Source organism: Amborella trichopoda, chromosome 13, assembly GCF_054954075.1.
Source record: "Amborella trichopoda isolate Santa Cruz 75 chromosome 13, AtrichopodaSantaCruz75HAP2 v2.0, whole genome shotgun sequence".
Classification (NCBI taxonomy): Eukaryota; Viridiplantae; Streptophyta; class Magnoliopsida; order Amborellales; family Amborellaceae; genus Amborella; species Amborella trichopoda.
This window is the reverse complement of record NC_142348.1, coordinates 35,255,611-35,327,699: the sequence shown is the minus strand read 5'-3', so window position 1 is coordinate 35,327,699 and position 72,089 is coordinate 35,255,611. Positions and strand designations below refer to the sequence as shown.

General features: G+C 36.7%; 1 protein-coding gene and 1 long non-coding RNA gene across 2 annotated transcripts; both read right to left on the bottom strand.

Moving 5' to 3' along the window:
* Positions 1–12,703: 12,703 nt before the first annotated feature.
* Positions 12,704–17,468, bottom strand: LOC110008300 (uncharacterized). Its single transcript, XR_002283088.2, has 2 exons — positions 17,304–17,468; positions 12,704–13,171 (listed from the first exon to the last, which is right to left on the bottom strand). It is a non-coding gene; the product is annotated as an uncharacterized LOC110008300 (long non-coding RNA).
* Positions 17,469–25,311: 7,843 nt separating this feature from the next.
* LOC18446281 (putative serine/threonine-protein kinase At1g54610) lies at positions 25,312–70,163 on the bottom strand. Its single transcript, XM_011629546.3, has 7 exons — positions 69,436–70,163; positions 68,252–68,536; positions 67,816–68,133; positions 61,259–61,480; positions 39,112–39,209; positions 33,381–33,489; positions 25,312–25,753 (listed from the first exon to the last, which is right to left on the bottom strand). Exons 1-7 carry the CDS (start codon positions 69,844–69,846, stop codon positions 25,373–25,375), a joined length of 1,824 nt encoding a protein of 607 aa, XP_011627848.2. The 5' UTR covers positions 69,847–70,163; the 3' UTR covers positions 25,312–25,372.
* Positions 70,164–72,089: the final 1,926 nt, after the last annotated feature.

Sequence of the window (72,089 nt, the reverse complement as noted above, 5' to 3'; positions counted from 1 at the left end):
TGGCTTACGACCAATGATAGCAGGAGGTGTCAAATCATCTCAGTGAGACAGATTTTAGGATACATATGATTTTCAAACCTATATATGCCTCTCCACATTATACTGGAGGAATCTGATGTGGAACGACGACTTTCCAATCTGATATCGGTCAAGTATGCTCACCTTGATTAATGATTGACGATAGAAGGCATCAAACTATCTCAATTTGAATAGACTTTAAGATACATATACTCCTAAGGCCTATATATTCATCTCCATATGATACTGGAGGAATTTGATACGGTACGATATACTTCCTAATCCATCGTCAATCATATATGTGCATCGTGACTAATGATTGATCATACGAGACCATCAAGCCATCTCAATTTAAGACAAACTCTAGGACTCATATACTCACATGGCTCATATATGCCTCTCCACATGATATCAGAGGAATTTGATGCGGCCTGATACATCTTTTTGAATCTATTGTCAGCTAAAGATAAAGTGTTCGACAGACAAAGTATAAGGAAACCTCACCATATAATATCATAATGAGGTATATTCTGACAAATATGGTTTTTGAGGCCTTATATGCCTATAGTTCAAGAATCATTCAAGTTGGACATCATTCCGAGTTGGCCTAACCTAGCATCCATATTCATTAGCTGTAATATCTGTCTTGACTGACACTCCAAACTTTATGTTTGAGATTGATCCGAAACTTTCAAGGATTCATATTTGAAGTATTATTTTCCTCATCCTAAAGTTTCACATCATTCAGGGTTGGTTTAATCCATCATCCGTATCCACTTGTAGTCCAAGAGTCATATGGGTTGTCTGTCAGATAATAGCCACAATGACCCCCGGCCAGCAAAATTGAGATTTTCCTTTTCTAGGTGGGATTTCTCATAAGACATGAATCATTGGATTCCTGACTATATGCCTTGTCACCCTTAAAAGTGCGGCATCATAGTATTCTCTTAAAGAGTGGCAACATATGTCATAAACATTGTCCAGAAAGCTTGACCGACGATATACTAGGTGTCTTGAACCAAAATTTTGTGGAGATATGTATCATAGTCCTCTCAACAAGATTATCATATTCCCAGGGTCTATAACCCCCCTTTGGTGGAAACGGTGCAACCTTTTTATTCGCTGCTGTAATTTTCAGTAGTGAAGGTGACTGATGGGTGCCACAACATGTCACCCGTCTTTCTACTAATATACCCTCTGTCATGCGTATGAGGTGAAACCTTGGACATGGAGTAAGGGATCCTGCCAATATTTTTGTGGTCTTGGGCATATTGTTGATACCCCCATAATTAGGACCGGCAATGGGTTATGTGGTATGGACAAGTCTGATCGGCCCAACTCTAATAAAATTGAGTTTGAGCTACAAAATATGGTTTGAGGATTGGGCTAGGGCTAAAACCCCAATATGTCCTGACTAGCCATCTTTTTTGTTTGGTAACTACAATACGGTTTAAAGGTGTAGATAGCATACATTTCTGGTTCATATTCATGTTGGGTGTATTTTTAGTCATCATACAAGACTAGATACACTTTGGTAAATGCACCAATGAATTGAAGGCTTGATCAGAAGATAAGTGTTTAACCAACCCCAAATTTATGCCTTGACAATCAGTGGATAAAATGTGCAAGCTCAATATGCGTGATTCTTGAAGATATTTGTAAAGATATGCTTCTGATATGATATGAAGAACATGATATGTCTAGAACTCGTCATATGAAGGACTTGATATGCCTTTAGAGTTATGTTTGTCAGTCAATCCATATATTCCTTGGCTTACGACCAATGATAGCAGGAGGTGTCAAATCATCTCAGTGAGACAGATTTTAGGATACATATGATTTTCAAACCTATATATGCCTTTCCACATTATACTGGAGGAATCTGATGTGGAACAACATACTTTCCAATCTGATATTGGTCAAGTATGCTCATCTTGATTAATGATTGACGATAGAAGGCATCAAGCTATCTCAATTTGAAAATGACTTTAAGATACATATAGTCCTAAGGCCTATATATTCATCTCCATATGATACTGGAGGAATTTGATACGGTATGATATACTTCATGATCCATCATCGATCATATATGTGCATCGTGATTAATGATTGACCATAAGAGACTATCAAGCCATCTCAATTTAAGACAGGCTCTCGGACTCATATACTCCCATGGCTCATATATGCCTCTCCACATGATATCAGAGGAATTTGATGCGGTCTGATACATCTTTTTGAATCTATTATCAGCTAAGGATAAAGTGTTTGACAGGCAAAGCTTAAGGAAACCTCACCATATAATATCATAATGAAGTATATCCTTGCAAATATGTTTCTTGAGGCCTTATATGCCTATAGTATAAGAATCATTCAAGTTGGACATCATTCGAAATTGGCATAACCTAGCATCCATATTCATTGGCAGTAAGATCTGTCTTGACCGACACTCCAAACTTTATGTTTGAGATTGATCCAAAACTTTCAGGGATTCATATTTGAAGTATTATTTTCCTCACCCTAAAGTTTCACATCATTCAGGGTTGGTTTAATCCATTATCCGTATCCACTGATAGTCCAAGAGTCATATGCGATGTCTATCAAATAATAGCCACAATGACCCCCGGCCACCAAAATTGAGATTTTCCTTTTCTAGGTGGGATTTCATAGGACATGGATCATTGGATTCCTGACTATATGCACTGTCATCCTTAAAAGTGTGGCATCATATTATTCTCTTAAAACAGTAGCAACATATGTCATAAACATTGTCCAGTAAGCTTGACCGATGATAGACTAGGTGTCTTGAACCAATATTTTATGGAGATGTGTGCAATAGTCCCCTCAACAAGATTATCATATTCCCAGGGTCTATAACCCCCCTGTGGTAGAAGCGGTTCAACATTTTGATTCACTGCTATAATTTGCAGTAGTGAAGGGTCAATTTGAGCAGATCATATCCCTCACATCTGTAACCTATTTGAAGCGAACCTTAAACCATTGTGTTCGTCTCTTAATCCTCTATCATCTCTCCAAATTTCATGGTAGATTGTCCTGTTATTAGGAAGCATTAGAAGAAATACGAAGTCATTACAATGTAGTGTACAACAGCTTGACCACAACTATTAAGGATGAATAGAATCCCTTAATTCTCTCACCCGATATCTTGCTGAATCTTGGGAGTTACGCGTTCAAATTCAAATATAAGATGCGATAGGCATTGATCAGGCATGATGAAAGGTCAACGAAAGGATGACCATCACGAGTTCTCGTGGTTATCAACTCGTGAATGTCTATATAACCATCACTCCTCAATGATGAAGGGGTTGGTTGGTTGGTTCAGTCACAACGAGACCGAGACATATATATAGAGAGAGTCATGAACTATTTTTGTGTGACCTTTGTGCTGAGATAATGAAGAATGTTGTATCCAATATCAGTTAAAAGCAGGTATGATTTCGCCATTCCTTAATCTACAGTGCGAGAATCCAATAGAGAGAGATGAGCTATTGAATTCAGACTCACTTGAAACCCAATTTTGAAGAAGAAGCAAACCACAGTTAGTACCCCTTACAAATAGTCTGGAATATGAGCCATATTGCCCACGGGTATTGGCATTTTTTATATCCATCTATATATTTTCCTTTCTTAGAATCATATGTATTGGCTTCAAGGCTCGATTCAAGGGTATTCAGCCTAGCATTTAGGCTAATGTAAACTGTTACCTGATGTTTAAGTCTTTGGAATTCCTCAGTACTCAGTATTATATGTAAAAACCTTGTCTTTCTATAATGTGAAGCATATGTGTTTACCCTTTGGTTATCCATTTTTTGGTGTCTTAATGTTTTAAACATTTTGATTCAAACAAACTAATTTACCGAGCGACCAATTCATAATAAAAATCTTATTGCTTGATTCAAATTGTTTCACTGAAACACTGGACTGAATATTTGGCCATAGAGAAATTTTTAATAGGATTGGACTAAAAATATATTGATCTGACACCAAATTCGCACTACATTTTTGCAGTGCGTGTATGAGATACTCTACATACAAACTGACTAGGAGCCTAGGAAAGGCCGGGGGTTTTTTTTTGTTTTTTTGTTACATTTGTATTTGCCCCAAGCTCCCTAAGATAGCCCTAAGGGGATAAGGTACAGGCCCTACTAGTTGCCATCTTATTTATTAATTCGACAAGGAGTGTAGGAGAGATACTTTCCCATGTGTCAATATGGAAACTGGTTAGTCTCTCTCTCTTCCCTATTGAACATCACTCATGGAGGAGAGAGAGCGAACAAACACGAGTGAAGAAAGAGCGGGAAACAAACAAGGAAAGAGGAGTGGAGTGGGTAAATGGAAAGAGAGGCGTGGCCATACTGTATCTTCGCATTTATGGCATATCCCTCTTGCTCTTGCACAAAAACTGCTCGTAATAATCATTGAGTGCTTCTCCCAAAAATAAGATCCATACATTTTTTTTTGACATTGACCTATTTAAGTAGGACAACTAAGAAATGATGAGTACTTTTTATTGCTTGTTAGTGTTTGGCATCGGCAAAATGGTGCTTCTCACACTCTCCATTCTTTAATGGTAAACGTTTATATTTAGGAAAAAAAAGAAAAGGCACACTTCAAAAAGTTATCAAAATTTTAAAGCCGTCAAAATAATGACTTAAAGATCGCCATTATTGTTCATCTCGACCTCAAGATGTACGGAGTTGAAAAAAAAAAGATTTTAAAGTCTCCAAATGGTACATCTTGTAATACATTCTAGACTGCCCATTCTCAAGGCTTTCATCTGTGTATATATCTAGTCGCTATGTACCATATTTTTAGTTTACAATTTCTTTATTAGATGTGAAGTAGATTTTCAAGTCATCATTAAAACTTCTGCCAACAATATTACATCTTTCGATCAGTTATGTAGGTGCACCTTAATTGGATTATTTAAGATTGACACTTTATATAAACCACATCATTCTAATATTGGGGGATGTTTAAAAAAACGGATAGGTTCTGGTGAATAACCCATTTGTTAGGCTAATCTCGTTCGGTTTGATTTGGATCAATGATTCTACCCACCAATCCAAGTATTATAAATATAAGTTTTACATTTTAACTAATTAAAAATAAAAAGAAAGTATTAAAAGAGTAAATTGTTTCAAAATAGGTTATTTAACTAATTTTGATCGCCCAATTCCTCAATAGGCTCATCCGGTTCTTTACCAAAACCAGCCAAGTTTCTTTAAATCAGACCAATTCCTAGTTGTGGTAAGGAACCAACTCAATTCCTACTAATTCTCAATCCAAAATGGCGATCTTTAAGTCATTGATATAGGGAGATCATTGAAACTACTATTTTAAAGATAGCAGCAAATCTAGATCAAGAATGGCCTATATCATAGCAAGGTTTTAAATTCGAATTGGGAATCGCAAATTCCAATTGGAATTGGTGGGTGGGCGAACCAAGAAAAACTCACTTGAATTGCCCCAACCAGTTTTCCACCCATTCAATTTATTCAACCGATTCAGGTTCGTATAGCCTGTGGGAGATCTAAAATGATCCATGTTCTATGTTTACGATTTAAAACTTTAAGTAATTATGGAAACATAGAAAATATGACTCTATACAACCTTTTTTTTTCCTTTTTTATTTTCCAATGGGTTTCCAGTTCAGTCGATTTGGACACGTCTAGTTCAATCTGTTTTGCTAAATTCCCATTCAAACAATTAGAGATGGCAATTACTAACTCTCCATCTCTCATTGGACTAAGGAAAATTACGGAGACACTTAAATTAAGTAGGGAGAGAAGCCCATACCACTCTCTTATTGTCACGGGATAACTAAACCCTTGTTTAAAACATGGCGATCGATATTAAAATTGTCTAAATTTACATTTAATTCTGTGGGTAGGCAATCGAGGTCTATTGACCTTTGAATCGCCCGATTCCTACTATCTTTCCTTTCGCATTTTATCTTTTCACATATTTCTGCATATTTGCATATCCAAATAACTTAAGTAGGTGGCCGAATCACCCCACGCAATCCATTTTTTAATGGAGAAAGTTCATATAAGGTTGCAACAAAAATATGGCAGAAAAGAGTGTCCCGTCCCGAAGTTAGAAAACCTTCTAATTGACTATCTCGAAATGGATAGAAAGAAAACAAAGAATTGTAAGTCTTAAAAATTGTTGAGTATCCCATCCGAGGGAGGTGCACCAATGGAAATTGCTTAACTACAAAGGGCAATTTGGAAAGTAGAGAAGAAATGACTAGTTAACCAAGTCATCATCTCATAAAAACTTACGTGATTGATATGGGTAGAGATATCATCCTATCTGCTAGATGAAAAGAGATAGAGATGAGTCACTTTTAGAAAGTTGTCGAATATTATTTCTATAATTATCATTATCTCATTTACATATGATATGGGTAGATATATCATCTTATCTCTTAGATGAAAAGAGATAGAGATGAGCCACCTCTTAAGAAGTTATGGAATCTATAATTGTCATTATCTCATTTACCTATACAAACGCAAAAACGTGGGAGGATGTTGATTTATCTAAAATGAGATAAGGATAAATAAAGAGGCAAAAAATTTCACCCAATCTCTCTTAGAGAGAACTCACCATAATGGGTTGTGTTTGCTTTTAGGGTTTTAACCAAAGCCCTTTCTTTTGTAGAGTAGAAGAAGAGAAAAAGATATCATTATCTGATAGAGAAGAAGAGATTGAAAGTTATCCTTCTTTTTAGATAAAAAGAAGATGAAAGAGAGCCAATAGTAATCTTTTTAAACATTTTTTTTGTTGAGAGCGAAAAGAGAGAAGAGAAGAAAAAGGAGAGAAAGAGATAGTATTTTCTTTTAGAGAAAATCTCTAAAAAGAAAAGAAGTTTTTGAGTGAAAAAAAAACCTCTGAGAAAATCTACAAAAAGAAGTCTCTACAAGAAATAAGTGAGCTTAAAAAAATTTGTTTATTAGAAAACCATTGTAACTGTTGAATTAATAGTGTTTCGTTCTCTTATTAACGTAGCCTAAAAATGTGAACCACATAAATAATAGTGTCAATAAGATTTATTTATTTTTACGGCATTCGTGCGGAGAGTTCTAATTGGGTGAGTCCAACAAAAATGTGGCATCTTGTACAAACATCGACCTTTTATTCAAAATGCTAATTAAAAACAATAGAGATAGGGAATCTTTCCCTAATTAAAGATAAGTATAAGTTTTAGAGAGAGGAGGGCCCGCAATTTAATATTTTTCCTGTCTCTTGTCGGATCATAAAGAGGAAACTCGCGTTAAATTAGGGCGTTGTGGACAAGGCACGGCGTCGTGGCTAGGAAAGCGCACCCCCCTCCATCCAATTTGTTGGTACGGAGTGGGGAACCCTTGCTTGTGTAAAATGACCTCGTCTCTCTCAATCTCTTAATTCTCACTACAAAAAATGGCAATGTCCCTCTCATCTCTCAACTTTCACTAGAAAAATTGGGTAGAGAGAGAAAGAGGGCTAAAGCCTTTTATATTACAAAAATTGGGTAGAGAGAGAAAGAGGGCTAAAGCCTTTCATACTATAAAAATTGAGAAGAGAGAGAAAAAGGGCCAAAGCCTTTCATATTAGGTGGAGTTTGTATAAGGCTGAGATTCTAACCACTCCAAGTAAGACGCACCTTCAAATAGTGCCGAAATATATTGTTTTAGTATCAACATTTTTGTGATAGCTTGAAATTTTATTTTTGTCTCTAATTATAGAATTTAAAAATTAAAAAAAATATAGATCAAACGGATCTATGAACACTAGAAAATCTTGAAAATTGACGATATAGATAACGTTACAAGACGTATAATTTTCAAGACTTGAAATCAATTTTTCCTCATATATATATATATATATATATATATATATATATATATATATATATATATATATATATATAGAGGCTAAGATGATCGAATTGAAGGTATTTTAGCATTAAAAGAGCTTTTTAGTGAATTTTTAAAGTGCATCTTGATTTCAATGTGTAGTGCCGACTTTTTCCTTCATATTATGTATTCATATTTAGGGGAATTGGGAGTTGTTGGTGAAGGTGAACGTTTTTAATAAAAATGAGTCCTCATGCAATTGGGGGCCCCTCCAAATCCACCAATACCAACGCAAACCCTCTTAATTGAGCCACACAATGCATGCCATGCCTTGGTGGCGTTTAAATAAGGTGATTGAACAAGGCAAACGATCTTCGATTTTATTGAAGAAAACAAACAAAGGATCTTCCTTTTAATTGAACCGATTCCCACGCCGTAAACTTTCTTAGAAAGGTAAAATAGCTTCTAATGGAAGTAAGGATTACCTCTATGGAGGCATAAAAGAAATGGAGAATATGTGTGCTAATGCATTTTGGTTCTTGGTTCGATTCTTATGGGCCATAATGCATCCACCGCCGCTAAGGGCACATTTGATTCGCAAGAAAGAACTCTATTATATTTTTTTATTTTTTATTTTAATAGAATTTGGTAAGAATGAAACCCTAGACACCCATTTTGACACCCCCCACCTGTCCCTTGGCAACGTGAAAGTTCTTTCTCAGTTGATTGCCGCTTTCTCATGTTTGTTTTATAGAAAATCTATACAGATTGTAACGGCTAGGAAGCACGTTCCCAGCCTTTTTCGAGTGCCACTATGTATTTTTGTGAAAAAGGCACTTTATACTTATTTATGTATGAAAATGCTTTCTCAAGTGATGAAAGGCTCCTTCGAGAACAAACTCTCGAGTCCCCCAAGATGGCACTTTTCAACAAAACAAACATCCGGTAGTAACGTACATGGCCATCGAATAGGGGTGGCAACGAGTCGGGTCCTCATGGACCGGGACTTGAATAGTATTCAAGTCTAGGTTCTGGACCCAGACCCGATCTTTCGGGTCTAAACTTTGGATCTATACCCAGACTCGAGGTTGGGTCTACCTGTCGGTTCCCGGGTCTGGTCAGATCCATTGCCACCCTATAACTATGAGTTCTTTTTTTTTTTTGCCATCATATACAATATACCTATATTATTGGCAACATTTACAGTATTGTACAACATCTATGAATACCCACATATACCTACATTCCTTACTGTTTTATGTAATAATTGAAAACTTCTAAGATACAAATGCATTGGCAATATTTATGAATTCCCGCATATACGCCATGTTATTTTGAGTGGGGTCTAGCTGGACCCAAACTTAGACCCGAATAGTATTTGAGTCTAGGTTTTACACCCGGACCCAACCTTTTGGGTTCAAATTTTGGACCCATACAGACCCAAGGTCGGGTCTACCCATCGGGTCCCAAGTCTGGTCGGGTCTATTGCCACCCCTACCACCGAATCAATGGTGTAGAAACCAACAAGTGTAAGTGTAGTTGTGATGGTAACGCCCATGTAACCCAACGTTCAGATGCAGTAATAACTCTTAGCTATGAGCATCAATTAGGAGATCTAACCAGAATTTCTAGTCTGACGCAAAGATCCATAAAAAGTTAGATGGTAATTTAAGTTCGCGAGTTACTTGTGAGGCCAATAAATCTCATCACATGGTTCATGAATTCCCCAACGTTAGAGGAGAGGAAATGGAGCAATGCCAGACGCAAAGGAATAAGAAAGTGGGGAATGAGTAGAGAAGATTCTATGGTTTGGATATGTAAAGATGTTGGCATGGATCTTCCTAACCAAGGTTTATTAGCATCAATGTAGAGAGGTCCAATTTGGAGATATCGATAGATCTAAGGGTGGCAATGGACCAGGCCAGGGCTGGCCTTCGCCGAGCCCTTGTCCCCATAGGCCCAGTCCCTAGCCTTGGGTCGGGCCAAAAAAATAAGAAAAATCAAAGAAAAAAAAGTAATTTACATACGGGATCTAAATTTCTTTTTCTAAAATACCAATTCTATGTTGATAGGCAGAACTTACAAATAAGGTATGTCAATCCACCTTTTTTATTTTTCTCAAAATTGCCAATACTCGGTTTGTGTTTTAATTGTTTTTGTTTTAGTTTATTCATTAGTAAGGCAGTGCCCTACTAACAAAAAACTAAAAAAAAATTAAAATTAAAATTTATCCTCGGAAAGAGGCGCAATTTTGAACAAAAAAGAAAAAAAAAAAAAAAAAAGGGGGATAACCGACCTTTTTTGTAATTTCCACTAGAAGCATTTTGTATTTTTTAAAAAAATCCGTACGTAAATCACTAAGAAAAAAAAGAGGGCCGAACAAGGCCAGCACTATCCTAGCCCGGCCTTGAGTCCACGGTTTGTGGGCCAGGCCCTATTATTGTAGTGCGGTGCCGACCGGCCCATTGCCAACCCTAACCGGTCGACCAAAGTTACATATTAACTTGAATTGGTCCGTTGATTATGAAGCTAATAAATCTCAACTCTTGGTTGATAACTGGCCTAGATAGGAACAGGAAGCAGTGGTTGGTATAGGGGAATAAGTGTGAGAAGGCAGAAGTGGGGAACAAGAGCGAGAGGGTGAGGGAAGAGAAGATGCTAAAATGGACAGACCACACCATATATGATTTGTTCGCATAAATTCTCACCAAGATGGTTAAGGAATTGCTCATCTGCTCCATAATAATGACCTCCACCACACACAATCCATTCCATTCGTTATAAGGTTTTTTCTTTTTTTTTTTGGGTCGAAGGCTCGTCTCAAACTGACCCAATAAGACCCAAGAAGGATTCAAACCTGGACCTCGAACTAACCCACAGGGTCCAGATCCAGACATCTGGATCAGGTCAACCAAGGGGATCGGCAGGTCAATCCGATTGACACTCTTAAATTTATAAGAGTGTGTCAATTATAGAAAAAGGTACAACCATGAGTACTTTTTAAACCATAGAGAGAGAGAAACTATTTTAAAGATTTTAGAAAGAGCAAACTAACTCAAATTTTAAATTTTTAGATGGAAACTATCTCATATTTCAAATTTTTAAAGAGAGATAGTATATCAAATTTCAAGTTTTAGAGAGAGAAGTTATTTTAAAATTTTAGAGATAGAAACTATCTCAAATTTCAAGTTTTTAGAGAGAGAAAATCTCTAAAATTTGAAAGCCTTGAGAGAGTGAAGGGTTGGAAATAATATGGGTTTGTACACGAGTCGAAAAATAACTACTTTTTTGCTTGGGGATGGAGGGTAAAAACAAATATTATTGAGATCTGTGGTATGGTTTAAAAAGTACTCATAATGGATACGAGTAGAAAGTATGATCTAGAGGTGCATCTATAATTTTCTCTAGAGTAACCTCCTGGAGCAAAGCAGAAGTTTCATATTTATGGGAATTTGCCGAGCATATGAAAAGAACCCGGTTTTGTATCTCTACTGTTTGGCTCACTTATATGCAGAAACTCAATTTTGCTCAATTTTCTCTTTTTTTAGGTTTTTAAAGGTTTTTTATTCTTTTTAGATTTATTTATATCTTTGAATTGATTTACAAGTTATAAGGGTAATTTTCTTATTTATTTAAAATCTAATATAAATTTTATGTATTTATTTATTTGTTGTAAATCTATTGATGTTTACTTAAAAACCCTGAATTTTTCTTTTGATGATTAATTTTATTTTGTTAATACCTACTTTCTTAGTAATGCCCCCAAGTATTAGAATTCTCATCTACCCATACTAAATCTAAGTTTCTTCAAATTGAGAGAGAGAGATTAGCACATTGTCGTACCACCACCATTGAAGTTGAGATCAATGAACTGTTAGTCCCAATAATGAAAATAAAAAAATGAACAACTTACTCGGATCTATCCTTAAATCACACGAGGGACTTAAGGTTCCATACCAAAACCTATAGACTAAGTCATCCAGTGACAGACTACCTTGAGAGTCCTCTGGTGAATCTCCTTCACCAATTTTCCATCATTTTTTCTATTTATTACTTGAGGGGTTAACCTCTTTTTATAGATAACCATAGTTTCTAACTCTCACATTCATGCTCTATAGGAGTCGAGATCCTCGTATTAACTCATGCCTTAATTTCCATAAGTACAACTAATTAGGATTAACAAGTTGTCATCAAACTATTAATCTTATGCAATGAGCTAAACCTAACATTATTGCACTAATGACTCTCATAATAGGATGTTATCCAAGTATTGCTACAACTTGATAAAAGATATTTTGAAATTAAATAATTTTGTACATCTATAATATAAAAAAAAATACGTACAAAGAATCCAAACACATCACTAGGTTTTCCCTCCAATGCAACATCCTTTAAAAGCCCAAAATGGATCAAAGTATATAGTAATGCCTCATGTCAACCACATGAGATTTCACATTTACTATACAATATGTCTTTCGTACTATTTTGAAAAATAAATTCCTGGAATAAAAGGGCCTGATAGGTCATATTTCCAACATCTCCCACTTGGCCTGAAAGCCCTTTAACTTCTTATACATGGCATTGCCTCATACTTTCTACATGAGATTTCCATATACCTAGCCTGAAGGCTCTCTTACATCTTTTATATAGCATTGCCTCATGTTTTCCACATGGGATTTCCATATACCCACCAATATGATTTTATGAACTATTATTGGATTTTCATTTGGACTTATCTTAGTCTCATATTTGTTACATATTTCTAGAAAATTTCCTAGCTCAAAGCCTTAGTCAATGGATCTGCAATCATCTCATTTGAAAGTATGTAATCAACTGTTATATCTTCATATTCCACTACATCTCGGATATAGTGGTACGTCCTGCGAATGTGTTTGGATTTAGAATTTATTTTTTAATCCTTGAAAACGGCAATGGCTGCTTGATTATCACATAACATGTTTATAGATTTTCAATACATTCAAACTTTAAATCCATGAGGAAATTTATCAACCAAATAGCCTCTTGTGATCCTGAACTGCTTCTGCTTTCATGGTTGATAAAGTAGCACAATCTTGTTTTTTACTGCACCATGATACAGCACCTCCACCAAGTGTGAAACTAAAACCTGAAGTAGATTACTATCATCATAGTCACCACTCCAATCTGCATCAGAGTAACCCTGAGGCCTAAGGGAAGAACTTTGATAGTGCAACTTGTTTTTTTTTGTTCCTTGAATATATCTTAATATCCTTTTTACTGCTTGCCAATGTATCATTCTGAGGTTTCTTTGATACCTGCTAACAAGTCCAACAGTAAAACATAGATATGATCTAGTGCATGACACAACATAATTAATACATTTAATGGCTTGAGCATATGAAACATTTCTCATATCATCATTATCATTAGTAGGATATAAATCAATGGATAATTTAACTGCTTTATCAACAGGGGTGGAGACCGGCTTACATAAATCTATTTTAAACTTCTTAAGAACAGATTCTAAATAATGCTCTTGAGATAAGTTGAGCATCTTTTTTTATCTATCTTTTGTAATTTCCATTCCCAAAACGTATGATGCAACCCCCATATCTTTCATTTCAAAATTATATTTCATCCATGATTTTGTTTCATTAATCATATCTAGGTCATTTCCAGCAAAGAAAATATCATCTACATATAAAGACAATATCACTATCTTACTCCTACTAATCTTAATAAAAATACAATGATCACTTTCATTAGAAACAAAACCAAGTTTCATAATTACATCATGAAATTTTTAATACCATTGTCTCGAAGTTGCTTCAATCCATATAGTGATTTAATTAGTTTGCACACTTTATTTTCTTTGTCTTCAACAATATATACTTCAAGTTGTGACATGTATATCTCTTCATTTAAATTTTCATTGAGAAATGCAGTTTTAACATCCATTTGAAATAATTTTAAATAAAGGTTGGCCACAATAGACATCAAAATTCTAACATAAATAAATCTAACTACTGGAAAAAAAGTATCAACAAAATCTATACCTTCCTTTTGGTTATATCCTTTAGCAACAAGCCGTGCTTTATATTTATCTATACTACCATCAGCCTTGAGTTTTCTTTTTAATATCCATCTGCAACCAATGGGTTTTATCCCACTAGGCAATCCACCAACTCCCATACACGGTTTTTAGTTATAGCATCAATTTCTTCATTCATAGCATTATTCCAAAAATCGAACTCATCAGAATTAATAACTTCTTTATAATTTGAAGGTTCAAGAATATCTTGACACGTAAAATTATAGTATTGGTCAAAAGTGTCCATGCAAACAAAACTCTAATATGGCTCTAAATGATATGGTGCTCTTTTGTTCCTAGAACTTCTCCTAGGTCCACTATCATCTACATTAGTAAGTTCAAATGTATGACTCCCACTATTTATGTAGTTATCAAAGTTTTCTACATTAGATTCATAATGTTCTATGTTTTCATTTACTCCTTTGTTATTGTCTAATTCATGTATTTCTATAAGAGAGAGTTTGCCTATTTTCATATGTTCTTCTAAGAAATGTGCAACTCTAGATTCAACCAAAGATTTGGTCTCATGGTCATAAAACCTATAACCCTTAAAAGTATTAGAGTACCCTATGAATGAGCATTTTCTAGTTTTAACCTACAACTTAGATCTCTCATGGCTCGGGATAAGTACACGCGCATCACAACCCCAAATTTTAAAATGTTCTAATCGAGGTTTGCGTCCGGTCCATAACTCATAAGGTGTTTTCTCTACGTATTTTGAGGGAACTCGGTTTAAAATATACATAGTAGTATGCAATGCTTCACCCAAAAAATTGAAGACAAGTTAGCATGACTCATCATTGATCGCACCATTTCCATAAAAGTTTGATTACGCCTTTCGACAACACCATTTTATTGGGGTGTGTGGGGCATGATCTTATAATGTATTATCCCATTTTCTTTACAAAAATTATCAAACAAATTAAAACAATATTCTCCTCCTCGGTCTACTCTAAGGATTTTAATTCTTTTATCTAATTGGTTTTCAAGTTCTAATTTAAATTCTTTGAACATTTTAAGTGCATCAGATTTTCTACTAATTAGATATATAAACCAAATCTCGAATAATCATCAATGAATGAAATAAAATACTCCATACCCCTATATGTTTTTACATTAAGTGGCCCAACAATATCAGAGTGAATAATAGACAATAAATCATAAGATCTAGTTGCCTTACCAAAGGGTTTTCTACTTATTATACCAGATAAACATGGTTCACAATTTTTAAAATCTAAATTTATCATTTTAGGAATCAAGCCATCATTAACAAGTCTAGAAATTATATTTCTACTAATATAACCCAAAAGCATATGCCACAAAAAAGAAGTTTCATCTTCACACATATTCAAGTAAGCAGAAAGAAGATGAAATTTCATTTATTTTATCAAGCAAATATATATCCCCTCGAGCTTTTCCCCATACAATAATTTTCCTATTAATCTCAATTGAAACTTTCACATCTTTGAAACGAACTTCATATCCCTTGGCATCAAGCCTCTTGACTGACAATAAGTTACAATGCATGGAATGAGCATAAAGTGTATCAGAAAGGAGCAAGAAGTTCCCATTTGGGATGGCTAATTTATAAGTGCCAATACCTAATACATTAGTTAGAATCATTGTCTATAGAGATGACATGTTCCTCAACTTTAAGCTCTTTAATTTCCACAAAGCCCTCTCTAGACCTGGATATGTGTTTAGTGGCCCTAGAGTCCACCCACCAATCATCAATAGACACATTAGCTATTAAACAATCAACTACTACACATAAGTAGTCACGACCTTAGTTGGGTGTCTTCGGTGCCCCTTTGTTTGGGCATTGGGATTTAAAGTGTCCCATCTTCTCACAAATGAAACATGCCCCTTTAGGTCCATTGTGCATAGGCTTTTTGTTTTTATTTTTAACATTATGCATTTTATTATTGTTCCAAGGTTGATAATGTTTTCTTTTGTTAGAGAATTCTCCATTTCAAGGGTTTTGAGATTGAGCAATGCGAAGTGCATCGGTCCTCCTTGAAGATCTATGATCCCCTTCAAATTTCAATTCAACAGCATGATTTTGAAGCGTAAGATCATTGAAGCTTAAAGATAAAGTAGTTACAACATATTCCCAAGAATTAGACAAACTATGCAATATAATTTAAACTTGTTGTTGATCATTCAAAGCATAACCAGCACTCATAAGTTGTTTGCCCAGCAAAATTATTTTCTTAACATGTTCAACCACATAGTCATTTTCTTTCATCTTAAAATAATAGTACTCTTGAGTCAATACTCTTAAAGTACTCATAAAAGTCACCCCAAATTGTATCGTCAATTCATCATAACTATCTTTGGGCATTTTTAAATTCATCAAAGCTCAATAACAATTCATCATCCATATTTCGCAAAATTATGTTCCTACACCTCTTAGTTTCTTTTTCCCAATTAGCATATGCTGATCTTCCTGCCCTATTGCTAACATCAGTGGGTTCAGTAGGAACTTCAGTTGAAATAATATGATCTAAACTTTAATGCTCTAAGATCAAAGTTAAGCTTCTTTTCCACGTATTATAATTCGGCCCATTGAGTCTTTTTATCTCCAATTCTAGCTTAGGATTCATGAATGATAAAAAAAAATACAGACCAAGAAAAATAAATCCAGTTTATAGTTGTGACCTTACTTGGTGATAGTATGGACTATCAAGAATATAGCTCAAAAAAATATGCAACAACCAGTGAATTGAAGAAGCCTCAATGTGAACCTAGCTCAATCAATAATTCTTCCAAATCTTCTCGTCATAAAATACTTAAATAGCAAACAAACAACAACATATAGGGTTCCAGTAGATAATTTTCTCTCTCTATATTTGGAAAAAAAATAAGTGATAATAACAAAATGGATTAAACAGCAATGAAATAGAAAAGAATTACATATTTCGATAACAACAAAAAAGATGACAATCTATTATCTCAAAAGGGGGGAATTATATTGATAATGCAATATTATAAGCACTACATATATATTACTTCACGGGAACCAAAAATAACAACTGAATGAGGCACTATAGCTATTAGAGTGTGCAGCTCATAATCCAAGAAGTAATTTTGGAAAGAAACAGTCATGTTGAAGAAAAAAATTTGGCAAGATACAGCCATGCTCATTGAAGAAAGAAAAAAAACAAGTAATTTTGGCAAGTGGCAGCATGTCCATTTTAGAAGACCATTTTTAGCAAAAAACAACCAGAATCGTTGAAAAAAAAAAAAAGGTTACATTTTCTGCTCATGATCAATGGCAATAAATGTTTCAGTCGAAAGAATAAAAAAAGAGCCATTGAAGAGCCAAAAAAAAATTAGAAGGAAATAGAACTTACCATTCTCGTTCCTCATCCCACTCGCAATGCTTCTGATCTTGATTCCCAAGATAGCCTTTACCAAAAATATTAGGAGAAAATCTCTCCTTTGGAATGAAATAGACAATAGAGAGAGAGAGAGAGAGAGAGGAGAAGGAGCAGGGGTTTTGCCCCTTTTCTTTCATGGGATGGGTCTATAAAAACAAGTTTTTATGGCCTGGACGAAAATGCCCTGATTTTTATGGAATAGACGAAAATGCCTTAGTTTTTATGGAATGGACGAAAATGCCCTCATAAAAGACCTCTTTTTTTCTTTTTCATTTTCTTTTTATAACAAGCAAAAATTGGAATATGTTAATTTATTATGGGCATTTCAAAGAAATCACTATAGAAGTTAAAAAAAAAAAGAGCAAAACAAATAGCCTTGATTTTTTCCTTTTTTTATTTGACACAAAAACATTTATCTGTGTACCAATCTTTATGATATAGACAAAACAAAATATTAATAAAAAAAATGAAAAGATGATCAAACAAGTTGTTTTTGGAAGTCGATTTAACAACCTGGCTCTGATACCATTATTTGTCCCAATAATGAAAATAAATAAATGAACAACTTACTCGGATCTGTCCTTAAATCACACGAGGGACTTAAGGTTCCATACCAAAACCTATAGACTAAGCCATCCGATGACAGGCTACTTTGAGAGTCCTCTTGGTAAATCTCCTTTACCAATTTTCCATCATTTTCTTTATCTATTACTTGAGGGGTTACTCTTTTTTGTATAGATAATCATATTTTGTAACTCTTACATTCATAGTCTATAGAAGTTGAGATCCAAATATAACTCCTGTCTTAATTTCTTTAAGTACAGCCAATTAGGATTGACAAGTTGTCACCAAATTGTTAATCCTATGCAATGAGCTAAACCTGTCATTAGTGCACTAATGACTCTCATAATAGGATGTCATCCAAACATTCCTACAACTTGATAAAAGATATTTAAAAATTAAATAATTTTGTACATCTATAATATAAAAGAGCCTGATAAGCTATATTTCGAACATGAATACAGTGCATGAGAGAGAAAGAGGGAGAGAGACTAATAAGCATATTGCCATAATGAACCCAATACATGCCACCATCGTCATCATAATTTTTAAACAAAATACATTATTTGAGCACTTTGAAGTCAAACCCCACCCACTATGCATTCCAAACACATTAAATCCCACTGAAAGTTGAGTTATAGTTGGGGAATCATAACATCCAAAAATTGATCAATCAAACCGTAAAAATAAAAATAAATTTTTCAAACCATAAAAATAACAGGTACTAGAGATTTTCAAGCATCAAAGGGAAGCTTAATTTTTCTCTATAATCGACTGACAATCATGGTGCTATTGATAAATGAAAATTCTAAACCAAACACTTCAAGAGGACATTCATATGTTCACCTTTTGAATACGTTAAAAAATTAAGACTCAGCAATGGAGGGCCATCAGATCACAGTTATTCAGTTTGGGAAACGTATGATTTCCTGCAAGTAATTCATTTATCTTACTAAGTGGAACCATAGCTTCAAGGGATATTACAATTATAAATATCATTATTCATTAGCAGTTCTTTTATAATTACTAAGTTATTATTAGCAATTCTTTTGGGGTAAATATTAGCAAAGGTAAAATATAATAAGCACACCCCACTTGCAAAAAAAAAAACAACAAAGGAGAAGTTCAGGCATTTTCCAAGCATTAAATTCCCAGTGAGTAATCATTCCACCAAAGATCAAACTGAACGCAGCTCAAAGAACCATAATGCTGTCTAATGGTATCATATAGAAAGAAGTAAAAATAGATATTTTGTGGAAACTAAATCTCATAAATTAGAATTTTTTAAACCAAAATTAACCAGTAATCTCAAATCATTAAAATTTAGTACTACCAATTCAATAATTAAATCAACTACTGTAAATCACATGTTTGGTTATCCAAAAGCCACAATGAAAGAGAGAGTTGTGTAAGCCCTAAAAATCCCAAAGCGCAAACAAAATGAAGGAAACATTGCAAAAATGGGGTATTACGGGCAGGTCCAATTTATTCAAATTTACGTGGAGGTCACCACTGGGTTTTTTTTTTTTTTAAACAACCGATCCTTTTTTTTTATTTTTATCTTTTTTGAAAGGTGGAAAAAGGTTGTGATGATAATGATGATGAGGATGTGTATATGTGGGGGACAATTTCGGGTGTGTCCGATGTTTTGCAGTTCGATTTGACAAACATCACACCCACTATAGCGATTATCACTCTGCTTTTTCGCTCAGTCTGAAGCTAGTATTGGATGGCTTATGATTGTGTTTTCCACAGTCCAATGTTCGAAATATTACACTACTCGTTAGTCTTGTGTTTTGCTTCGAAGAATTTACATCAAACTACTTGACTTAAGAGTAGTCCGATATTGGAAATATTGGATGGATTTGATATTGTCCCCCGACCTCCTACATCAAATGGCTGTCCATACACTTCAAAAAAAAAAAAAAAAAAATTGGTGTGTTAGAACATCAAATTGGAGAAAAATTGGAAAAAAAAAACAAAAACAAAAACAAAAACAGCGTGCTGGGTGGCCTCTGCTTAAAATTTGCATAAATATGGACCTGCACAAAATACCCCTTTTTACTATTGATACAGACGTAATTTTCGTAAAATGAAAAAAGAATTCATGGATCCCGGTACCTAAAACTCAAAAAAAGAGGATTGAGCATTGATAAATTCTAATCCCCAAAAATTGACCGATATAGATATAAACAGCAATTCCACATCCATTCACGAATCACCAAACCAATAATCAAGAAAACGGTGCCAAAATAAAAACAAAAACATAAAAAAATTTAAGGAATCAGGAACCAAAAAATATGAATTTGATTGAAATGAGGGTCCTAAAAATGGCAAAGAAATCTGGTGAGTAGCCAGGGGAGGCTTACCAAAAAACATAAATATGATGGCAAGTAGGGTCCTAACAATGGCAAAGAAACGTGGCGAGTAGCACAAAGACACACACATAGAGGCTTACCAAAAACATGAATCTAACAAAAACGAGGCTGCTGTCCGGTGATTAAATTTGGCGATTAGCCAAGTCTACACACACAGAGGGAGAGAGATCCACTATGAAATCCAGGAAGGCAAATTCAGAAGTTACCCTCTCTAATTTGGGAGAAACCTAAAACTTTACTATAAAAAATTATAAGATCAAGGTCTAGCTTGGCATGTAATTTGGAGATTTACAACTTCTTTCCTGTAAGTTGCTAGCAGCGCGGGCTATATCTAGCTCAAAATCACCGAAATTTCATATAAAATAAATTTAATGCTATAATTGAAACATAAAAGTAAGAACATAAAAAAAATAGTATAAACATGCCAAATCGGAGCAACAGGCCCGACACTTGGAGTTGGAGCCTAGATCAGACTAAGTGAAGCTGTATTGAATCCTCAGCAATTTGAAGATTTGCTTGAAGAATTGATCTTGAATTGAAGAACTAAATAATGTTGAAGAGAACTGAATGTTTGATGGGATTTGGAACCTTGTATACATCCCGTCAGAATTTGGTCTTACTTTTAAGTCTCTAAACCCTAGACCCCAGCCTAATGAATCATAGGACACACTAACCACCTACAAATTAATCTAAACTAAATACTCTAAAATATGAGCTAATAACCATTTTAGTATGAAATGGTATAAATATTCAAAAATGACTCGACCGGCATGTTAAATTGACTCGAAATGGCCTAGTATTGTGAGGTTCTTGAGCCCAAGATGCATATTGCATCGCTGGCCACCCCATGGTCCAGATTGGTTCATGATTTTTGGTACTTTTCTCTATAAATAGATCACCAACCTGTCACCATAAGACTCTAGGAGATTCAAGAACTAATCTCTATAAGAAGAAGAAAATCCCTTCGAAGCTCAAACCAAAACCCTAGATGAAGGCAAAACTTAACTTCCAAGGAATTCAAGATAATTTTAGATCGTTAAAACTCGAAGATACAACAATCTGAGCCCCAACTCTGGGTACCATGCTTAGACCCCACGTATCTCATTTAATCAACTCGGGATGGGATAGTTTGTTCAATCAAATTTCTCCTGTAAACGATCCTAAAGATAAATCTTGGGTTTCTCGTCATGTGTTCACCGACGATTATGAGATTGAGCATAATATACTCAAAAGTCCCATCTATCTAAGATCGTGTCCAAACTTAAATTTTGGTGGATTCTGTTAAAATATGATTTATGAGTAGATCAGGCCTCCCTTCCAACAAATCATCGGTCGGTCAGCCGACTAAGGTTTATGCAAAATATGAAATAAACATGAGATAGAGAAAACAACATATTTAAAAGGGATTTTCAGAGCATAAAAATGAATAATAATGAAAGAAAGAAATTAATAAATTAAAATAAAACAAAAAAGAAAAGAAAAAAACCGGAAGTCGGGCCCACAGGCTCGGGAACTAGAGTTAGGCTCGGATCAAATGAATGATTCGCACTTACGTTGGCCGCAACAAGGTCATAAATCTACGGTTACAAGGGCCTAAGCTTAGCGTTTAGGGTTTTTGGTCGTCAAAAATGACTGGAGATGGTCTATTTATAAGAAAAATACCCCAAAAATAAGATCATGATCCGAGATGAATCTAGACCATCCATATGTCAACGGCGCAAGGTGCATCACTGGACCCAATGGGTCTAGCAATGTGCCCCGCATCATTACTGTGCTTTGGGACCAATTATTGCAGAATTCTCCTTTGCTTATTTATGACAATATTTTGTTAGATCCTTTGCTTATTTATTCCTTTTTGACAACTTCTCAAGTACTCTTTCTTTTCTTCATGAAACCTGCTTAATTTGAGTGATGGTATCCTAAAATGGGATTTATGACACATTCAGGAAATATTCTTAAGGCTGACTACGGTCTGGGCATGGATTATGGTTCAATGTATTCTATGGTGTACTGTGAAAGTATCCTCCAAGGTTTAGAATTCAAAAATAAAATTAAATTCAGATGGGTGTTTGCAATTGCCCCTCTTTAGCACTCTCCATCTTTCAAGGAAGAGAAAAACAACAAAAAAATAGACATTGCGAGCTCATAAAATCTTAAAGGCCTAAAACCAAATGGTCAGAGGATGGTGGTCCCACCGTCCGTGGGCACACCAACTGCCATCCTCTCTCAGTTACCTCGGGAATTTTCATCCTAGGGTTTTGACAAACTGAGCATTCTCAAAATGCTTTTACAAGTAGATATATCAGGATTACTACTTGGCTTCCACCTTGCCACTGATTTTAGGTTTTACAATCTGAATGAAATGAAATGTATTCAAATGTAGGTTTATCTCAAATTTCCATTGCCTTTGCACCCAAGGCTTTCTAAGGGCTCAAAGGATTGAAGGTTTCAGGGACTTTATTTTTTATTTCGTAATGATTTCTTGGAAGATCTATGAAAACTTCCAAATTTTCTGGAAAGGTTTAAGAAGGTTGAATGATGCTTAGGGGTTTTGAAGGGAATTTCATAAGTTTTATCTTCCTTAATGTACTCCTGATTTGATTCTCTGGATAAGGCATTTCATTTTCAAATTTATTATAGAGAGTTTTGAAAATAGGTAGAGGTTTTAGAAACAAATATTAGTACTAGGTTATGATTTAAAACAAAAAATTTAAAATTTTCAAAATGACAGACACAGTTTTGAAAGTATCCAAATCGGGATTAGTCCTATATTTGGGGTTTGAAAATTGAGAAATGCAAATTGAGAAGTAGAGAAATTTTGAAGAATGTGAGATCCTTAAAAAATGACTTAGTCGTCAGTTTAAGCTCATATAATTATGGAGCTCTCTAACCAGTTTAACATCATGCACTAATAAAATTAAAAGGTCCTTGCCGTCATAAGGTTTATTTTGATAATTTTGAAAAATAAAATTTCAAAAGAAAATTCGAAGGCCTTTTGGGAAATTTTAAAATAAAACTTTCAACAAAAAAAAATAAAGATTTTGGTCATTAGTTTAGGCTCATGCGAGCATTTAACATTTCTTGAAAATTTTGGTTAATTTTGAAAGTTGAAAATTTTGAAAATTTTGTTGGAAAAAAACCCTTTTGAAAGATTTTTGAAATGTATTTTTAAAAGACATGTCTTACAGTTTAACTCCTACAAGTTAAATTTGAGAAAACAATTTGTGCCCAATACTTTGCTTTAAGGCTATGAGTTTTATTAACTAATCCTTGTGAGCTAAGTTAATCCTGGACTTTTGGGCCTAGAAATCATCAAGTGTTCCCTCATCCTTGGATGCTAGCATGCCACCATCCAAGGAAAAGTCCCTCGAGGCCGTCAAACCATGTCTTGGAGAATGCAGGACTGCCCTACTGTTTGGGATTTCTTTTAGGTTTCTAATTTCATTGTTCCTCAACCACACCCTTTCGAAGTTTGGATGGCCAAGGTCCTTCGGAAACTTGAGAGAGATCTTGAGCCTGACCCCATGACGTGTTTAAGCTTTGGGCATCACCTTTTGGCCCATAAGCATCCTTTCGGATTTGTCATAGGGTCATTTATGGCTTTCACCACGTCTTTTACTTTGGTCCTTGAGCATCCTTTTGGATTTTCGCTTAGGACGTCGAGTCATAGGGTCATTTAGGGGATTTCACCACGTCTTTTATTTCGACATTTATACCTGGGCACCCATTTTGTACTACTTTTTTTTTTTAATTGCATTTTTCTCGAGCTACATGGCATTGATCATTTAATTACTTACATCCTTGATTTTACATTGCCCATTTGTAGCTTAGTAACCGTGTAAACCTTCCCAATTAGATTTGAGTCTTTTGACATACTAGTTAACATTTATTACAACAATTAGCAAAACCAAAGTCACCGTAGTAGAGTAACTGAGTCAACTGGCTAGCAGGCTGAGAATGGGTTCCTGATCTTCAAGCAAGACAACAAGTGGAGTTTTCTCTGCTGTGATCAAGTATGCTTTTATCCCACGATATACTTTTGGATGCTGATGCTTTGAATTTGTATATCAAGTGTAACGACACCTTGAATACTCAAAATACATAGATGTGCATTGATTGCATAGGCTTCTAACGAGATGTTTTTGTTCAGTTCTTTAACATTTCACAATCAATTAGGTTTTGCTTTTTTGTTGGTTAGAGATGTTGGCAATCGATCCTTGCTTGCTAATGTACATGTTTCATTCTCTTGAACCCTTTAAATAATTTATGAATTATTCACACCTGGTCACTTCGCCATTTTGCACTTCAAGGGACATAACTTCATTGACCAACAATCTCATCAAAGTTGTGCTGCCAACTATACCTACAAAGTTAAATTCTCAATGGAAAGTTGCTTAAAAGTTTCCAAGTATCAAGAATGTAATTACCACTCTGTTTTTATCATTAAGAATTACCACTCTGCACTGCAATAACTTGCTTGTAATGCATGAAACAGCTTAACAAATCATATACCAAGAGAGGACATGGTCACAGAAAATAACCAATTGAAACTCAAAAGGGACCAAACAAACAAAAAGAAAATGAAATTCAAATGGCCTCACCAACAACAAATGGGTTTTTCCATCAAAGCAACCCCCAAAGACTCTTTCCCGGAGATGTGCCCCAAAGACTCTCTCTCTCTCTCTCTCTCTCTCTCTCTCACACACACACACACATATGCAAGCAAATCAAGGCAAAAAAAAGAAAAAATGCTTGACGGTCTTTTCTGATAAGTCCCAGTTTTCAATGGAGCATGCACACACAACATTTGAGGGCCTCTCCCAAGAAAGAGCCAAACACCAAAGCAGCATGCCTACTGGTGGAGCAAATCCAAAACTAGTGAACGCCAATCTCCAAGCACTAAGCATTACAGACTCTTGCTTTTTTCATTTCCTTTGCTTTCCTTTCCTATACTGGAAAGTGAAATACAAAAGAACTATATTCCATATTTTATTAGGAAAACAAGCAAATAAAAACCTCCTGTGAACTCAACAATCTCAATCTGACAAACACTAAATTTATAGTGCATCTGCAAAAGTCTCAAATTCTTTAGTAGTCTATTTCTCATTTCTCATTCAAGGAATAAAGTTTATTGCCTTCCAATGGACGGAAGTTGGTTGTAGAGGCAGACTTAAACATGTTGCTGCCAGTTGCAGTCGTGTTCAAGTTGGATGTGGACACAGACCTAACCATGTTGCCACCAATGCCAGTGGCAGCATTATTCATGACCAAAGCAGTGGAAGAGGAAGGAGGCATGTTTTTTATGTTTCTAAAGGCCCGTGGATGGGCCTCTGTACTCACGGGTCTTTTATGATGAGATAGAGCAATTGGAGATAGGGATGGTGGGGTGTTATCACGCGTACTGGGCACCACAATAGAGGAAGTGCTTCCTGTGCTACTCCCTGTCTCATGGTTAAGACTTGGCTCTGCACTCTTCTCCTTGTCCTGGCAAAGAATTCGGACCTTTAAGAACTAAGAAAGAGAATCATGTAAATTGAACATGCAAAGAATGGAATGAAATTTAAATAGACTACCGATGCTCCCCTCACAAAATTTCCTCATTGTGTAGGCTTCTTTCCTTCCATCTTCATTGATAATTGCATAAAAAAATTTTGCCAGAAATATGTAAACCATTTTGATGCAAAATGGAATAGACATGTCTAGGAAAATGAGGATCGCAGGAGAGATACATGTCTCCAAATTCAGATATGCATATGACTAAGTATAAGCTTGAACAAGTACAAGGCTGTTGACAGGCCAGGCCAGACCTCACCTGCCCAAACATGTGCTGGTCAGGACCCAGTCAGGCCTAACATCAAAGGATGGAGGCTTAAACCCTGCCCACCCCAAAAGATTAGGGCCAGGCCTGGGTATATTCTAGAATACATGACAGAAATGCAAAACTTAGAATTCAATCTGAGCCATTGGGCCATTGGGCTCATATGTAGTAGTGAGCTAGTGGGTTAACATCAGTCTTCCCTATATATACACGCACACACACACACACACCTCAAAAATAGGAAAAAAGGTTGTTCCCTCTAATTGATCATCTTAACCTCGAGATATATAGATGTAGATAAAAAAAAGTAAAGTCCCAAAAAAAGGGTATATCTTGCAATACAGGATGTAGAAGATTTTCATCTATTTGTAGATCTGCTTAATCTATAACATTTTTTGAGTTTTAAGTTTTATAATTAAATGTGAAATAGATTTTTCAGGTCATCATTGAAATTTCTGAACCAAAATTACATCTTTCGACGAACTTTGAAGTTGTGCCTTGCTTGGATTGTTTAAGGTTGACAACTTACACTAACCACACCCATAAGTTAAAAAGTATATATCCAATATAGTATTTAAGTACTTAAAAAATTCTGGGACCGGAATGGCCTAGCTTGGGGCGGATCTAGGCCTAGCCTGGGTCAGGTCTGGCCAAGCACGGTCTGAAAATATTCCAGGCCTTACAGGACTGGACCTGGCCCTGGCCCGAGAGCCTTCATATGTGGCCTGGACATGGCCCAAAAGTCCATGGGTTGGCTAGGGCACATTATCAGCTATACACAAGAATAACATGTTGTCTAGGGCTTTCGTAGTCATCTCCATTTCTATATAATTTCCATTCATCTTATGCAATCAAATCTGCCCATACAGCATTCAAGCTTGGAGTAGAATAATCATTTAATTGATAATTGATTGAAATGCAAAAAAAATGGTTAAACGTGACATGGGATGTATATGTAGAACAGTTGACATCCAAGTGTGTAATATACGATTACAAGACAAGCTTGGGAAATCTATGGGGCAACAATAGGTGTGCAAAATGAGGTAACATTCACCAGCTTCATATCCATCTCGTTAGCAAAAATACTCGCTAAATAACTGGAAACAACCCAAGATAAACACACTTGATACATTGCTTTTCACGAAAATAGAGGACAACTCCACTAGAGGGCAATTACATTGCTTCTTGCGAGGAATTTGAAAAGCAAATTCCAAAGCACACTAAAATAGCAGTATCAAGCCAACATCATAAAATCCTCAAGGGAAAGCGATGAATTTTCTTTTTCGGCAGGTTAGCCGGCTTCAAAACCACAAGCTAAGGGTGCAACATCAAGTGCCTTCCAGTTGAAAGGTGGGAGTGAACCCACCCATGCACATTGAAACCATAAATCCAAAAGTGGTTCCCAAGATGGTTTGTTCCATTGCCCACTGTGCATCAAGTGTAAGGCCACGCATGATGTAAGTATTTAAGTTACCAGCAGAGGTACGTGCAGATCATTTATAGGCTCGTCTGACCAATACTAGGATAGTTGAATGTCGAGTATAAAGAGGATGGAGACCATCTTTTCAATACCACTGTATATGAGTGTTTAATAGAAGAATCCTCTACTAAATTATCATCAGACACGAGATTACTAATGATGCATTAGTAATCAAGCACTTTTGATTATTATGCATGTTCGACCACATCAAACTTGAGAAGTTATGATGTCCTCTCCAAAACCACAATTGATCACCAATACATTCATGGGTGCTTACTCTTTGCTTGGCACAGCATGAAACAAGACAATATGCCCAAGTAGAGAGCTAAAGCAAAACTAAAGAAGCAAATTACCACAACCATCCCAGTTCATGGAGAAAAAATTGATACTTTAGAAATCCCAATCACATGTTTCATGTCAAAATAAAGAATATTGAGATTGATTGTACTTTTATCAAAGGGAGAATAATCGGTAGTCAGTTTTCCATAACGTAATCAAACTCAGTAGAACAAATTGGATATCTCAAAGAGAAAGCTGAGTACTTGGTAAACAAACAGCCCCTGCACTCTGTCGAAATATGGAACATCATGTGGTAGAACACAATAGGTCCATAAAGGATCCCAGTTTTGTTTAGAACTTGGGTTTTTAATTTCAGAGTTTCATTTAAACCAGAATACCCATACAGAAGTTGCCAAATTTATTGCACTTCATCAGTGTTTCAAAAAGCGGACGGCCCGGCGCCTGGGCGGCTGCCGAGGCGGTTCTGGGGGCCTGGGCGCATCGCTCAGGCCTAGGTGCTCAAAAAAAGCGGATATCCCTGGCCGCCCGCCTAGGTGGCTGCCAAGGCGCCGCCTAGGGCCTGCGCCTTGCCCAGGGGCGGAAATGGCCCTTGTTGAGGCTATTTTTGAGTAATTGTTTTAATACTAAAGGTACAAAATTGTGGATTTTAGGTTCATTTGAAACCTAAAACCCATTAGAGACTATTTTAGAGAGAGAGAAAAAAAAAAAAAGCTCTACTGTGCCACCCAAGTTCTAGGAGCCCGCCTAGGCGCTAGGCGGCCTGGACCCCCGACCGCCTAGGTGCCGCCTAGCGCTTTATGAAACACTGCACTTCATAGAAAATAACAGTACACCACTATGAAAATTAGCACCTTTCCTCAATGTAACTCTCTTCCACAGCCTGTCTTATTCTCTAAATTACACCACTAACATCCTCTTGGATTATGTTGTTCACTAGAACCCTAGGTCTTCCTTCTTGTAGAAAAAACATCATTTTCCATTGCTCCCAAAATCATAGGTTTCATCTCTATTGAGCTTCTCTTTTTGGAACATCTAAGGAACACCAAATAAGGTTTCTATCAGGTTATATAATGATATCCCATTCTCGGGCCCCATAAATGTACCTTATCTTAGGCAATAAAAAATATCACTTTCCAGACCCTCTATTTTATATTACCCGTTTGATTTCTTTAGAAACCTAAACTTTCCCTAATGGACCTTTTGCAAATCCCCTTCACATGGGGAAGAAATTACATCCTAAGATCAAAAGTATTTCCAGAGTACCCCTAGGAATCTATATTTTCTAATAATATTCCAACCCTGTTCAGTAAAAATGTACCGTTTTCAGCTTAGTTATGGATGTGAGCATGGTTTCGAAGAAAGAGTGTTCCATTGTTATTACAGGCAAGGATTGTGATGGCTATAATGCCCCTATGAAACGCTTTCCAAGAGACTAAATCATGCACGGAGATCATGAAAAACTGTCATATGATCTTGTAGTGGTCAAGGGTTGTTCTGACTATAATGGCCACTCCAATATTCTCTGTAAACCTTTACTAATTAGATGATGCAACGAGAATCAAAGAATGCAAGAAAAATCTCAAAAGAGGGAGAGCGCAAAAACCATTAATCAAGCATCACAACTCTAGAACTCAAAAGTTTTATTACAATTTCAATAAAATTTCCCCATCCCCCCAACAAAATGGACACATAATAGTCTATTTATAAGCATACGAAACCCCAAGTAAATAATTTAAGACTCTAAAACACTAATAATTAATAAATACCAAAAATACTCTTAAGTAATCCTAAAATTTGCAACTATTTTCAGGCATGCACTTTAGACTAAGATTTGAGGCCCAAAACAACAAATTTATGAAAAATCTCTAGAAACAGCGTTTGTAGATAACAGAGAGATCTTCGAATTGCAACTTAAAGCATCATGATAGCACACAAGTGAACAGTTATGATCCTCGGATAATGACTGCATTAATCGACCATAGTTACCAGAAATGGGATCGAATCAGATGTTAGATTGGGACCCATAGGATCGTGACAAGTAGACAGCTCCCCATGGTAAGGATCGCCGTCCATACACCCTGAAATCTAGTGATCTCCATCCCAATATGTAGGGGAGCTCGATCAAACTTACTAGGGGTTGAATGATAAATTATACAGGACCAAACTAATTATACAGGACCAAACTCCATATGTTTATAAATCAAGGCCCCTAAGAGTACTTTACCAGTATATTAGTACACAATACTAAAATATACCACATTGTTATACAATATTATATAACATGCTATATACTATACTTTGCCATGCTACACTATATGCTACTATACTTGAGTCAAATTGATTTGATAAGTCTGCAGCCCTATCACAATGGATAGGGCTGCAACCTCCTTCACCATCCAAAATATTTGGATGGTATAAATACTTTTACATTGTTCCGGGACTAAAACCAGGGCAGGGGAAGCCTCGTTTACCCACACACAAGTTTCTCTCTCAAGCACATGCTATTAAAGGAAGAGAGGTGACAAAAAAGGGTTGATAATGGCATGGATTCCTCAGAGAAGATGGGTCTCTCTCATCGCCTCCTTGATTCTCCATTACCCCTTGCAAAACCCCCATATAAGAATAAAACTCATCACCCCTAGTAGCTATGTCCAGCTCCATTAAGGCACTCTCTGGATTCCCAACCGCACCACCAAATCGGACCCCATCATCTTCAAGTACCCTCTATATGGGCCTATTTGATCAAAAGCCAATGATTATATGCCCCATTCTATCAAATTATATGAACAGGTAGGACCAGAATTTCATTTGCAGAGTTGAGAGATGGAGTATTTGGCTGATCAAGATCATATGGATGTTGCAATGTACACTGATGCTGTTTGGTCAAGGTGCCAGACTGATAGAAGGTCGATTACAAGTTACTATGCTTTTATAGGTGGTAATTTGGTTTGCTGGAAGTGTAAAATACAGAATGTAGTGGACAAATCAAGTGTCGAAGTAGAGTATAAGGAAATGGAATCGTACTTGTGAAATTATGGGGGTTAAGACCATATTATGATCTGGGTGTTGAAGTTCAGTTACCCATGACTATTGTTGTGATAGTAAAGAGGTCATTCACATTTCTAAGAAGCCCATGTTTCATGAAAGAACAAGGCATATTGAAGTGGATTGCAACTTCACTAAGGAGAAGGTAGCACCTAGAATTATTTGTATCCCTCATGTGGAATCAAGAGATAAATTTACAGATATCTTCACAAAGGAAGTTGGCGATAGACTACAAGATATAATTGCCGAGTTGGGTATTATTGATACTAATACTCCAACTTGACGGGAGTATTAAAAGTGCAATATCTAATTAGGAGCATAATCGGGATCCTTTGTTTTCTTCTTTGTGAGGATGAGAATTATTCAGCGAGGAAGGGTTTTTCTTTGTGGGAGTGAGGGTTATTCAGAGGAAGTGCTTTTCTTTGTGGGAATGAGGGTTATTCAGCGAAGAAGGGGTCCCCTTTTTGCGGTAGGAATGGAACTAAAGATATCAAGATGTGGCACTCCACCACCCTAAACATCTAGCCTTGAGCACATTCCTAACTGTGATTCATTATTAAATAAGGATATTGCTTGCACTTTCTTTTATGTCAATGATATATAAGTGTAAATAGTTTAATACGAATCTACGATAGACCAATCAACACATTTTGCCCCACTTGTCTCCCACATCTTTCTTCTTTCTCTTCTTCTAATATCCTCTCTCCCATTCTCTTCTCTTTTTCTTGCCGCAAAAGATTTGATAAGACATTCAGGTCTAAGTCGAAATTTATTACATTTAGCTCATTAACTGCACCATGCATCAAAGAGATCATCTAATTATGCCTAAGAACAGGCTCTCCATAAAGGTGGTTAGGGTGGAGCCATAATGTGACATCTAGAGTTCCACTCTCACCAAGTCCGAAGTTAAACTTCAACAAAAAAAATACAAAAAAACAAAACTTTACCTACAGCAACACCAGTTCTTGGACCTTCTACAAAGAAAAATATATCTATGAATTTTTAGGAAGACACCTTAGCATAGATATGAAATGAGAAACGTAATGCATTTGGCAACCAAAATCAAATGACATAGACATATCAATTTGGACAAGAAAGTTTAGCAGCAGATTTTGACACTGTAGACTACAATTAAGTTTTGCGACCAATAAATTGCAAAAGTGCACTGTGACAAAGAATAAGTAACCATAGAAGAATGCTCACATGGAATGATAAAGGACGACAAAACAATATGGTCATAAAGTTAAAGTCTTAAAGACTAATAAAGGCCCAAAGGAATGACAAAAACAAGCATGTTAAACTTCGCAGCTTTTGACACTGGCAAATAATTTTTGAGCCAATCACAACACATTAAACAGATATGCACCTGAATACATGACAAAAAAAGTTTCAAGTGGCGAATAATTCCTGCATATTGCAAAGCTACCCTAGCTACATGTAAGAATCAGGAACAATATGCAGAGTGCTCTTAGAGGAAGACTTTAGAGGAAATGATACTAAAAAGATGCAATAAGTTGCGCTGTTTGATGGACATTTTGTTCATAGGCAGCAAATAATTTAATTGATTTGATAGTCTCAATAATTTCCAACAAACTAAAATTTTGTGCTGTAAAATTGAAAAGAAAAACAAATTAGGAAAGCATTTTACACATATCTACGGTTTACATTCTAGAAATAATGTATTCTCAGAAAATGGCTAAAAGGACAGGTGTATAAAATTGTGCACCCAAAGTATTATAGAGATAAAATAGTATATGTCCTTCATTCAACATAATGAATAGGTTTTAAAATGTTCAAAAGTTTTCCCTTTCGTTTCTGCACCCTATTTATTAGTCTGGATAAGACAATTACTTGTTAATCCCAAAAGATTTTTAGTACCAAGCACTTGGAACCTGTTCCTCTAATTGACCGTACGCCAGGAAAATTTTAGAAGGCCCCAGAAATTAAAACAAAATTTTTGGAAAAGAAAAAGTAACAAATTGCCTACTGTTGTTTAATAGAAGACCAGGCAGCAGTCTTTTCTTTTTGTTTGGACTAACACAAACCATGAAATCATTTTCAAGAGGTGATCACAGCACAAGCAGGACAATTACAATGTGTACCTAAAATATTAAGGTACAGCTTCCAATTGTTCGGCACCATTCCATTATATTATTTTTACTAGGTAGTATACAGTGTAACATCTCCCCCAAAATCTGAAACAATAGAATGAAGCTGTGAAATCAAATACATAGACTACGTCTGGCAAACAGGAATTTGAAAAAAACAAGGAATGAACACAATGGCTCCACCAATCAGATTCGAAGCCGTGCATTGGATATGCAGCAGAATATTCTTGATGATTCAAAAATGCATACTCATCAGTCATTAGCCAGGCATTATGTAGAAGTATGAATTATCCAGCATGCCAACAATGGATTTGATTTACTTTCGCAGAATAGTCCTCAAAAATAAACTACCAAATTTACCTCTCTTGAAGAACCAGAATCAGTTGTGTTCTTATTTGTTACTTGAATCTTTTTCACACGACTTTCACGATGCATACGAGACTGTCGCTTTGCTTTTGAAATACTGTGCCTGTTTAAATGCAAAAATAATTAGAAATATTTTTAGTAGAACAATGGAGATATTCTTATTTATTAGAAGTGAACAATGGAAATCTTCTAGAGCATAAATAACCTTTTATTTAGTGCTATCATCATTTACCTCATAATTTCCAAGCACATAACTTAAGTATGAGCGAGGTAGGTAGAAATGAAGCACATGTAGACAACACATTGCAGATTTATTTTAACTAGTATGCTCCAAGAAGACTTGATAGTCTGAAGACCAAGGAACAAGTGTTCCATAAGTCCCAGTCACTGTTTCAAAAAGCGGACCGCCCAGCGCCTGGGCACCCGCCTAGGTGCCTGCCTGAAACCCCTAGACGGCTGCCCAGGGCCTGCACCCCACCCAAGGGCGGAAATGCGGCTCCTTGAGGGTATTTTTGGGTCATTTTTTTAATACTAAAGGGTCAAAATTGTGGGTTTTACGTTCATTTGAAACCTAAAACCTATTAGAGGCTATTTTACAAAGAGAAAACCCAAAAAAAAAAATTTCTACTGGGCGCCCGCCTTGGAGCCCGCCTAGGCACTGGGAGCCCTAAACCCCCCCAACCGCCAAGTGCTTTTTGAAACACTGGTCCCAGTTGTCGTGTACCACAAGTTTGCATCACATATATCCAATCATCATAAGTAATTCAGGTTCCATCAACATAACCAAGAGAATCCTAGTCATCCTACATGGTGGCGAAAGTATAGCAAGTTTGAATATGTGGGTTTACACTAAGTAAAAGAATCTCCTCATGAAGAATGTGATATAGAAGTAATGTATCCACAACATCCATCTGATATAGATCCCATTCACAAGCAACAATTAACTGATAGAAGTTCACAACAAGCAACTGAGAGAAGAATTTTCATAGTTTTATTAGTTTGATCATGGGAACACATGTCAATAGATTAATAATAACCTTTGGCCATATCAAGTAATTAATGCTAACCTCTGGACATTGCTTATGCTTATCCGATGCAGTTCCTAAACCTAATCCAGTTTCTACAACCTAAGTATTCCATTTTTGAGAAGAAATCCCAAGGAAAATAGATTTCTTGGTGAAATTAGGAGGCCTGAAACTTCGCATGCCATAACCTTGTGCCTGGATATCATTAATCGGATAATCTTTTTCCTAAAAAATAATTGCAAGTCTTGATGAGGTGAGTCTGAACGGAGCAGCTACCCCACTCCATCTTGCCATAATCATGAAAAAATGCAACATGTACCAGGAAATTGCAGTCTTCTGTTAGTGGATCTTATCCTTTCTGTTTTTTAGTAGTTCAGCTATACATATCAAACTTGGGATGTATTGCTGCCATCCTCAACAACTAACCGATCACGCCCAAGCCTGATTCATTAGTTCATAATGTGAGTTGGTCTATTTCTATTTTTGTAGAGGACATTTCTCATACGATTTGGCTACAATGCAAGCACTTGAGTTTTCTGCATTTCGTGTCAACAGCGGCTAGATTCTACTCAAAGTGCGTCAAATTTTTGATAGACTTCGAGCAAGGAACAAAATACCCTAGCTGTCCCTTCTTGACATATGACAGCCGAGGTGAAGCTAGCCAACCTTAGGAGACTCAAATGCTAGCATTAATGTGTTCCCTTCCTAGCATTTCATGGTTCCTATTTCGATGGTATGAATTCAGTTAGGACCAGTGTTCGCAAAATCAAACCAAAACGGTTAACCGGAGATGGGCCCGGAAACGGTTTAACCGTCCCAACCGGTAAACCGGCCAATTCAACCGTTCTGATCAGGCAAGTCTCGAGCGGTCAAAAAAATTACTGAAAACTAAAAAAAATACAAAAAAAAAATTTACTAAAATATGAAAAACATATAAAGAACGATTAAAAAAAAACAAATTCAAATGAAATTGAAAATTAATAAAAAAAATAGATTTTAACGAATTAATTTTTGAATTAAAGTGAGTATTAATGACAAAAATAATTTTTAATCTTTACCATAATGTAAAGAATATTAAAAAAAATGCATTACAAACCAAATTCCTTATTTTTTAGAATTTATATACATTTTTTTTGAATTTTTTTTTAAACACCGGTCAATCACCAAAACCGCCAAAAACCGGAACCGGCCAGATCTAACCGGGCAGTTAGCGGTTAGATCGCCCGGTTTATCTAACAATGGTTAGGACTATGGTTTTCTTGGGAGGGTCAATTCTTTAGTTTTGCATTTTGAATACAGTTTATTAGAATTCAGTTTCTGAATTGAAGCAAAGAGAAATTTCCGACACCCTTGCAAGGCATCCTTCTTGTTTTTGCTTTGTTTCTAGATTTCCTTCTTTTCCTTGAATTGATGCTTTGTTTGTTTGCAATCAGGGGTAACATCACATAACTTACACTGACTGGAAGTCACATCTGCCAAGGTTTTGACTCTGTAAATTCACGAACACTCATTTATACCCACTCACCCAGATTTGAGTCCTGTCATCTAGAAGAAGTACAAGATCCCACATAACATTCTTCTCTAGAGTATCAATCATCTACATAGCTCGTGGTCAGAAGATTTAAACCAATGCCTCCCTCTAGGAAGAGGTCTCTCAAACTAATGAAAAAGAAACAACAAAAGCACAGGGACAATAGAGTGAAGACTGAAAACTCTAACAAACATGAGAAGCAAAAATATGAGTGGAGCATCAAGGACAAACAACATAAATATGGTAAAACAAGGTATGTGATGATAATCATCACTATTCCTAACAAAATTAGTTACAGGCAGAGGGCCACTAGAGTTTGCATTCTCCTCTAGATCTGCACAGACATCTCCTCGTTTGTGCACGCCATATGTAGACTTATTATAGTAGATCATTCCCTCACAGAATAACACATGACTGGATAATAAATGTTTCTTATTATGTGACATAACATCCATGACCCTTTTGATGTGTTGCCCTAACAAGAAACATAACCCTCCGATTATGTGATCGTAAACGTCTATATCCAAGTAAGTTCACAAAACAACACAAACACCAAGAAACATAAACAAAACTGCAACCTGGTTTCCTTCCAACCAGATGCTTAATGGAGACAATGTAAGAGACAAGGGATATCATTAATCATAAAAATAGATGGAATTGTAACCCTAAAAAGTACTTAGGACATGTGATTGTAGAAGTAATGCATAACAGTTCCGATACTTATGTTCTGGGACAAGTGCATTGATGAACAATACCATTATTGTGACCAAAATTGCAAATTTCTTTGCCATATAATCACCACATAAATCAGTATGGAGGATCATTCCGAACTTCTCAAAGTGAGTTTTAAACCATTTGATGAAACATGATATAAATATCATAAACTTCTAAACTTATTTTTCAAAAAAGGGGAGTGATTTCATGCAGCGGTTGTATGATAATACAATGAAACAATTTTCAAAAACCATGCTAGGGTCATTTGTTTGACCCAAATATTAATACAAACACGCTTTTCATTCTTATGAACAATCACAAAAAAGAAAATTTTGAAAACACAACCTAGAAAGTGTTTTTTTAACCCAATTAACATAGGCCATCCATTTTGGTGAGATGCGTTGATCTAGGCCTTGAAAGGATTTTTTTTTCTTTGCCAACTTTTGGGATAACTTTATTATAGGGTGCAAATTGAATTTTTTTTTTTATGAGATTGATTATTGAGATGAAGAGAATGTGTGTGCAAAATTTTAGGTCATAAATATCACAAACATGGTTTTCTAGAAGTGTGGTTTCGTTATATTATAATTGCATGGTTACATGATATCATTTCCCTTCAAAAAATACACGTTATTAGAAACTTCTAGACTTATGTTTCAAAAAATACACGTTTCTAGAGAAAAACATCAATAACAACACATAATAATGCTATCTTGATTTAGAGAGAGCAACAAAATGAATTCGAATCTAAGTGAACCAACTTACGCTAAGTTTCAACTAACAAAATGAACAGTATCATACAGTGCAACTTTTATCTTCACTAACAGAAAATGGAACTAGGGATTGCTTAGCCATTAACATCCTGCAATCAACTCATCATTGGAATTGAAATTTCCAAAGAAGTGATAAGAAACAGAACTCAAGTACTCAGAGCAGCAGCGGATGAGCCCCAATTGCCAGAAGTTGCCTTATATGGAGCACCTAGTGAATGCCCATGCATACACATGCAAATGCATGCTTAATAATTTTAAGTACTCAGTACCATAAAAAGAAGCTTAGTACAATCCAATACTGTAAAGCATTTTTTAATATAGAGTATTATTAAATATTTTCATTATATAATTACTCAATATTTATATTATATTACAATTTATACTACATTGGTTATCTATACTTATTCTGCATACAATTACATTCATATTGTTTATTATTCCATTTCTAGGACAAAAGCTCTACATAAGGTCCTAAACTTTGGTGTGGGAAAGTGAATGTGTTGTCCCTCATTTTCATCTAGTCCAAAACCAAATGAAGCATCAACTAGATGCTTTGATGAACCATCAATGTGCCCAATAACAACTAGCCTCTTACAAAAGTTAGAACTAAACCTTTCCAAGTAAAATAGCTTGAAGCACTAAGTTTAACACGTATCGATCGAGGATTGAGAAGATCAATAGAAGTAGAAGCAGATGACAAGGTCATTGTTAATAAAATAAGAAAGAACAAGAGAGCAAGATATTTCAAGGAAGAAGAAAGAAGGGAAAGAAACCAACAGTTAAGTTTTAATAAGAAAGAGAGAGAAAAGCAGTTACGGATAGGAGTAGATTTCGAGAACCGTGAAGGAGAGCAACAGTTTGGACATTTTTCTTTTGGTTTTTTTTGTTTTTTCTTGGAAGAGAAAGAAATAGCTTATGAAAGCAAAGACACGATCTAGGGTTTTATATTGGATGAAGAGAGAATCAAGAATTTTGCTGCTAAAATACGGCTTTGAAAGAAAGAGCGGTAGCATGAACAGTGGCATGAAAAATGGAATGAATAATAGAATGAATGTCAGAATGACCAGTAGGTACCCCCAATATGGAGGAAGTATAAGAGAAATATTAGGGTTTAGGGAAGGATGACGAAAGAGGGTAAAGTTGTAGAAGACATATTGAGGTTTAGAAGACAGATAATGAATATCCACAAAGGAAATAAGAGCTGCCGTGATTAAAGTTAATCATGCTGAGAGCATATTTATACCTCCCGCTGATATCATTAATCATGCTGAGAGCATATTTATACCTCGTGCTGATATTATTAGAAGCACAGAGAAGAAGAGAGAAAAAAGGCATACACTACTCTACCATGAAAACACACTAGGGCAACTCCCTAATTCTTGTCTTATAACATATATGATGTTACACCTTGAGTAAGGACAGATTTGCCCTCATACATTACAACAAATAAATTTACAATATATATACATTCTAAGAGTATGTAAGTTTTTGCTTCAATATCTAAACAGAATTTTAGGTGAACCAATGTCAAAGATCATTTGATCAGAATAGCAAGACAGTCTTGAAGAATCACATGTCAAAAGATAGAGTGAGCAAGAGAAAATGAGAACGATAGGAATTATTTTGGTAGTATCTATCGTATATTGCAGAAACTTTAATGAAGAGAGGCATAGCAGTCTTACTTCTTTCTTGCACTAAATTGAAGCCGCTCATTTTCTTCTTCTTTGTAGAAATTAGGTAGTCCTGAAAGATCGCATGCTAATGGGCTTGTACTGAAGAACTGCAAACGGATTTCTTTTAGCACTCAAAATCAAACAGAACAACTATGGAGAAGCTCACATTTTCCACGTTCCAAAACAACATCATGATGTTAAATTTGAAAGAAGCACTTGTAATTGATTGCTTCTTTTCACTAAACTTGCATATTTTTACCTGATTTCTTTGCACAACTATTTAAATCACAATTTAATTGAAGTCAAGGCAGAAAAAACATACTTCAAACATGACATTATTAATAATTTTATATCAGAAGTCAACTCATCGTCACAAACTTTGCAATCATAATTTTGAAGGTCTACCCCAATGATACAGGAAAATTCATAATTTATTGGATAAAAATCCATTTGAGTATCCAATGCAAATATTGCAAAAGTACATCATAGTTAAAATGAAAAGACATGGCAACAATCAGATCAAATATGAGGGAACATATTCAAATATTCTAAAGTGCTGCATGGGTTATCTACACATTAAAAGAATCTTTCAAACTGAAAATCAAGCAGAATAAAATAAATAAGAATGATATACTAGTGAAAATTTCATTGCAGTTCTATGATTTACCAAAAGGAAACAATTAGATAACTTTTCTCCTTTACATGATTAACCCCTCGATGCCATCAATAATTTTAGTTAAATTGGTCTCCAACAAGAATTCTAAAATCTCGCTATACTAAATAGGCAACTTCAAATGAAAATGAGCACCTTTTGGATTCATTAGATGACATTGACAGAGTCACAATCTAAAAGTAATAGTTCAAAGGTATCTCTCTATTAAGTCCCAAGGTTGTTGAACGTCAATGTGGAACAAAAATATCCTATCCCAACCTGCAAAACACAAGATTAGATTGTTAAGCTATCTTATATTAATCCTGACCCAAACTAGTCACACATTCCTTTCGTTGCACCAGTCAAGACTTTTATGCATCTGCTCTGGGAAGAAAGCCAAGATTCAAGTACCCTCTACAGGTCTAGATGTACTTGCACGTGATTTCTCCCACACCTTCAATGAGCCCCTCATACAAAGTCTCTAGACAACCATCCATATGCACCACTTTTAATGATATATTGCCTCACCCAACTAAAAACTGTCCACCCTGTTTCCAGTCCTCAAACCAATCTTCCAAAATGTTGTTGCACGGTCAAAATGTATTATGTCATCTAGCTTTTATAAACTCACTTATTCCCCAAGGGAAGGTATCCCCAATCAAAAAAAAAACTCCAAAAATTAATTCGAGTATCTAGGAGAAATTGCAGCAAACTAGAAGGGCTCAATCATCCTTTGCCACCAGAATATAGAAGCAACAACACTCACAAGCTGAACGCTAACATTTACAAGCTCCATTTCATAGTGTGTGTTTCCATTTAGGATCTAAAACTAATCAACAAACTAGGAGAAAAGCTCAATGGGAGAACCTTGAGTCATCAAAGTTCATTAGCAACAAAAGATAAGGAATGCACCATACCAAGTGTATGAACTCCCCACAACAACCGATTTACTCCCTCTACTGCTAGGATAGCAAAAATGGTCTAAATATAAGCTATCATGAAGAAGTTGGGCAGAAAAAGATAATCACAGGCGAGAGTAGGGACCTTCGTCTTGTATTACACATGCCGGTACCACCTAGGTTTCCTCCGGATATAAATTTTTTTTTGTTCCACACAAGTTGCTGACAAGCATGAAGATGAGTTATTATCCTTCTTCGACATCAAATTTAAAGGAAAAAGAAAATTTTCTTTCAGGTACTCACTTTTCCAAGATTTTGATGTGTTTCTTTGCTAGACAGATTTGTCTATGTTCAAGGACCACAGACCACTGAGGCTCTCGGCTTGGGAATGTCTGCTTTGGAGTGAGAACCACTTCATTCCCAACTTCTGATGATCACAGCTTTTCTAAGTCCTAGAATCTAGACATTTACAGTCCCCTAGGTCATCATTGTAGATTAGGGAAATATTTGAATGTTACAAAAACTCTCCAAAAGGAAGCTTCCTCCATTCTATGTTTCTAATAAAAAAAACTCTCCACAAAAGCATGAAACATCAAAATAAGGTTGAGAGGAACAGATCAAGAAAAGATAATTTGTCAAATTGAGAGAAATTGATGCAAAATTTTTATTGAGAACTATTAGTCTGGCACAATGCCAATTTTTGTGAGTTTTGCAATTCAAGCCTCCAATTAAAGGTCTATCACAATAAATGTTGGGTTTTTGGGGCCATTTAAAAGCCTTATGAGAGCATGTAACCACTTTTAATATAGAGGAACAAAGAACTCCAGTGGGAGTATGGTCCAGAGGGACTGAGGTTGGCAATATTGTTGCCGAGACTCAGACTAGGCTTGACCAGCTAGGCCAGACGAGCACCAAAACCCTAAATACTTGGCATGGAGCACAACCGAGAAGGTTTAGTAGGGGTTATCCCTTGATGAGGTCGGAGATGCCAAGGGTAGTGAGCCAATGTGTGATTGTGGGCTTGAAAGGACGAGGGCCAAAGCCTTATCTTATACCATCACACGGCATGTACATATGATAGTTGCATCAGGAAGCAAAACACTATTGAGGGTGATGCGTGTACGTGTGCGAGCCCATATGCACCAAATGCGATACGTGTGCACAAGTCAATGTCACCTAAGACTTGTCCCTAGGGAGAGCCTATAATCCATAAATTAGGATTGTGTCCTCTCACCTATTTGTTGAATTTGCTAGCACAATCATGAACCCCTATGATGGACTGTGGGTTATGGGAACTACTAGGTTAGTTTGAGAAAGTGGGTGTGATTCATAGTCTCTAGTAGAAGCTGAAGTGCTTCAGTAATTTCACTATTTCCTTAACATAGTTGGATCCACATCCCATCAAATTAATTTAGAATCAATTAATTTGACTTTAAATAATTTTTATATCAATAAAATGAATTTTTAGCAATCTCTGGGTATTTTCTTTTCTCGAAACAAATTTATAAATAGGCTAAAACTGAATTTTCAGCATTTAATAAATCAAAGAGAAAAATAAAATAGCAAACATTTTTTAAAAAATCATTTTCTCTATTTGAAAAATAGTAATACACATGGGGGCCCATTGTACTCCATGGTCCCCACTAAAATAATGAATATGGGGAGGAACATGGGGCCACTTGGGGCTCCATGAGAGGAATGCCCCATATCCTTTCCTATTTTGTGGCATGCAAATATTAGCCACTTAATCAATTTGAAATAAAAGGGAAGGTTTTGCAATTGAAAGAGATTTTGACTTTTCAAAAAAGCATATGTACGATAATAGAGAAAATAAAAGGAAAGAGTTACGTATTTTCTCTACACCATATATTTGATGGGATTAGATTAAGGAAGCTGAAGGATAAGGTTCTAATACCTTCTTTTAGATCATGATGGCCCTCCACAGGTCTTCTATGATCAATAGTTTGGATATATTCTCCATAAGGATGACTAACTTTAGAACTCCTAACCCTAAGAATGAGTCTATAAATAGTTTCTATAGGTTCCTATTCTCAACACACAAGTTACATCTCTCTCTCTCTCTTTCCCTCACAAGGGTGGGTGGCCACCGTCTCTCGCTGATCCCTCTTATCTCTCTAAGGCCTCTCATGAGTTAGAAATATTTTGTAAGAAAAAGGGGGCCACGCCCCAACCCTAAGAGCTTACAAAGGGGCATGCTACAAACATAGCCCAAGGGCTTGATCCTGTTCCACATTACTCTCTATTCAAGGGTTCCCAGCCTAGGCTTCTCATACTATAAAATCTAAGATAGACCTTGATCTCGTGCACCATCAAAGGAGGAGACCCGGAGTGGGGTGTATCAAGTCAAGTTGAGGTAATCTTCTGGCTCTTCATTTTTATGTTATGCAGTTTGTGTTTCTTGATCCCAACTAAGTCTTATGTCATTTTGTTATAGAAATAAAAGAGTTGTATTAAGTGGCAACAAGTGAGAATCCAATTTGTTATTCATATTTGTTTGTCCTGAGTTTATTTTGTATTATTTGGACCTTTGTAAGTGTTCTACCTGGTAGAAAAGAGAAAAATTAAAAACCGCCTATACTGTGCTAGTTCACCCTGTCCAACTTTCAATAAAGTCCAATTTAGGTAGCTTGAACCAAAAACACCCTAAATTTAGCAGTACACTATACTTAGTCACAGTACTAAAGACATTTGAATTTAGTAAAGCTCTTCTCTTCCTTGAACAACGAAAACTTCAGCATTTATGTAAGTTCATAAAATTTATGAAAATATTTATACAGCTTTCATCATATGGTCTCCATTCGACAAAAACTTAGTTTATTATCCTTATGTTTTCTCTAGGTTTAAAGGTTTTTCCTTTTTTCATATTCTTATATTTTTTATATTTTCAATTGTCAAAAATATAATATCAAAGGAAGAGAGAGATGAGAGGAAGAAGTGAGGGAAAAGTTAAAGAGTGAAAGAAAGTTGGAGAGAGAAGGAGATGGAGAGAGGTGCCTGGAGGCAGTCCCGCTAGGGTTACATAGCCTCCACGACCCACTATAGGGGTGCCCTTATTTCCATTATTTAGTATACGAATGTCCTCAAGCATATAAAAAAGGATAAGAATGCCCTATTGGCCTACGAAAAGGCACAAAACCAAAAGAACCAATCTTTACACTCCCCCTCAAGCTGGAGCACAAATATTACCCATGCCCAGCTTGGAACAAATCATTTGAATCTGGTTTCGACCAAGAGCCTTGGTGAAATCAGTCAATTGATCCTTCAACTTCATATATGGAATAGACATTTGCTTGCTACTTTCTCCTGAATAAAATGACAATCCACTTCAATGTTCATTGTTTCTCATCGAATGTTGGGTTGCTAGTTACATGGATGTTTGATTGAGACGAAACATCTTCATTGGCTCAATAATTGTGAATCCAATCTCCTGCATCAAGGTTTTCAGCCACAATAACTTACATGTAGTGTCACACGTTGCTTTATATTTAGCCTCTACATTAGACCTGGCTACCACGTTTTGTTTCTTACTCTTCTATGGCACCAAGTTTCCTTCAACAAAAGTACAATAGTCTGTAGTAGATCATCAATCTGATGGAAATCCTGCCTAATTGGCATCAGAATAGCTCTCAATCTTTAAATATCCATTCTACTTATAAATAAGTCCTCGTCCTGAAGTAGACGCACTCGCTAAAGAAGCGACCCGGCAACTTATCTAATAGGAAGTTTATTCTGTGTAATAGGGCATCATTACTAGCCCTAACTGTTTTCAGCTCACCTCTTCTATCTACTCTTGTTATAACGCTAGAAAAGGGCTAAAATTCTAATCAACACTTTTCTCTGTTTTTGTACTTGGGCAATATAAGCCCCCACTCTACTGTAAGGCCTCTCCACTGCCTTTTGTCCGCTTTTGTAATTGGGCACATATATAAGCCCTCACTCTGCTGTAAGCCCTCTTCACTGTTGAGTAAGTCTATGTAGTGGTAGTCTTTGCAGGTCCTCCTCTCAGGGACCACGATGGTGTTGAGGACATGCATGTAGGCCACACAGTATCGACAAACTCTAGTATTTCTTGTTCTCTTTTAATGCTAAGTTAATTTCGAAAAAAAAGAAGTCCTCGTCCCGAAGCCCCTTAAGCTCAAGATTATCCTCATAGCCTTCCAATATGGTATAATGCACGAACTAGTTCACTACACTCACTGCAAAGACTCTGTCCAGCCGAGTAATTGTCAAGTTGGTAAGTCCACCCACAAGACTTTTATACCCACAGGGATCTTCAAATACCTCTCCTTAATATGCTAATAACTTAGTACCTAGATCCACAGGCATATCAACTGGCTTGGCACCCAGTATCCTTCTTTTGTCAACAAATTTGTTACATATTTCCTCTGAGACAAACTAAAGAATGGGCTACTTCAATTCAAAGAAAATATCTTAGTTGTCCCAAATCCTTTGTCGGAACATATTGTCACAGATATATCTCTTCATTGGCTCTCGAGTCAATGACCTAAGGAGATGGTCTCTGCGACACAAGGAATAGGGAAGAACCTGTATTTGCAAGATTAGCAATGGATGTAAGGAATTAGTAGTAGTTACTGATTATATCTTGTAAGTTTATTATATTCCTCACATGAGAACAAATTGAATCCCCAGTAGAATTGAGAGCCTAGTGATAATCATTTGAGCCAACCGAATGGATACATCACCCTCAGTACATAAGTTACTTGATTAGGTCAAGCAAGCTTACCAAATTTATCCCAACATTTATCAGTTATGTGATTAGTCCATCCATAGTGAGTGCATTTTCTAGTACAACGGCCTCTACCACGTATCTCCCCCTGAATCACAACCATGTCCTATATTACCGCCACTACAACCTCTAATCCCATCACCTCTACCCAAGGATGAGATTAAGGTAGATCCATCGCTAACACTAGCTGTATATGAAAGTGTAAATGTGGCAATCTGTTGAACATAGAAGTAAACATTATTGAGAGATGGAATTCATTACTGGCTAAGATCTGTCCACAAATGAACTGGTATTCAGAATTAAGGCCAGATAAGAATTCTGCAACTCAAAATTCGTCTCATTGCTTCTTCAGTAGCTCCATATTATTTGATAAGGGCCGATACATGTTCAACATTTCCCACATACCCCAAATTGTAATATTCAATACTTTTGTCACCTTGCTGTAAAAGGAAGATATTCTCATGAAGTTGATAAATTTGAGAGATGTACTCATCCAAAGAACACATATCATCAATGAACAAATATTCGATCGCCTAGGCGACGTGGCCGACAAACCACCTAGATTTAGCCTATGTGGTGGGGTGCGGGCGAGCATGCCTAAGGTGGGCGCCTAGGTGATCTGGGAGGCCACCTAGTGCCCAAAAAAAATACAAATCCACCCAAACAAAAATAAAGTTTGGTATTGCCCTTCTCTCTCTCTCTCTCTCTCTCTCTCTCTCTCTCTCTCTCTCTCTGGGGTCCAGTGCTCTCTCTACATATGAGAAGTGTTGGAATTATGTCCTTTCAAGGCCTTAAAATCCGACATTTTTTGCTCTTAACCTCAGTAGGAGTAAAAGAGCGATATAACTCCAAAATCTTAGCACACTGGGACCAAGACTCGTGGAACCCGATTAAGTTATGTCATGAGGAGGATTTATATGCATGGGAGGTACCGAGAGGGTTGCGGATAACCGCTTAGTCACGGTCGGTTGCTATGTTTGTCTCATAACTGAGTGATGGGCCATGGGAATACGATTTATGTATGAGCTTGATGACTAAAAGCCCTATACGGGAAGGTTAGTGCCAATAAAGGACATTGGCCTAAATCCCTAACTCTTAGAAACTTCTCGTAGTATGTGCATATACAGTCGCAATACATGGGTAGCCGCTCTTCCAGGAATCTACTAGTTAGTGCTATGCACATGTGCTAAGAGAGGAACTCTTGCACCATGTGTGTGCATGCCCTCTAGAAGGTGTACCTGAAATCCACTTATACTTGGGGATTCAGAGTCGCACATCGATTTGACTTTGATAGGCTTAAGATCATGAGCCCCAGACTATACATAGTGGGTCAGGAGTCTGTTGGGTCATATCGAGAAAGACGCTTTGGATTCCAGATCTAGCCAAGTGAAGTGCTCTGTTTCATAATTCAACTCTAACGAATCTAATTTCTCTTGTAAATGTTTTTAATCAACGCCAAAATGATATAATTTGATGGAAAATCATTAAAATAATTTTTTGGATTTATAGGATTTTTTTTGAATTTTTATGGGCAAGAAAATCTGTTTTCTAAAATTGTTTGAAAGAAATAACATACAAGGATAGTCCCTCGGGACCCACATGGGACACCCAAATGGCCAATGGGTGTCCACGTGTCGGCTTGGGGGGTTCCACGTCCCCCTCAGGTGGAGATGACGTGGGGGTGATGTCAAACCCCACCTAGGGACCCCCATGTCCTTTGTAGTTTTCTTGATTTAAGTGTGTTGAATTATGGATTTTATGAAATTTTGAGTTTTTGGAAAAATTCTTTTGCCACATATTTAATGCCTAAAGCAAGGGGTTTTGTGCACATGTGTGGAGGATTTTAGAAAGGGGTATAGGGTTTGTAATTACAAGCCTAACCCTAAGGGTATATGATAAATGAGCAATTAACCACCTAGCTTATGTGGCATGATTTCATTAGCTCCACATGCTCTTAAGAAATAGAGGAAACTTTTGAGATTTTCTTTTTGCGATTTTTGACAAATTACCATAGGGGCATACCCTACATCATGGTTTTAGCTTCATTAAATGTAAAGAGCACAGGTATTTTGTCAACAAGCGAAATTAGAGTGAATTAAAGGAGGATAAAGGTACTTAAATCTATACCACCCATCTTGATGACATGGTGGATGGTGACCTAGGATCATGCCTCTCTTTGTAGCCATTGGTAGATGACATGGAGAGCCAAGATTCATCCATTTAGAAGCATCTCTACACTAAAGGGTTAAAAAGTTAAAAATACCCCATGACGCTTCATTTTCTCACACATGACTTCACTTCTCAAATTACCTCCAAACATGGCACGCACATCTCTCTCTCTCTCTCTCTCTCTCTCTCTCTCTCCCCCTCGTTGAGTGGCATGCCCAAGCTAGTCTTCTTCCTTTCTCTCTATAAGATCCTCCTTCATGTTAAGGTGAGAGAAAAACTCCATTAAAGGTCTTATTCTACTTTATTAATGGTAATCAAAGCTCAAATGGACAATCTAGTTTTCAAGCCTTCAACAATTGAGTAAGATCATTTATAGTTTTATTGATTTTCTTAGTTTTTTCTTACTATAAATTCTCAATTACAGCAACATTACTTCATCCTTTGATGATTAGATCTTTGATCCCTTGATTGATCATTGTTCCCTCTTGATCTATATAGTTAAAAGCTTCATCCATGCACATTTTGACATAGTTTTCCATGAGCTTTCTTCTTTGAATTTTGGAGTATTTTTTGCCGATATTTCTCTAAGATTTTTATGATCATATCAATCACTTAAACCTTCTTCTTGATCTCTTGAATTGTTGATTTTATAAGAAGAGACTATGCCAAAATTTTGTGAGCCGGATTGTATACTCAATTGAACCAGTTTTGTGTTTTAAGAGCCCAGTTTTCGCCCATGAGCTCTCCACTTGATTTGATCTCTGTAAATCCTTCTATGTTTTAAGTGTGTCTCAGTAGACAATTGGCTTCCCACTTCATTAGATGATAAATTGGCCTGATTTTGAGATATTTCTTCACATGTCACCCAATGGCACATAGTTAAAACCCAAGGCCGTAAACCGGATAGCCGAGAGCTCTGATTAGCTTCCCATGGTCATGGTGCATTGCAAACTTGAGCATATGTATATTGTTGTAATAGAGATCATGTTGTGACGAGTTTTATGAAGTCCATTGATATATAATTTTGCTTTGTAAGTTTGAGTGGTACTGTTTTTTCAAAAGCAAACTATACATGTGAAGTATGATCTCTTTTTTATGATTTGTTTTGTTCATGTGTAGGGGACCCTAATTGAGTTGTATCCTCTCATTTGATTGTATTTGGAAGTCAATAACTCACTGATGTTACAATAACCTTGCTGTAATTTGATTTTTTGAGTTTTAATTGCAAGTGTATTGTAAAATTTTAAAGTCTATTAGCTTGTACTTTGTCTACTATGTAGTCCAAAATCAAGAGAATTGATTACTATACACTCTCAAGAAGAAACACCAATAGGCGATAAGATGAGAGAGAGTAGACTTAGGTGGGCGGGTCATGTGTGGCGCCAACCAAGTACAGCACCTGTTAGGAGGTGCGAGTTAGTTCAAGTGGAAAGACTGAAAAGGGCAAGGGGCAGGCCCAAAAGGACGTGGTTGGAAGTAGTCCGAAAAGATATGAGGACTCATGGCCTCACTGATGGTATGCCTTCAATAGAGTAGAATGGCAAACCAGGATTCACGTAGCCGACCTCAATTAATTGGGAAACAGCTATGATGATAATGATGATGACACTTTCAAGAAGAAGAAGAAGGACTCCAAGTATTCAAGGCATGGCCTCTCTCTCACATACTCACACATGTACACACACTAAGATACACATGGACCCATATGGTCCCTCTTTACATGTAAGAAGAATAAAAAGGAGAAATGACCTCCAAGTATTTGATGTGAGGTCCCTCTCTCTCACAGACTCACTCTCTCTCTCGATCTCTCGATATATTCACCAAATGTTCGAGAGCTCTCTCTCACAAATACAGATCCAAAAGGGAAAAAAAAAATAGGATGATCTTAAAGTATTTCATACGAGACCATGCACACACATACGTGCGCATACACATGCACATACACATACACATACACATACACATACACACACTAAACACATACATACAAACAATCACAAACCACACACACACAAAACAACACATGGTGCCTATCCAGCCCCCTTCCCTTAAGACCGCCCAGGTATCTGGGCGCCCACCTAGGCGACCCAGACCACTGGCCCCCCTAAGGCCGCATCCACCTTCTTGAACCTTGCATATTATGCAAAGCCTCACAAATTTCTCTAGCAGTATCAAGAAACATTACATTTGCACTCACATGGGGTTCCATACTATTCCATAAATAGGTCGTGATTTGATAGTTCTCCTTAAGTCATTGTCATACCTACTATCTGGTTCTTTGGGCCCATTTTCAGCCAACAACTTCATCATACCCTTGGCACCAGAAACACTTTTATAGACTGAGCTCATAGAAGGTAATTGGACCCATTTAATTTCAAGGACGTAACCGGCATTCCAATCATATCATTAATATTGGAAATTCCATATTTACTTTCACCAGCCATGAGGATAAGATGCACATGAATAAAGAGAATGCTCAATATTATAGCAGACTGGATACACTTGGAGGCCTTAAATCAATCTATTAAATCTTGTAGATCCCAAAAGACATCACAAACAGCAAGTTACGGGGAGAAGAGCTTATCTTTTTTATGTAGACAGACAGACCTTGCCAGCAAAGATCTTATACGACCTTCCACAGGCTGTCTACTGCATCAGCCACAAACTTTAACATATTTCAGTCACTATTCTTCTTTATTCTTCCTATCGAAGAGAGGACACACGAGCATAAGCCTTAACAGTAAGCGCAGGTAACCATATTGGTTCTGCACACAGAAAGGAAGAAACCTGAGGTGTCTTTTGATGAAATCAGCACAGGCAGAACTTGATCTTTGTTTTTGTTTTTTTGTCTTCTCCTTTAAAGAAAAAAAAAGGAAAAGAAAATAGAAAAATTCATATCTATGGTTCTCCTAGCTCCGACCTCATGTTAGAAGTATAATATCAAAGAGAAGAGAGAGACAAGATGAAGAAGTCAGAAAAAAGCTAGTGAGAAAAAGAAAGTTGGAGAGAAGGGAAGAAGATAGGGAGAGGTGTCTAGAGGAAGTCCTGTTAAGGTTACATAGCCTCCACGCCCCTCATTATATTATTATTTTTTTTTATTTTTTTTTTTTTTTTAAAGTTAACGGTTAATATTATAAGAGTAAGAGATTATACAATAGCAACGGTTGAGGTAACCCACAAACCGGGTCACTCAACCTAAAACTTGGTCGCTAGGGAGTGACCTATTCTAGAGTACAAGCTCTAACATTACTAGTGCAGCAAAAGATAGGGGCTTATATGAACTGCCCATTACAATGTAGAAGACAATAGTCTAGAAAGAGGCGGCCTCCACACCGTGTTAGTAATAAAATCTCCTTGTTGTGCGCATCTATACATATGCAGAAGGCTGGTTCCTAGCAGCTTCCTTGGCGAGACGATCTATGAAGTTGTTGGACGTCCTCCAAATATGCGTCCATGAGATGTTTATACCCCTGCAAGTGTATTCAATTTCATCAAAAACGTGTGCTAGGTACCAAGGAGGAGGGACCTTTCTAGCAGCCCAGAGTATTACGTTTTTGGCATCTCCCTCTATGTGCAAGCGTAGACCCCAGGAGGGGTTAAATTTCTTGGTTCTCAACAATAAGGTCGTGGCCTCTGTAGACTGTGAGTCTTTGTGGCCAAGGTGTTCTGAGAAGGATGAGATGACCTCACCATTGTGGTCACGGAATACTCCTCACGCGCCTGCTCGGCCTGGATTTCCCAAGGAGCATCCATCGAAGTTGAACTTAATCTCACCCACCAGTGGTGGGGACCAGTACGAAACTCTTGGGTTGCGGTGAGGGATTAGTTGAATGAGGTTCACCCAATTGCAAAAAAAACTAGCCGCCGAAATCCCAGTGAACAGTTTGTTATTGGAAGCCCAAAAGATTACCATCGAGGTTACCTTTTGGAATAAAGTTGGGAGTTCACTTTTGATACCACAGAATATTTTTGAATTTCTTTCTAGCCAGATGGACCACACCATAGCAGCTAGAGCAGCTTTCCAGAGGATCCTACCCGACCTAGGCAAGTAAGCTTCGAAGGAACAGAAAGTCAGCACTGGAATAGAAGGGGGGGGTGACCCAAGATATTCCAAAAAGTTGGATAATTTTAGTCCAAAGTTGAAGGGTCGTCTGGCAGTGAAGGAACAAGTGGGGTTTGTTTCTTCCTCATCTAGGCACATGACACACCTATTAGGGGTCTAGACACCTCTTCTCTAGAGAAAGTCTATCGTGAGTGCTCGCTCGGCGCACGTAATCCAGTGGAAGGCTTGTACTTTTGGGGGCCCTATGGAGGACCAAACTTTGGAGAGCACCGCGTTCGGGTTTAGGGGGGAAGAAGGCTACAAGAGTTTCTTGTAGAAGGAGGCCACCGTGAATGAACCGGTGGGTAATGGAGTCCAAATCAAGGTGTCTGGCCTTGATAGGGCGAGGAAGGTGGAATGGAGGGCGTCCGAGAGGGACATAAACTCCAAGGTTTCTTCATCTGTGAGGGGTCTCCTAAAGGACGGGTTCCATACTCTGCGATTGCCTGAAGGTACTATTTCCTCCGATACCAAGGAGGCTTCGTTGCGTGCTACAGCAAAAAGGGAGGCGAATCTTTCTCTTAGCTAGGTGTGGCCTAACCAAAGGTCTGAGCAAAATTGCACTCTATCTTCGGCTCTAGCGTGGAACCTGATATGTTGTTTAAACGGTCGGAGGGAGGAGAGTAACGATTTCCATACGCCCGAGCCCCTAGTCGTTAGACAACCCTCAGGCAGCCAAAGGTCAGGTGGGATACTATACTTTCTTCGTATGACTTGGGCCCACAATTGTCTGTTCTGCGTAGCAGTCTCCACCACCAGTTGCCTAATAGCACCTGGTTGTGAGTCCTAAGCGCTTTGATCCCTAGACCACCTTGATGTTTCAAGAGACAGACATTATCCCACGCAATAAGGTGGATCTTATTTGACGTCGCTTCACCTGACCAGAGGAAGTTCCTTGTCAGTTGGTCTAGACGATTGGCTACCGAGGTTGGCATATGGAAAAGCGACATGAGGTATACGGGGGAGTTGGCTAGGGTAGCATTGATAAGCGTTGTTCTCCCTGCAAAGGATGAGTACCTTCCTTTCCATCCTGCCAATCTCCGGTTTACTCTGTCTATTACATGGGACCAGTGCGCTTTCTTTGGCTTCCCCAGTCCCAATGGCATACCCAGGTACAATGTGGGCAGGTCCCCCGCTTTACATTCCCAAGAGGGGACAAGGTTTCTGGTTTGATTGTTGGATAGGCCTTATCATTTTGGATTTGGCCATGCAAACTTTAAACCCCGTGGGTCGTGGCATGCTCGAAACAGATCAAAAAGAGTCTAAGGCTTTTGACCTCAGGGTTTGCGTCCAGGAAGACTAACGTATTTACAACTTACAGTAATACCCTTATTTCCCATATTTATTAAACCAATGCCCTTAAGTATATAGAAAAGGACAAGAATGCCATGTTGGCCCACAAACAAGGCACATAACTAAAAGAACTGATCTTCATAGTATTTATAAGCCTAACTTATTTACTTACAGTAATGCCCTTATTTCCCATATTTATTAAACTAATGTCGGACAAGAGTGCCCTGTTGGCCCACAAACAAGGCACATAACTAAAAGAACTAATCTTCAACATCAATCATTCCATCTTAGGTAATTTTTCAAAAATAAATGTATTTTAGAAAATTTCCCATGAAATTATGTCACTGAGAAACTTCCAATAATAGTGTTATTAGGATGCAAAGATGGTGGACCATCCCATTATACATTGTAGGCTCGCAAAGTTTGTGTGGCATTATGTACTTGATTGCTTCGGATCCTAATATTTTAGCCTGGCCTTCTGGTGGGATCTGCTCACCAGTTTTCCCACCTGGCCCATATGTTTGATGGATACATCCTTTGGCAGATGTGCATTCTTTTTGCTCTATGGGGGTTATGGACAGAATGTGACAGTTACAAGCCTCGACTGCCATCACTTTTCCACCACGAATACATGACCTCATCTCTCTTAGGCAACTCCAGGCCACAGGCTTTTGAAGCTCAATTTTGACTGTAGCTCCCATGGAATATGGGGGCAGAAGGCCAACGAGGAATTATTGGGAATGCTGATGGTATGAGGATCTAATTCTTTTCAGGTCATTTAGGCAGATGCTTAGGTAAAAACAATCCCTATGTGTCACAAGCTGTGCTCCACATCAATGGAAACAACAGTGAGAGGGAATAGGCAATATATGATAGAGAATTTTCTGGTGCTTTTGAAGGATATTTGATGCATTTTTTTTTCTTTCTATAGTACTGATGGCCAGTTCTGCTTCTGCCATGTACTGAGAACGGCAAATGATGTAGCAGATGCACTTGCTGACAATGGCGTTACTAGAGAACGTTTTTGTCAAAGTTATGAATCTTGAAATCTCCTTGACCTCCCCACTGACTTTGTACTTTCTTTATTATAACTTACTCAAATTTGACTTGAAAGAAACCCCTACTGTCTAAGTATTTCCATGAAACTTCTCAAACATGTTTCTTCTAGCACTTGAATAAGAAGGCCCGGTAGAATGGAAGATGGAGAAGAAAAGAGGGCGGAGAGCAAGGAAAGAATAGATTAGGTCTACATCATGAAGAACTATTACGAAGATGATTTTATTTCATTTTTTTTGTTGTTTATTTTTTTTTTAGGATAGAGCGCAACATGAGTTATTTGGGCAACAAGTTGGGGTTATCTAGGTCGGAAAAAGCAAGACGCCAAATTTTTGAGAAATAAGAGGGCTCTCTAAAGAGATGCCCATAAGGTTTATTTTCTTAGTAATTATGGGGGTTGACATTACAAATTGTGTACAAAGAGTTCTCTAAGTTTTATTCAATAAAGTCTTGTGTTCTCCCTTCTCTCTCTAGCATTGGCATTTCTTTATCTTTTTACTTGGTTGTGTGTGCGCTTCACTAAAGCAAGGGGGAGGATGATTGACGAAGCACATTTTCTGAACACATGTATTGCATAACATGAATTGCGTAACATGAAGGTGTGTACCATCCTTATTGACAGTCGTAGTAGTGATAAACATACTCTCTAAGAAACGGTGGACAAGTTGCAACTAAAAGGGGAGCAGCATCACATCTATACAAGATTGCCTCATTCAAGCGAGGTAATGACATCCCTGTTACTTCTAGATGCTTTCTATGGGGTAAGATGTATACGGTTTTGGTGGTGGTATGATGTTATTCAATGGATGCATGTCAGCTGCTTCTTGGGAGACATTGGTTATATAGCCGGGACATGGTCCACCATGCGAAGCCTACTTAAACATTTTGTGAAGATGGGAAGAATGTAACTTTAGGCCCCATGAAAAATGACCCGAGCATTAAGAAGAAAAGGAGAAACCTTGGTCATCTGACCATTACGAAAGGAGGATCGAGACAACATGATAATTCTAGCCTTGGTTGGGCAATCATAATCTACAAGTATGAAGATCTACAAGTATGATGATTCGAGTTCAAGATATTCTTACTGAAGAGCTTCCTAATCAGCTTCCACCTATGAGGGACATCCACCATGCAATGATTTGATGCCTGGAGCTAGCCTTCCTTACCAAGCTGCCTACAAGATGAGTCCAACTGAACATGGAGAGCCAAGAAGACAAGTTGATGACTTATTGACCAAATGCCTGATTCTAGAAAACCTTAGTCCATCTATATTTCTCACTTTGCTGACGATAGAGAAATATGGATCTTGGAGAAGTGTGTCAACAGTTGTGCACTTAATAAACCCACAATCACATATGGCTCCCAATGTCTCATCTGGACAATATGCTAGGCATGCTTTTAGGAGCTTAGGTGTCCTCCTAGATGGACCTACAAAGTGGACACATCACATTCAAATTCGGCCGGGAGATGAATGCAAAACAGCTTTAAAAAAAAAAAGCTTAATATGTGTGGATGGTCAAGCTGCTTGGCCTACCCAATGCGCCAAACACCCTTATGCAGATGATGAACCAAGTATTGTGACTTTTCATTGGGTTCTTGTCCTGGTTTGTTTTAATGATATACTGATGCATAGTCATAATGAGGAAGAACATCTTCAACAAGTCATGAGACTTTTACGCTAACAAAAACTCTGCATAAATTTGAAGAACTGTAGTGCCTGCAAGATCATGTAAGGCTTTGTTGCTTCATCAGAGGGAGTTAAAGCAGATCAGGATCAGATCAAGGGAATTGTGGATTGGCCAAAACCTCAGATTATTAAATGAGGTGAGAGGTTCCCATGGATTGGCAACGTTCTAGCATTGATTCATACGATATTTAACCACTATCAAGACTTCTACCACCGCATTCTCGAAGAATGATCCTTTTGTTCGGACAGAAGCATCAAAGAAAGATTTTGAAGAGGTGAAAGAGTGAACCACCGATGCCTCAATTTTAGGACCTCCATGCTTTGATAAATTCTTTGCGGTCGAGTTTAACACATCCCACATGGATTGGAGCAGTCCAAGAAGAGCACGTGTTGGCATTCTTTAATGAAAGTAATGATCTACCTATGACTTGGAGTACAATGCAATTGAATGATGGGAGAAAGTAGTATTCCACCTATGATTTGGAGTACAATGCAATTTTGCAAGCACGAGTAGCATGCAATTGTGCAAGTACTTGAGCAATGAGGCACGATTTGGTGCACAGCGAGTTTTTTGTTTTCTCAAAATAGAAAAGGTATTGAGGTACCTTAATTCTTAGAGAAACTAAATTCTCGACATGCTAAGTCCAGTGCATATCCACAGGAATTCACCTTTCTTCTCTTGCACCAAGTCAGGGGTTCAAAATAAGGTGGCAGACGCTCTTGTCATCAGGTGGCACTAACAAGTATGTTGGCTATAGAGGCGATCAGATTAGACATCTGGAAGGACGTCTATGAAGAGGATTCTTATTATACATCGGTGGTACAAGACTTAATAAAAAGTCCCACCGTCCAATTTCTACAGTTCATGTTGCATGATGGATGCTTCGTCTATGGAAGTCATCTATGCCTTTCAGACTATTCGTCCAAGAGAAAATTGTCAAACAGCTTCATAGGTACACCCTTGGAGGACACTTTGGCCATGATACGACCACTGCCTTCATTGCAGAAAGTATTATAGACAGAATTCATCATGATGATGTGTGAGTTTTTCGTGGTGCTGACCTTGTCAATTAAAGAAGGGCAAGAACAAAATAATGGATTATGTAGACCCATTCCAGATTCTGTGTCACCTTGGCAATGCTTATGCATAGACATTGTGTTGGATCGACCAGACTCAACAAGGCATAACTCAATGATTGTAAGTATGGATGGTTTTTAGAAAAATGGCACATTTTATTGCATGCAAGACGACAGTCAATGGCTCCATATTGCTGTTCTTTTCTTCAAAGAAATGTGATGGTTTACCTGGGGTTCCAAAGACCATCATGTCCAATAGAGATGTTAAATTTGTTAGCCACTTTTGACGTAGACTAAGGTAAAAGTTGGGTTCTTTGGCACTCCCTTCCACCCACATAACGACGGCCAAACAGAGGCAACCAATTGAAGTTCAGGCAACCTACTTCGATGCTTAGTAGGTAATATGGTTCCATCATGGGATCTTCTGTTTACACTAAAAGAAGTTGCATTCAACAAGCCTGAACCAAACTAACAGCAAGTTGGCATTTGAGGTAACATGTGGTCATTAGTCCAAACCATGTTTTGTATTTAGTTCTCTTGGTTATCGAAGCATGTCCCAGTGAAGATCCCAATGGATACGACAAGCACATGAAAAGTTTGCATAACAAGATGCATTAAGCCATTGAAGCCAGTAATGAACAATAAAACATGTGTGCTCAAAGAAATTTGAGGAGGGAAATGAACAAATGGTCTTTCGACAAAAAGAATAGTTTCCTCTACAAACATACAACAACCTCAAGGCAAGGAAAGTTAGACCATGCAAAATGTTCAAGGTGGGTCCAGGTGCTTCTTACATTGACCTGCCCAAGGACCTTAGCATCAGCTCTGTCTTCAAATTTGCCAATTTGTATGAATACCTGGGACATGACCAGGACAACCAAAGCCATGAAGGTTACGGGACATGGGTTGAGCAACTCCCAAAGAAGCCAAATGAAGGTATTTGAGATATCATCAAAGCTAAACAATATTAATTCAACAGGGTAACCATTACAAGTTCCTTGTCAATGGATGGGTCGACCAAATACAGAAAGTATTGGGCAACTGCCAAAGATTGGAGCAGCCTGATAGAGGCCTCTACAATCAATATGTAGAGAAAAACTTGTAAGAACCAAGTTCATACCAGCTGGGGGGGAATTGATGAAGGCCTAACAGGATGGAAGACATCAAATCCAATAACCTAAAGGATGATGTATGGAACAGGGTTAGAAGGCAATTTTTTAAGAAAGGAAGCAAATAGGAAGGCTCTATAAATAAATACCAAGGTATATTTTCTCAGTTATTTTTTTTGAGAGAATGGTATATTTTCCCAGTTATTATTAGGGGTAAAATTACAAATTCGTGTAAAGAGAGTTTCTCTCTCTAAGTTTTAATCAACAAACTATTGCATCATCCTTCTCCCTTCTCTCTCAAGCCATTGCTCCTTCATTATCTTCATGACTGGTCATGCAAACTCTGCATCCTTAAACTCTATATGAAACTGCCTATTGTACAGCATGCCACCATCAAAACCTACCTTATGGGTTAATACATTACCAGACCTTGAAGGCAATATTATTCATGTTAGAGTTGGAAAAATCAGACTCACTCTGGCACTTGACATGAGCCAACATGAATCAGCTCAGCCAGTCCCGAGTCCACTCGCCCAGTTTCCCCCAAGTTGGCCAAAATGAAGTGAAACAATCCCAAAGAGAGAGAGAGAGAGAGAGAGAGAGAGAGAGAGAGAGAATTCTCAAAAAATAATATAAAGGAAAAATTGTAAAAATAAAAAATACAACAACAACTGAAATATTACCAGATCGAGTGGTATCAATGTCAAAATAAAATCAATTATATGAACCTAAATTGCAAAAAATGAAAGTACCAAAAATTGCAAAGTCAATCGTCCTATCTTTGCTCTGGATGGAGATCGATGCCTCCAATCTTTGTCAAAGGGGTCCTCAAATACCCTAGATCGAAACCTCCAAACCAAAGTTGAGTTTTGAGTTTGGAGCCAGTTGATCCAAGCTCATGAAATTTTTGAGTGAATAGTATTCTCGAAATATAAATATAGCAAATCTTAGATTCTTGGTAGTTTATGTGAGAAACAAGCCTACGATTGGAGGAGGAACCAAAAAATAGGCCCAAGTAACAATTTTTATCCAAGATAGGTCGAAACTTAGGTTGAAATTTTGAATTCTCATATCCGTAAGTTCAGATGTTTCTCTTAAATCTGGTCTATTCAATCGATAGATCATGCAAAATGGAACCTACAGTGGCTGGATCAAATGTGTAGTTGAAGAAAAATGAGGCAAAGGGGGGTTGGATTTCTTGCCCCCTTTATTGCAAAAGAAGTGTCAAACTCAATGACTTCTGACCAATGGTTTAAAAAGCGGATCGATGACCCGAATCAGGCACCTCAAAAACAGATCCGGATCGACGAATCGGCGATCCGGATCGAGAATCAGCTGAATCGGTCAGAGTAAAGCTTCAAAAAAATCCGAAAAAATTATTAAAATTCATTATAAATGTTGTTTTTTAGGAATCCAATAAAAAATGAGGGTACTACATTATTAACTTTTATTTTTTTTATCAATTTGTGAATATTGAGATGCTCTTTCCCTGCATAAACTTATTTTAACTATTAAATTTGCATCACATAAAAGAAAAATCATAGAATTATCATGGATAAAATATATAATTATATAGGGACTATTATAAAGAGTAGACTAATCAATGAAAGAATGGCCATTAAAATCTCGTTTTGGCAAAAAACCCTAATCCACTAAAAAAACCCAAACTATTACGGCCTAACTAACTATAATCCAAAATTATTACAACCTCACTAATTATAATATTATATACTGATATTATAATTATTAGTTTACATTTTATAATTATTTTATTAGACAAATAATAAAAAATTAAAATATTTTACAATATTATCTAATTTAAAATGTATTATTGACAACTGTAAGAAAAATAGTACATTACATGATTTATAATGTAAAAATTCATAAATAAAATAAAAGATTTGGTTATCAATGTAAAAAATTAATAAAATGCGTATTTCAAATAGAATAAACTTTTTATTTTTATTTTTTTATATCTTTCATATTATTTACAAAAATAATTATACCACTATATACAACGAAAATTAACTGTTATATAGAAAATTAATTTTTTTATTTTTCATTTTTTTATGCCTTTTATGTTATTTACAAAACTATTTATATTTATACCAACCACTATATACACAACAAAAATGCAACACATGCCCAAGGGGATTCGAATGCAACACATGCCCAAGGGGATTCGACCTTGGAACATAAAGTAAAGAAATAAAAGTCATAACCACCAAGCCATCTAACTACATGTGATTATAAATTGCTGATTAATAGACTATATTTACATTTCGTTTTCATTTAATGATGTTTGGGAATTATCCCACATCAAAACATGAGTATTCAACTTTGGTATATAAATACCTCTGTAATATAAATAATAACATATGTGCAAAAATATTAGGGCAACCTCACGCGCGCTTGGATACACGTGTGCACCCGTGAGTGTGCGTGGGGCACGTATGAGTGTGCGTGGGGCACGCTCGGACACACGTGTGCACGTGTGAGTGTGCGTGGGGCACGCTTGCACGTGCGCTCGGACACACGTGTGCAAGTGTGCACGTGTGAGTGGGCGTGGGGCACGCTCGCACGTGCGTGTCATGCGTTACGTGTGTGAACCGGGCTGAACAGGATAGAACCGGATGGGAACCGACGGTTCTACTCTAGAACCGGGCGATTTCCGGTTTTGTGCTGGAACCGGCACGGGCTATGCCTGTTCCCGAGTCGAACCGAGCGAGTCCGGTTCGACTCGCTGTTTTTTAAAACGCTGCTTCTGACAGACTCAGCAAAACTTGCCAAGTTTCTGACAAACTCCGTTAAGTTTCTATAATAACTTACCTAAGTAGATCTACAGTACCCCCTACCCTATTAGGAGGGGTTCCCAAGGTTAACTGGGTGCCAAGCTTGAGTGTGCGACAGCCAAGTCCAAGCGGACACAAAAAATTTGCCTACACCAATTTACATATAACTCAACTAACAGTAGCAGATAAAGAAATAAGATTTCGCCGCCAGGTTATTCATAAGAAGACAATCATTGACATACATGCAAGACATGTATCAATGAAATCAATGATATTAAATACATTAAGCGCATATAAACAGGAAAAAAAGAAATATATCAACATCTATAGATCTTTAGTATGCAGGCATGAGTTTTCTTCGATTGAAGCCGCCTTTTGGCCAATGGAACCAATTCATGATAATAAGTTCTTCACTGCTACATTAATAGAGCAAATGAGAATTTTATGATCAGATTCCTCATTGAAAAGATAACAGATCAAAATGAATATCTAAGCAGGAATGTTTCTAATTGAAATGTTGCGAAAGATGCACTTCAAGATACTTTCACTTACATCACTCTGGAGTGCAGTAGATGCAGTTCCACGTTCTGTAGGATCCAGTGCCAGCAGCTTAGTCAAGAGGCTCAATGACGACGCAGGAAAGTCTTTGAATGCATCTATAATATTAGATTTGTATGGCTGATGAAGCCTGAAGCTTGTTGACAGCTTGAGCTTTCGCCAGTAATCATCTGACGGTGACCCACATAACTTGAATATCTTATGCAGCTGCTCCACCTAACAGCATAAGAAAGATTAAGTGAATATCGTAAATTCAGTAAACAAATACCCTATCCATTTCACTGATTTTGAGGATAGGTTTATGAACTATTGGTCTTTTAGGTTAAGTAGAAAAAATCTTAGAACAAGAAGAAAAGCTTATACATTGGAGTAACTCCACATTGGAGTGTGGGTGGGTGCTTTTGCAGAACAAAAGTCACGTTATTTTTTTAATAGAGCATCACACACACACACGCAGGCACGTGCGCGCACACACACACATGCACACAGAGCTTTGGTGTACAATAATAAATCTCCTGCCTAATGAGCCCTAGACTTAAAATCCTCTTTTAGAAGGAACTGATACACACAAACAGATACCTGCACACATATATAGATTATTGTTGTTTTCACCTTTCTTAAAGGGTAGCAGTGGGACTAGCAAAAACATGGGCACAAAATAACAATCCTCGAAGATATGATAACAACGGACATTTTGTGAAACTTTATCAAGGAGTGAAGAGGAGGAGGAGAGGAGGAAGAGCAGCATGGAAGGGAAGGTTGCTGGCTCGTTCTACTCAATTGATGTGGAGATCCATATTCATTGATATAATATATATATATATATATGGGGAGTGATTTCATGCAATGGTTCTATAGTAATATAATGAAATAATCTTCAAAAACTATATCAGCAAATCACGGTATTTCTTGAAAAGAGTGGTTGTGTGGAAAACACGGCAGTAAATTCAAAAATTCTCTTTTTCTTTTATTCAATATACCTGAATTCCACTTACATTGAATCACTATACACTACTGTAAATCAAAATTAAAACCCTAAATACAAGCTAGTCTTTATTTTTACTGTCACAGAAAATAAAAAGAACCATGAGCAATAATCAAGTTTTGAGTACAGAATATGGTTCAAGAAATTCATAGAAAAATATAAAATGTGACTGAAAAATAATAAAATTAACTGGGAAGACTTATTGGATGATGCCTTGAGTCACCCTCATAGGGCTTGATACACCCCACACCCAATTCTTTGATCGATGGCGCACTTTTAATCTTTTTGGTCTCGCTAGAATTTTTGAGATAGGGATGCTTTCAGGCAATATCTTTCAATCTAAAGTTTTAGATAGGTCAAAAACTCAACTAAGGTTTGTAGACACCCTATAGGAACATATTTGGTTTGAACTTGAGAATTAATTTCACTCGAGGCTGCACATTCCTCTTCTTTCTTAGCAAACACTAGTCCTAGGGTTTCATGTGCCACCACCTATTTTCTTTTCTTTTGGGGTTCCTCCACAAGCAAGAGAAGGGGTGAAGGTGGCATCACACCAACAGAAGGAGAGAGGGTTGCATCGAAGGAAAGAGGGTGGCGTACCAAAATATGGGAGATAGAGATAGAGACTTATTTTTTGGGGAGAGCGTGAGATATTTTGGTGTGAAAAAGAGAGTTTTTTTCTTAATGATTTGAGAGAGGTTCGAATAGTGTTCAAATAGAAAGAAATCTATCTCCCACTTGGAAAAAGATTTTTTCTAGGTATGCTGTATTTTATTTGCTCAACTTGACCATTAGGATAGGAAATCTGTGGAGTGAGAAAGATTAAATATAAGTCATCCATCCAACAAATCAGCCATCATGATTTTGGGTGGAAATTAGGAATCTTATCCCTTTATAAATTGACCCAAGTCCAAGTTTTATTTAAAATTGAATTATAACCACTTTTAGTATTATCTAGATCTTCCAAAATCCATAGGAAGTCAAAGATAATCTTTTTAAAAAAAAAACTCACACTTGAATAGGTAACTATCTATTTCAATTTTAAAAGATTCCCTAACTAACCAAACTTTTAACTAAAAGTGGTACACAAAATATATAAGTGGGGGGCCACCCTATGGGCATTTTGTGGGCCCCACAAGGCCACACGTCCTACACAATGGTGGCACACATATGTGGGGGCTGGATCCTTGGTCCCCACATGTGCCCTTCTTAGTTTTGTCAAATTTTGAAAATACCTATTTTAATGAATTTACAACAGAAATTAATTTTTAAAATTCTGAAAACATTTCTAAAAATTACAAAAAAAAAAGCATTTCTAATACCAAAAATAAAATATTAAAAATGGATGGGTACAAATGGGTTAAATATTAATGACAATAAGGGTACTCTACTAGACCTAAAAACCATAATTTACTACTGTTTTCTCATCCAACCCAACAAAGACCCATGACTCACAATCTCAATGCAAGCTCATGATTGGCTTATCAAAGTTGGTCGATAAACAGTAAAATCATGATTCTAGAATATAGATTTCAATTTCCCCTTTGAAAGCAAGCCCAACAATTGTGACTACAATGCAAATGGGGCTCTCTCTATGCATATATACACATGCTCCTCTATAAGGGTTGCTTCTTAGTAATGCAATTGTCATGCGTACATGTTGTACAGAAGCTTGTTGACGTTTTGGCCTTTTCTTTCACAGAACCACAACTGCACAAGAGATCAGACAGTTCTTTGGCCTACCAAGATCATTCATGGGCTTTGAAACCTTTCCTTCTCAATTGCATCACTAAATTTATGGAACCTGGAGCTTGCTTAGGGCCATAGAAGGCATTCTTAAGCTTGCATTTATGAGAGTCTTTTTGTTACACATATCTAGGCGGCATGGATATATAGACTTCCTATTTAAGGTCACCTTGGAGGAAAGCATTCTTTACATCTAGCTGGAAGAGAGGCCACTATTTAGCAGATGCAGCAACGAGAATAGCACGAATTGATGTCATTTTTGCAAACAGGCTGAACGTTATCATAGTCATTCCTATACTCCAACCTCAACAAGGGATGATCCTATGTAAACCTTTCTTGGTAGTGCCACATGTACAGGGCTAGGGCTAAGGGTCATAAACAGCCCAACTCATAGTTAGTCAATACACACTCCCACTAAAGTGCATATTCCACTATAAAGTTTTCCCTTTTACAAGCTCTCCATGCCTTTAAAGGCCACGAAACCCAATATTCTTTCACCTCAATTTTTAAATATATACTATTTTCATTCTAATGAACAATCACATCATCATCGGCGCCTTATCTCAACTATTTAGGGTCAGTTATACAAATATTGTTGCGCCATTCTGCTCTATCAAGGACCATATCCTCAGTAAGACCAATCACAAAAAAAGTGAACTTTGAAACACACCTTAGAAAGTGTTTTTTTTCCAAAGTAATGTAGGCCCTCCATTTTGGTGAGCAGCTTAGATCTAAGTCTTAGAAGGATATTTTCCTATTCCAAATTTTTTAGATTGCTTTATAATCATTAAGATGAACAATGTTAAAAAGAAAAAAATTTATTTTGAGTTCACAAAGGCCTAGAACTTGAAACTCACCAAATGGATGGTCTATATGCATTGTTGGAGGGAGACTCATTTGACCATATATACGGTGCAAATTGAATTTTATTTTTTTGGGGGGATTGATTATTGGAATGATGAGAGGTTGTGCAATGTTTTGTGCCACACAAATGCCACAAGCATGGTTTTCTAGAACTATAATTTCATTACATTACAATAACATGGGGACATGAAATCACTTCTCTCTCTCTCTCTCTCTCTCTCTCTCTCTCTCTCTCTCTCTCTCTCTCTCGATATATATATATATATATATATATATATATATATATATATATGGCAGTGATCTAATGCTACGAATATATCATAGTACAGTGCAACCACACTTCTAGATATCCATGTTTGTGGTATTTGTATGACCCAAAATTTTACACACACAGTCTCTTCATCTCAATAATCAATAAAAAAAAAAAAGTAAAACCCTAGATATGGTCAAAATGAGTCGCCTCCAACAACAAATCTAGACTATTCATTTGGTGAATTTCAAAATATTCACATTTACAACCTCAAAATCATTTTTTTCTTTTGTAACATTATTCATCTAATCATAATAAAGCTATCCAAAAAAATTGGAAAAGAAAAAATCATTCTAAGGCCTAGATCTAAACATCTTATCAAAATGGATAACCTATGTTAATTGGGCTAAAAATTACTTTCTAGATTGTGTTTTCAAATTTTCCTTTTTTGTGATTATTCATTAGAATAAATAGAGTGTACATTTTAAATTTGGATCAAACAAACGGCTCGAACATGGTTTTTGAAGATTGTTGCATTATATTACTATACAATCGTTTCATGGAATCACTGCCCTAGATATATATATATATATATATATATATATATATATATATATATATATATATATATATATATATATATATAGAAAGAGAGAGAGAGAGAGAGAAAGTAAACTTTACAATAGCTTAAGCAGCTATAATGAATAGTAATATAGGTGGAATCACAGCCGTTAAATCTTCATCATGTGGTTCAGAATGCATATCACTATATGAATTTTATTATTTTTTTTAGAAATCGTATCATAATGAAATTTTAGACGTGTGTACTAAAAAATAGGACACATTTTTAAAAAATATATAAAAAATATTTTCTAAAATATAAAATGATCAAAATACCCCTGAAAAATGATGGGTAATTTGGAGATTTTAAATTATTGAAAATAAATTTATTTTTTTTAATATGGTGCACAAGAGTGTTAGGTATATACACCCAAAATTTCATCTTAATCAGATTTATAGAAAAAAATTAAAATTAAAATAGTGATATGTATTTTGAACCACTCGATGAAGATCTCATGGCTGGGATTCTACTTATATTACTATTTATTACAGCTGCCCAGCTAATTATACACACATACACATGCACACACACACACACACACATATATAGGAAAATTCTTTCCAACGCCTATAGGTGAAAATGAACAGTGATTTCGCCTACCCTCATCACTGTCCAAAGTTCATCGCACCATCACGATTGTCTGGTAGTGTTTCACTTTTTCATTTTTTTTCTACAAATCGGAATGATCTGAAATTTCGAGTTTGTGTACATCTTAGTGAGGCGCACCTAATAAAAATATAAAAAATAATATTTCACGAAAACAAATTGATCAAAATACCCCTGAAAGTTTTTAGGGGTATTTTGGTCAATTTATTTTATGTAAAATATTTTTTTGTAGATATATATATATATATATATATATATGAAAGATGCTAAAGTGAGCCCATTTGGTCATGGAACAACGTAAGCCCAACGGCCCAAATTGAATCTGGGCCGATCAGACGGTCACGATTGTATATTGGTAATATAATTTTCATATTTTTTTATATAAATCTATATATCATGAAATTTGGAGCATAAACTCTTCTCATCAAGGCACACCTAATAAAAATATTAAAAAATAATCCGCATAAATTAAATTGACCAAAATACCCCTGAAATTTTCAGGGGTATTTTGGTCAATTTAATTTATGCGGATTAGTTTTTTGATATTTTTATTAGCTTCAGCTATTTTTTAAGAATAGATGCTTCAAATTTCAAATACTTTGGATTTGTAGAAAAAAATTAAAATTCAATTACGAAATACAATTGTGAGCATTGGATCGGTCCAGATTCAATCTGGGCCGTTGGGCTTACACTGTTTCATGAGCCCATGGGCTGATAGGAGCTTTTTCCTATATATATATATATATAAAACAGTTCTATAGTAATATAACGAAATAATCTTCAAAACAATGCTAGGGCCATTTGTTTAACCCCAATCTTTAAAGATGTACCCTTTTCATTTTGATAAACAATTAAAAGAACATTTGAAAATATATCCTATAAAATAACATAGGCCATCCATTTGGTGAGATGCTTAGATCTAGACCTTAGAAGGATTTTTTATCTTTTCTAAATTCTCTAGATGGCTTTGTTATCATTAGATGAGCAATGTTAAAAAAGAAAAATATTGAGTTCATCAAATGGACAGTCAAGATTCATTGTTTGTGAGGGCTTATTTGAACATATCTAAGGTGCAAATTGAATTTTTCTTTTTTTTTGGGGGGGGTAATTGATTGTTGGGATGAAAAGTGTGCTTGTGCAAAAGTTGGGGTCAAACAAATGCCATAAGTATGATTTTCTAGAAGTGTGGTTTCATTATATTACAATGATATGGTAAAATGAAATCATTCTCTTATGCATTTAAGTGTTTAGGTTAAGAGAAATTTTTTCTTATACTCCTATGTACATGAGAAATTACAATGAGGAGCATTACACAACTATTAGACATAAGAATACTGAATATTACATACAAAGGCAAAACATCTAATATGTGCTTAAACAACATAAGACATTTTTCATGGACAAGAGTGTTCGGTTCAGCGCCTCAAATCAGCAATGATTCAACGCAAATTCCTTTTCCAAAGGAGAGTGTGATTTACCTCATTCCTCCCAGGCATAATAGGCCTCCCAACGAACATCTCAGCCAAAAGACACCCTGCACTCCACAAATCGATCCCCACACCATAATCAGTGGCCCCCAAAAGCAATTCAGGAGCCCTATACCAGAGGGTCACAACCCTGCTAGTGAGGGGGTCCTTTTGGTTGGGTTTAAAGTAATTTGCCAACCCAAAGTCTGCAATCTTGAGAGCACCGTGTTTATCTACTAGCAAGTTTGATCCCTTGATATCCCTGTGCAAGATACCCCTTTCATGGCAGTGCTGCAAACCAGAAAGAAGCTGCTGCATATAACACTTGACCTGCAATAGTCCCATTTTATACAAGGTGAGGCAAATTTAAATTGAAACCCTCAAAAGTCATTTTATGGGGCAAAAAATAGAGAGAAATGGATACCAAATAAAAAAGTGTTGGACATACTTGTGGCTCTGTGAGTTTCTGATCAGGCCGAGAGATGACTCTAGAAAGATCAGACTGCATAAAATCAAAGACCAAGTAGAGGCTGTATGGCATTCTTGAAGTGGCGAGCCCTTCGAGCTTGATGATATTGGGATGATCAAGCTTTTGTAGTATCATGATCTCACGAGCCATGAATCGCACACTCTCTGATTCCGAAGTGTCGAAACGAACTTTCTTCAGTGCTACAATCTTTCTGGTAACTCGATCACGAGCCTTGTACACGTTGCTGTACGTTCCCTGGCCTATCTGCAACAAAGTCTCCAATCCAATTCATTCAGAATAAAGAGAAACAGCACCACAAAACCATGAAGACAAGAATGGCGAAGAAATATTGATGCATTGTTGTATCACTATATGTTGTATGTCTTAATTAAGAATCACAGGAAAACAAAAAAAACAAAAAAAACAAAAAAAAAAAAAAGGAAAAGAAATAAAACTCTTCAAACTCCAATGCAAAACACTGTAACCGAAATTAGTCTTCATTGTGTTATACATATCTTAACTGACATGTATGTTCTGACCCAATTTGTGCAGTTCTTCAGGGACAGAAACAAAGGAAATGAAAAAAGCAGAAAGATTCCTTTATGTAGAATGGCTTATCTGAAACAATTGCCCGGGCCCAATTTGATTCAGTTTTCAGAATAAACAATAAACTACCCGCCGATTACAATTACACAAGCAAATGAATGAAAACCAAAATTTTGAAGACAAGCCCTTCAGCCTAATCTCGTTCAGAGTACCAAGAACAAGTACATAAACAAAAGAAGAGAAAAGTTATGAAAGACACTAGAGTCCAGATCACTTAAAAAGAAAACTGGCGACATCAGCAATAATTACCATTTGAATCAACACAAAGAAAAAATGATCCATTCCCGCTGACCCATCCAAACAACAACAAAAACAGAAGGCAAATTAATCATAGTGTCATGTTGTTCAAAGGCAAAAATTGAACATAATTCCTAGTGTTCTGCAATCGCATGCATAATGAATGTTAAATGCACAATCCACCCTTATGCAATGTTCAAATGTACATCTCCACTACTGTAATAGAAATAACTAACTTGACAACCAACAGAAACTCTAATAGAAATAACTACCTGGACAACCAACAGAAAATGAAAAAACAGCAACCGATGCATACTCACTTTATCAAGCTTATCATATGACTCTGCACTCTTCGGGACCAATCCGACAAGAACCTCTCTCGGCACATTCTCCACGAGCCATTGCGGCCATCCATCCGCAACCTCATCAAGGATACCATGTACAACCTTTGGGCTAAGCCGTTGCGTTAGGACACCCCGTTCTTGCATTAGGGCACCACGTTCCCCTTCTCTTGTTACCGCTCTCCCCTCCTCTACGGCCTCTGCTCTTTGACGCAACCCTAAACAATCTCTCTTCGCTAGCAGCGGCCGTCGGCCATGAACGTAGCCTGCACCTATATACCCATTCTGCAATTTTAGTTTTCCCAAGCCGCCTCCTCCTCCTCCTCCTCCTCCTCCTCCTGCTCGTTCACCATCTTTAGGAGACAAGGGCTTGCCTTGAACACAACCCATTGCCAAGGAGTAGGAGCTTCATGGATTATTCTTGGATTTCAGAACGTGAGAGAGAGAGAGAGAGAGGGAGAGAGAGAGATAGATGAAGACATGGCTGAGTTTTTTAGGCATAGTAGATGAAGGGGTGGTGGTTGGTCCATTTGTTGATGCGGCGGCAGAAGAGGCCAAGCTGCCGTCTTCTGCCGGCTTAGAACATTTTCTACGGCATTTTTTAAGGAAGGGCTTTGGAGCTCTGTTACAGCCTATGCTTTCGAGAGCTCTGGCCATGGCTTCTCACTTTTGAACCATTACGATCTCAGAAGCTTGCCACGATTTTCAGTTCTTATTCTTTCTTGGTCCAGTCCTTTCCTCTTTTTATTTGGGTTTCATTTTCATTGCGATCACAGGTTCAAAGAAGTTGGGTTTGGTTGGAAGTTGGATGAGGTTCCACTGTAGCAGACAGCATGTTACCGATGAAAACGCTTTGTTTCCTTGCGCTTTTGACTCGAGAATAAACTGGAGCACAGGAATATCCTCCATCTGTTTGATTTTGAGGAGCCCACGGGCTTTCGGAATTACTACCAAGATGATTCTGTGCTCACGTCAGAGCATTTCTTTTGCTCCCTTGGCTAAATAAAACCTCACGTACCTGTATTTTAGGTCTCGATAAATTTTGGGATTTTTTTTTTTTTGAACTGTTTTTTTTTTTTAGGCCTCAATAAATTTTTGAGAATTTTTTGTTTTTTTTTTTAACTGTTTTTTTAAGGTCTCAATAAATTTTTGGGATTTAATGTCTTCACTATAATGGCAATTTTAGAAAAAAAAAAAATTATAAAACACTCCCAATGTATACTTTCTAAGCATGCCACTTTGTAACACTTTTAAAATCACACTATTAACCCGAACACTATTTTCTTTTCAACCACTCCCGGAGTAAACAAATTCATTTTTGACTAAAATACCTTCATTTTAGCTACTTTTCGTACTCTCTCTAAGCCGGTCCAGCATAAAATTGCAGACTTGCACAACTTCAATGTAGAATCCAATATGCTGAACCGACACAATTTCGATATAAGTAGTTATGACACGTTTTGTGACAGAGACACAATTTTAATATCAAAAGCCGGTCCTGCACATATTGTCAAAAACTAGTCCGTCACATTTTGTGCTGGACTGGTATAAGCCAAACATATTTTTGTGCTAGATTGACACAAATTGGGTGTCATATGTAGGAAATATGGGTTAAAATAGGGGGTATTTTGGTCTAGAATTATACTTTCTAGGCATGCTACCATCCAACACATTTGACATCACACGATTAACCTCAACGCTATTTTTCTTTGCAACCACAAGTTCATTTTTTAACCAGAATACCCTCATTTTAACCCACTTTTCCCGCTCTCTCTATAAGCCGGTCCCACATAAAATTTGCAGACCTACACAACTTGAATGTAGAAACCTATATGCCAAACCAACACAATTTTGATATAAACCGGTCTGACACAATTTATGCTAAAGTTGCACAATTTCAATATCAAAAGCTTGTCCAGGGCATATTGTGTCAAACTGACATTTTTTGTCAGAAGCTGGTACAACACATTTTGTGTCCCACATATTTTTGCACCGGACCAACACATGTAGCTCTTGTATATGCATGGATATGTCTCCAAAAAGAAAGTCTTAGAATTTAACACTGACCGTCTAATTTTTTAACAAATATTACTAAGTATTTAAAAGCTCAAAATCCAAACTCCTTTTTTTTAAGTAAATAATTGATTGTTTACAATTAGAATTTAAATTCAAAATAAAAAAAGCTTCTTTGTGAGGCTCTAATTAACATTTATAAGAGGCTCCAATTAACATATAGTATTCTTTGCTTTCATGGCGTATTCCTGCTTTAAACATAGGTGGGAGTATCAACGGCTCCACCTATGTTTTTTACTCTTTTTTGAAAGTTCATCACAATTTTCATTGGCCCAAAAGAAAATACAAGAAAAATTACAGGAAGAATGAAATTACCAACAAAGATTGGTGCACTCCCCCTTTAGCAAGAATATCAACCTCAGCATTACACTCACTATAGCAACGCACAAGGTCAAAGGAAGAAAAAAAGCAAAATGAGATGAATTTCATCAGACAAGCACCAAAGGCGCTAGAGAGGCTTCATCTCTCGTTTTGCCCACACAATAACATAAGAGGAGTCCCCTTCAATCGTCGACAATCCAACTTTATAAGAATTTTTAGGCATTAACTATTGTATTCCC

Bases quoted from the DNA above. Each gene is read 5' to 3' on its own strand.
- LOC18446281 (XM_011629546.3), bottom strand. From the start codon at position 69,846: ATGGGTTGTGTTCAAGGCAAGCCCTTGTCTCCTAAAGATGGTGAACGA. The intron at 68,537-69,435 runs GTGAGTATGCAT...ACTTTGTTGCAG, and splicing joins CATATGATAAGCTTGATAAA to ATAGGCCAGGGAACGTACAG. The intron at 68,134-68,251 runs GTATGTCCAACA...GGACTATTGCAG, and splicing joins AGAAACTCACAGAGCCACAA to GTCAAGTGTTATATGCAGCA.